The following is a 72,089-nucleotide window of genomic DNA, read 5'->3' as shown; positions in this document are numbered from 1 at the left end:
CTTTTTAAATTATCCTATAGCTGCTGATACTCCAAAATCGGTTGGTAATGAGAATCCCGATACTGATTTAATTGATTTCTCAACTCCCCTCGATCAAATTGCCGACAAGTTGATGAGTGAAGAGTCCAGTTGGGAGACCAGTTCGGAAGCTTCTCAACAAATTCGAAATACTAAAAAGTCAAATATTAAAAATTCTGTAAAAGTTTTAAAATCCAAAATTAAAAATTCCATAAATCCGTCGCGTAATTCTCAAAATAAAATTAATAAAAATCGATCAAAATCCCCAATTAAAAATTTACTACTAGACCTGGAAATAAACGAACTGCAACAACCAACTGTCACAAAGCTTGAGAGTACCTCGGAGACAGACGATGCCCTTCTCTGTGATCTAAGGGAGGATAATAGTCCTTTATATGATTCAGAGATTGATGAGTATCGATCTGATTCGAGTGAAAACATTGCCTACTCTCCAAAATTCACCATTCAAATGAATTCAAACAATAAACAGAGTACATTACTGCCAATGCTCAGTAATGATAATAAACTCAGCACATTGACCTCTTCAGACAGCCTCACAGCTCCGTCAACAGTAAGTCGCATGATTGCCAAAATATTTATCGGTAAATGTGAGCTCGAAGCATTACTGGACAGTGGGAGTGAGCGCAGTTATATTTCTGAGATTGCGTACGAACAGCTCAAAGAATATCAACTGCAAGACCTCACACCTGACCCCACTAGCACTCATGGAGTAACCATGGCTAACTCCAAGTCCACGCAAACTCGTGGTGGAGCTCCATTTAAAATTAAACTCGATGGTCATGCTATTATCACTTGGTTAAGTGTTCTATCTGAATTGTCGACTCCAGTAATTCTTGGTCTTGATTTCTGGCAACTAGCAGATATCCAAGTAAATTCCAAGGAGAGTACTTGGAAATTAAATACCAGTCATGTCATTCATACATTTTTCTCTCGGTCCGGGTTCATAAATCAAGCATCATTAAACGTACTATCGTCAGCTGAACGCGTTGATCTTGAAAATTTCCTAGCAAAAGAATTTGAGAAAAATAAACAAGTCCAATTGGGTTTAACACATTTAGTTCAACACCGTATCGAATTGACAGATGATACTCCAATACGTACCAAACCATACCGTCGAAGTCCACCAGTAATGAAGGCGATGCATGATAAAGTCGACGAATTACTCGCGAAGGGTTATATCCAGCCTTCAAACAGTGCTTGGGCATGTTCGCCAGTGATGGTACCCAAGAAGAACAATACTTGGCGCATGTGCATCGATTACCGGCCATTAAACAAAGTCACGAAAAAATCTGCTTATCCGCTACCAATTATGCACCGCATTTTATCAAGTCTTCAAGGTGCTAAAGTAATTTCGGTACTTGATGTCAGTGATGCCTTCCATCATGTTTTAGTTGAGCCAAATAGCCGTCAGTACACAGCATTTTGTGTAGATGGACGAGGATTATTTGAATGGATTCGGATGCCATTCGGTCTCACAAATGCACCCAGCACGTACCAAGAAGTTTCCGATATAGTACGACGAAAAATTATTGAGTCATTAAAAACCCAGTTTTCTTACACTGAAGCAGAAAATAAAATTTTCGCATATCTCGACGACTGGATAATAATCAGTGATGACTTACAAGAGCACAAAATTCTTCTTCAAGCCGTTTTCGAAGGATTCCGTAAGGCTGGAATAAAAATGAATGAAGAAAAGAGCCATTTTGGATGCTCTGAAGTTCATTTCCTGGGCTTTATCATTAATGAAGATGGTTTGAAACCAGATCCAGCTCGATTGGAGCCAATTGCAAACTATAAACGACCTACAAATCGTAAGGAACTGCGAAGATTCAATGGATTAGTCAACTGGTACCATAAGCATCTTAAAAATGTCGCACAAGTTCAAGGTCCTTTGAACAAATTAACAAGTACCCGAGTTCCTTGGGAATGGACAGACGTCGAAGAAAAAGCTTTCGAGGAAACGAAAGAAGCTTTGTTAAAAGCTGCAACATTGTCATTGCCACGTCCAGACTTATCGTATCGTTTATATACCGATGCTAGCAACACTGGGTTAGGTTCTGTTTTAACTCAGTATGATCCAGAACTCGATCGAGAAAATTTAATTATTTGTTTAAGTCGACCGTTAAACAAAGCCGAAATGAATTACACTACAACAGAAAAGGAATGTCTCGCTGTCGTGTGGTCCTTACGGAAACTACGCGGTTATATCGAAGGTTTACCAGTCACGGTCTACACTGATCATTCCGCATTAAAATGGCTTCACTCGCTAAAAGATCCTGCAGGTAGATTGGCCAGGTGGGCAATTGACATTTCCGCTTATGACATCAACGTTGTTCATTATCGGGGTACACAAAATGAAGCTCCAGACGCACTTTCGCGTCGATACGAAGAACCAGAGACTGCTGATTTAATTGCTTCAGATTCTAATCCATCTTCACTGTATGTAATTGCTCAAAATTCCGCTTGGTATGACGAGAAAGTCCGAGTTGTTCAGAAATATCCAGAGAATTATCGTGAATGGAAATATGAAGATGATAAGTTGTATTTTTACCGTCCACTAGCTGTCAAGGAAATACTTGGTGAATTAAATCCTTGGAAAGTCGTTCTAACCGAATCAGAAATTCGTCCAGCTATCGAGAAAGCACACTGTGAAGCTCAATCAGGTCACCTTGGGATTGACAAAACTTATCAACGGATACGAGATCATTTTTACTGGCCAGGAATGTTCAAAGACGTCTCATCTTACGTTTCAGCTTGTGAAACTTGCATAATGACTAAAAGTGATCAGACAAAACCGCAAGGATATATCGGAACAAGACCACCAACGCAGCCTTGGTCTATTATTTCTATTGACACAATTGGTCCATATACCCGTTCAACTATGGGGAACCAATATGCTCTGGTTATTGAAGATCTTTATACGCGCTACCTTGAAATCTTTCCTCTGAAACAACAATCGGGAAAAATCATAAAACATCACCTGATGTCTGTATTTAATCACTGGGGTCCTCCTTGCCAAATTATTTCTGATAATGGCAAAGAATTCATCAACAAAGATATAATTAATTTAATTAGTCAATTTAATATCAAATTTACACCTACTCCTATCGGTCACCCCTGCGCAAATCCTGTTGAACGTTGCAATCGTACAATTAAACCTATGATTGTCGCGTTCACAAGCAAAAATCAAAAAGATTGGGATGAACATATTGATGATTTAAAATTCGCGTATAATACCTCGGTACATACTGCTTTAGGCGTCTCTCCATTCTATCTAAACCACGGACGTGACGCACGACTAATTAATGACACTGATCCTCTTGAAAATCTAGATGTGTCTGACGTTACCGTTTGGCAAGCCCGAATGGACCGTGCAGTTGAACTGAGACATTTTGTTGAGCAAAATATGTTAAAAGCTAGGGAACGCACGCGAAAACAACACGAACAAAGATTTTCTAACATTCCTATAGATTTAAAAATTGGTGACCAAGTTTATTACCTAAATAAAAAATTAAGCAAAAAAGTTGACGGTTACAGTGCTAAATTAGCACCAAAGTATTCGGGACCCGCGATTGTCTCTAAAATTTTAAGTCCTTTAGTAGTTGAATTACAAGATAATGCCGGTAACGATATTGGCACATACTATTACAATGATTTAAAAATTCCTAGACGGTCTCGAAGATGTAACTGATTATTCTCAATATATTTCAGATCATTCATCATGAAAGTTAAAATTCATGGAAAGTCAGGATCAGATACTGAAGCCTCATCTCATGAGTCCGAGGCTGAAGTGTCTGATACTGAAGTATCATCAAGTCATGCAGTCATACCATCATCTGATTCATTATCACCCATATTTAACACCGCATCAATATCCACCGCTGAGTTACCCCCTGCTATTGAGAAGACAACAGCAACTTCGTCACTGGTGGCACCGATAATTGCAACCACCGTTGCAGCATCACCAACATGGTCTACTGGGTCAGCAACATCGACTGGACCCCAATTTGCGTTGCCGCCATGGCAAACTACGACTGGCCTCGACTTTGGTCGTCCATCATCCGCACTCTACGTGTCAAGTCCATCAGCCACGCCCACATCAGCAATGTTCGAGACGATGACTAAATTCATGAAAGATGAATTTAGTAAGTTACATGCTCGCATTGACCGTGCCATAAGTCACCGTCCGGCAGTCACGTCACTATCATCTGGGACATCAAGATTCGACATCCAGTGGATGGAACGCATCGATGAAAAATTAGAGGACCTTCAAATTGTCATCCAGACCAACACTGATCAAGTCGCGGAGCTGAAAGAACAGCTTGATTCTTTAAAATCGTCATCAACTGCTCAAGGATCAGGTGTTACTGCTCACCTCACGGCTCAACTTCAACAACTAAATGAGCAAGTCCAGCGAAGCCAGGAGATGATTGCAAATATTAAATTGCCAAGCCCCGAAGAACTTGCCAAGAAATTCCAGGCGATCAACTCGCAAACGCAACGGACCGTTACCAATATCAGTTGTCAGACCACAACGACCTTAGCCACAACCTCTACTCCAGTCAAAGTAGAGTATGACATCGGAATCACGCCAAACAACAAAGCGGTGTTGCCATTACTGGCTCAACAAGCTTCTGCTTGCGGTCCGAATCCAGGACTCAAGATCCGCGATGGTGCATACCAACGTCCACCGCCGGAAAATGCCAGATTTCCACCATCATCACTGCTTGCTAGGCGAATGTCTCGCCAAGAGCTATCGGAAAGGGAAGTTTTGACACTACGAGCTTCGGGAGCCATCTCCAAAGACATTAAAACGAAGATCCAGATGGTAACGTTCGCCAATTCGTTACCGTATTCGCAGACAGCTCCAGCGCCAAGGTATGAGGTTCCATTGCAACCGACAGAGGCTTATAAACAATTTTTGTCTGGCTTACCACCTACTCCAGCATCAAACTCCATCGCAGCCACAACAGATCCAACACCACAAGTTGTGATCCATAATGGTATTCACTTTCTGGATTACACAAGTTTCTGTAAAGCAATTGAGAAAATTTGTGTCACTGTCAAGCCTCGAATATGCCATACCGAATTGAGGGAATCATGGACACAGACGGTAACGACTCAAGCCCAGTCGTTGTTCATCTCCAATGCGTGTCAGAATTGTCGGCAACGAGACCACAAAATTGCCGAATGTCAATTACCATGGCGACCCGACATGTGCCATGTTTGCTATCAGGACCAAGTGACGACGGCAACGTGCTTCCGTCCACACGACAAGAACTACAAAGACTATATTCGGGGACGTTGTCAAGGCTGTGGCATCCCAAGCCAATTATTTGACCCACACTGCAACTTTTGTAATCGCAGATACCCGGGGTACAAAGATTGGATCTCAACGAAGTACACTCCGGAGGACATTGAGCGCTTCCATCGTAGTCACCTGCGCGCTACCAAGAAACTAGAATAAAATATCTTACGTTACCGATTTAGACTGTAAATCTAAATAAAAACACATACATAATCTCATACTCATCTCATTAATTCATTTTATTATTGTTGCCAATTGTAATAATTTTCAATTACAGCTTCGAGTCCAGTAGCAGTTGGTAGCAGAGAAAAAAAAAAAAAAAAAAAAAAAAAAATTTTTTTTTACTATTCTTTCTTTACAGCCCAGAGGCTGTAGGAAACAAATATTTAAAATTATATTTTTATTTTTATTGTATATTTTATTTTTTTTAGTTCGTAAGTTGTAAAGATTTCCGGATCCAGATCGAGGTCCCAGGATCGAAGTGGGATTGAGATTGGAGTGGCTGGACTTGGAATTTAAGTCACAATACTCCTAGCGGCTTGCGATCGCTTTCAAAATTATTTTTTACTGGCAATATACTTGCATAGCTGGCGATCGACTCGCATTTTAAACACCCAAATTCACTGGCAATATACTTGCACAGCCGGCGATCGACTCGCACTTCAAGTTTAAAATTCATACTGGCAATCTACTTGCATTACTAGCGATTAACTCGCAAAATTTTTGAAACTTGCAATTTCAAGCGATTTATTCGCACTGCTGTAAATAATTTAATGTAAATAATTTAATGTACATATTTTTTTTAACTATTGTATAAGAATCACTGGCAATCTACTTGCACATCTGGCAATCTACTTGCACATCTGGCAATCTACTTGCATATCTGGCAATTTACTTGCATCTCTGGCGATCTACTCGCAATATTTTCAGACAACCTAGACAAGAGGTCAAAAGGGTAACCTTGGCTTAGTGGGGGGGGATTGAGACAATGTGAATTGTCTTCGTCGTCCTCAGCCTTGCGGTTCCCATTTTTCCCCGTCTTCTTGTCGTCTGAAACTACCCAAGTCATAGTGCCGTGGTCACATGACTAATTTTCACATCGACGCATGACCGTAAGGGTGAAGTGGGGACAGAGTTCAGCGGCAAGTCCCAGACCCTCAATTATCGGTTAGACAATTCAGACTTCGATCTTGGATCTATTAGCGTCTAGACGTATTCGAATATTCTAATTTAATATTAGCCGGCAATTTACTTGCATTATATTCATTTATTATTTAATTTACTTATTATACTTTACATCTAACTGGCAACTTAGCTTGCGATTTCATTATATATCGTATATTTTATTTGATTTATATTTAATTTGTTAAGTTCATTAGTACGTTACCGCTGATACATTTGTAGTATCAGCGTATTAATTATAAAATATAAAATCAGTGTATTCTTTGATATTAACAACCAACGCTTTCTACGTGGCCATCCATTGTTCGGACCACCTAAATTGTATTGTTCAGCGACATTTATTGTAAGTAATTGAGAATTATTATAACTGGCAATAAACTTGCATATTTTCTGTATAACTTCATATTCTATCTACTACCTTTTAGTCATATCCTAAATCACTGGTAAAATTATTTAATAAGACATAATACTGATTGACTAAGTTATATACGATAAATAAATTAATTATAAGGAATAATTTATAGATAATAAGCCGTGAGGTAAGTTAACAGAATTTTATATACGTTGCCGAGTTTGAATAAGTGCGGGTCCTTGCTTTGCAAGAACTCTAGCCCATTGCTCTGTCCCAAGTAAAATAAAATTTGTTAGAGGCCAGCCTAAGCCAGGGTTCAACCCGCGAATTCTGGTGGCTGCTGGTAAAAATCGCGAAATGAAAAGCGGTTTGTCTCAATATATATATATATATATACATATATATATATATGTATCTCTTATGTACAAATATATATATATATATATATATATATATATATATATATATATATATATATATATATATATATGTGTACACTCTTCGAATCATATACATATACATAGTAATCAAGTTAAATTTACATTTTCCTTTAAAGTATAGATTTTATGAAGGTATCATACGGGAATGGTCCATATGAGTTGTACATGCTGGGCATTTCCCAGAATAATAATGATATTTTTGGATAGGTGCATTATGGTAAAGTGTTAAAGGGTGACGAGGACGTAACAAACGTAACACCTCCCGACTTAAGCAAGTCGCAGCGTTTTAAATGAATAACGCTACGACTGAAAATGAAATTCATGACTCGATATAATCCAAATAGAAGGTGTTATTGACTCTATATAAGCTAAAATTGAATGTATGAATGAATCTATATAAACTAAAAATAAATGTTTCAATGACTCTATATAAACCCAAAAATTAAAATTTATTTTGAATATAGTAAAGAAGTTCTTAGCAGTACAATTTTAACCTAAACCTGAGACACAACGTTTATAATGTTACTTAAACTTAGTAATATGAAATTAAACGTTAGTATCTAGTAATTTAATTACCTCCCGACTCGGTCGTTTGGTATTATTGGAATGATTAATTCTAAATATAATTTGTACAGATATACTTCCGCTTTGCGGTAATTTATAAATTACCTAAGAAGTAACTGCTCAAGTCGAAATTCATAATGAAAAATGAGGTAGCTACCTCCCGACTTAAGTCAGTTACTATTTCTAATTTAAAATATAGTATAAATTTTAATTAATTTAAAGAAAGAATTTCCATTTAACTGATTCAATTCGGCGGCCAATATAATAACTGTGATTGATTGGATCGGCTGACTATTATCCTAATCTTCATTTTTTTGAGATCGAAGCCCTGATTCCTCGTTGACTTGGCGACGACCTTTAAGGTGTTGATTAACGTAGTTGAACTCGACATTCCAACTGTTCCTGCTAAACAGTGGAAGTCTTCAAAATTAATAAAAATAAATAACTCGACGTGTATAAATTTGATATTTATACACGTGAGTAAACCGATTGTAGGTGACTTGACATCATACGTAGAGCTGGAAGCACCATTGCTGATTATTTTGGAGAATTCATTTTTCACACCACGATGTTCTTCCGTCAGGCTCTGATGGTGATATTCAAAATTTGCCCAATCAACCCAATTACACCACGAGATTAAATCATTTTTATGAAGGCGTACACAAAGTTTGATTAATAATTTAATAAAAATAAAATTCATATAATACCTTAACGTTAAATAATCTTTCGATTTCTTTATATTTAATAAGATCAAAAATAAATCGTTAATGTCCAATCTCTTTCGATCCAAATTAGCGCCTTTTTTTAAGTATATAATATTCTTATTGTCAGATTTAATCTCCAATAATTTATATTTATCCGGAGGTTCTTTCAATTTTATCTTAAATACATCTTTCTTAAATGCAGTCATGTTGAAACAAAATCGTAAACAATTTTTCATCATTATTGATAGGTCAAACATACCTTTAATATAAAACATAATGTAAAATATATTTCTTATAAAGTCTGAGCCTGAAAACGTAGAACCACTAAATTTATTCATTCCTTTATTACAATAATGCTTATAAAGATTTTGTTGCCTTTTATTTTGTGGATTATTTCCTTTTGAAACAACCCACCCTGGCGAATAAATTTTTGAGCCCAATGATTGACCGTAATTATTTTTTCCTTTACTCTTCACTGAGCAGTAAGGTAGTTCTTTTTTCAGATTCACGAACTCAACGCGGTCATTTTTATCCATATGCTCGATCTCGAAGACTCCACTGGCTCAGATCTGCATAATTTCATTTTCCGTGGTTGCGAGAACAATAAGCTCGCCAACCCGGCTATTTGAATTTTCGGCTCTCAATAAACCTTGAGCAGTCCGAACAATACGAGCTCCTGACGTAGCCAATACAGGCAGCTCCCTTTCGACATACGCGTGATTCGAATCATTACTATTTAAACAATTAAAATCAATCATTGGCTTCAAATCACATGAAATTCTATTTAAATTATTTTTAAATGGAACGTTTTCAGGCACAAATGTATTTGAGTTTAATTCTGTCTTATGGACAGTATTGACTCTACTAGATCCATTTGATCTATTGAAAATTCCGGAATGAGTTTTTGAATTTGAATTCTTCCGAAATTCACTTATCGCAGCCTCGTTTAAAAGACGGGCTTTTAGTTTTGTAGATTCCGATTCTACTACCGGTAAAGTTCTACATCGGCTCGATTCCTGTTCCCGAAACGCAAGTAATCGAGAGCGTAAACGATTTTGTTTCTCCATTACTGTTTGGAGTTCCGTCTCCGATATCGGAACATTTAATTGATAGTTCATTGCGAATATTTACTACATATTCCAATGTAAATTATTATAAGCATACTTATTTATGCACATTTCTGAAATATTTTATAACAAGGTGTTGTCGTGAGTCATTGCCGGAAACATTTCGCTATTTAATAATTTCCTATTAATAATCGGTGGTCGGCAAATATTTCAATTATGCTAAAAAAATTACTTGAGATCAGCTTTGAGACCTGATCGTGATATAACGACTACGTCTTGGTTTCACAATATACCGGGACATACTCTTCGTTAAATCAGCGATGAGAATCTCAACTGATCCCAAAAGAAACTAAAGTGATTACTAAAGAAACAATAATTAAAATGTTTACCCAAAATATCCACGCAGTATTTTCCGCATAATAATAAAATAATTTTTATCACGTAATATATTCAAATATACTCGCGAAAACACCTTTACAGTTCCGTAGCAACAATTTTAACTATATTTTCAAATATAAAAATAATTAATTCATAGAGATTAATTTAAATAAAATAAAACAATTCTCAAAGCATAATCGTTAGTTTAAATTATAATGTTCTTTGTAATTCGTCCAGCGGTGATTAAACAATTAATTAGTTGCAGAAAATAAACAAATTTTCATGCACAATATAATAATATCGCTTAAATATTAATAAGACTCGAAAATATTTTATTCATTGTCCGTAGCAACAATTTTTAGCAATAAAACTGAATTAATTATTCGATTCTGACACTCATTTATTGAGGAAAATCAATTTTAATTTCGGTTCATGTATATTAATATCTCACTAATACTAGTGCTCCGACGGCCGAGGGTCACACCATGTCAAGTTAAATGATATTGTCAAAAAGAATAATCTTACTTTCGGTGAGCCTCCAATGGTTTGATTCATCCAGAAATTGCAAAGACAAATATTAAGACTCCAACGGTTAAATATCTCAACTGTTAAATTCTTGACTTTCATAAATCAAATGTATTGTAAAATTGAAATTCACTATTTTTTTTAAATTAATTATACGAAAGAATTTATTTTTACAAGTCACGTCACTAGAGAACATTGTTAATTAAAGTTACACAGCGTATCACCATCGTTAAGTTTCACTTTATTCCATATAGTCTTAAATTAATTCATTTACCACAAAGGTCCGATACACTATCAAGATTTGCAAATTCGGTTTATCGCTCACTTAATTTACTTCGCATCAGCTTAACAATTTCATCACACTGATAATATAAAATAGTCAATTGAAGTTCATTAATAAAACTAATAAGTTTCAAGTCAAAAGTACATCTGGCGTCTAATGATATTTTTAATTCACGTTTACAACGCATTTATCAATTTTGATTGATTGATTTATTTTTATTAACTTTTACTTTTAATTTATTTTGGCTAATTAATGTCACTTCACAAATATTTTAGTAATAAATATATTTAAATATTAGTTTCAACTCACTTCACCGAAATTTTAAATTATTAAGTTGACAGATAAACATAATTGTACTTTTCCGAAACTTGTCATTGAACAAATAATTTTCACATATCACCGCTGATCATCGCTGGTCACAAAGTTTCAATTAAATAATTAAATAATCTAAGACCATCCTGGTCACAGCACCACTGTTACGTTTTGGGAAATTACCCAAAATTAATTAAAAATCAAAATAATTTTTAATTATTTAATTTTATCCAGGTTTGGCCTCGTTAGAGTGTCTATAGACCCCTGGTTGGCCGTGGTCGTCGATTATTTTATTAATTATTAATTTTATTTGATTTTCGCGATTTTAAAATATGTTCGCGATCTGGTCTCCATATTATTTATGAGGATGCAGGATTTGAGAAATTCGGGACAGCCGGTGGCAGTGTCCAGGACTGGATAAATTATTGGGCAGCCGGTATCAGCGCCCAATATTTAATTGATGATTTTTGGATTATTGGGCTGCCGGTAGCAGCGCCCAAAATAACCATGGAGTCGTAGGGTATTGGGCTGCCTAATGGCAGCCCAAAATAAGGTTGGATTAATTTAAGATTAATTGTAATTTATTAAGGCTAGAGAGCAGAGGTTCGAGCTCCATGAGCTCTCTCGAAGGACTGACTATTTCGTCATTATAAAAATATAATAGAGCCAACAGAGTTGACAAAATGTTGACGCTGCATCTCAGGTTCCCTGTGAGAGAATCGTCGTAGCCCGGGTCTCATGCATCGTCATCTGTTTTGCCTACCCGCGAGCCACGGCGACTCTCTTATCATAACCGATTTCCGTTTCATTGTACAAAATTATTTAATTAAAAATAACTAATTTAATTTAATCAATAAAATATTACGGGAACGTAACAATTATTATTATTATTATTATTATTATTATTATTATTATTATTATTATTATTATTATTATTATGATTATTATTATGATTATTATTATGATTATTATTATTATTATTATTTCTTTTTTTTTAGTTAAATGCTCAGGGGGTTATCCCCGGTAGTCCGACTCTACCGAGGGCCTCACCTGAGCGCCAAATCATTACTGCTGCGATGCTTCATCAACAAGATGATCAGCATGCGCAGCAGGCCAAGTTTCGTTGCCTTAGGAGACGGAGGGATCCGAGAATAACAGCCTTTTGCATCCGCGATGCCAAAAACTCAACTTGCGGAGAACAAGTTGGGATTTTAGCCAATGCAGACACAAAAGTCTGTTTCATCCCTCCTAGGACGCCAACAATAAGTACGACAAGCTTGACACGGTAGCCTGGGTAGAGTTTGCCAATTTCAAACAGGAGATCCTGATATATTTCGTGTTTGTGCTCTTCTTTAACCGTGATGTTATACTCAGCAGGTGCTGAGAACTCGATAACATAAATGTCACGAGCGGTTTTATCAAAGAGCACAATATCAGGTTTATTGTGATCGATTTTCCGCGTTGTTGCGAATGGCACGTTCCAATAAATACGGCAACGGTCATTCTCAACAACTTGCGGAATATCTCCTGGCAGATAAGGCAGCACTGGTGTTTTATCGATACCGTGAGTATGTCTTAGGTGGTAGTAAAGTACTCGCAGAGCAGCATTGTGACGCTGGACATATGCATTTCTTGCCAGCACAGGACATGCTGACAACAGATGCATAAGCGTCTCAGGATGTTGCTTACACACCCTACACAAAGTGTCGGGTAGCTGCATCTGGAGCACTTTAGCACGGTATTCAAGAGTATTGATAACACCATCTTGGCAGGCAAAAATATATCCTTCGGTCTCAGACATCAGGCCAGCTGACCTGAGGAAGGAAAACGTCAGCTGCTCGGACAAGCCATGTTCACGCACGTGTTTAAAGAACACGCTGTGCATGGACTTGTCCATATGTGTGCTGAGCAGTTTTTGTTGCTCAGCATTGCTGATGACCCTCTTAAATTCCTCCTTAGGGAGTTCGATAAGAGGGTTTACTCTTCCAAGACCGAGGGATTTTGCCGCGTAGATTGCTGCCTTATATAAAAACGTTCCCTTATGCCTATTCTCATGACTATGAACAATTTGCATAAGGAAGTCGTTTTCATCTGCAGTGAAATTGACAACCTCGTATGTTATACGTATGTTATTATTATTATTATTATTATGATTATTATTATTATTATTATTATGATTATTATTATTATTATTATTATTATTATTATTATTATGATTATTATTATTATTATTATTATGATTATTATTATTATTATTATTATTATTATTATTATTATTATTATTATTATTATGATTATTATTATTATTATTATTATTATTATTATTATTATTATTATTATTATTATTATTATTATTATTATTATTATTATGATTATTATTATTATTATTATTATTATGATTATTATTATTATTATTATTATTATTATTATTATGATTATTATTATGATTATTATTATTATTATTATTATTATTATGATTATTAGTATTATTATTATTATTATTATGATTATTAGTATTATTATTATTATTATTATTATTATGATTATTATGATTATTATTATTATTATTATGATTATTATGATTATTATTATTATTATTATTATTATTATTATTATTATTATTATTATTATTATTATTATTATTATTATTATTATTATTATTATTATTATTATTATTATTATTATTATTATTATGATTATTATTATTATTATTATTATTATTATTATTATGATTATTATTATTATTATTATTATTATTATGATTATTATTATTATTATTATTATTATTATTATGATTATTATTATTATTATTATTATTATTATTATTATTATTATTATTATTATTATTATTATGATTATTATTATTATTATTATTATTATTATTATTATTATTATTATTATTATTATTATTATTATTATTATTATTATTATTATTATTATTATTATTATTATTATTATTATTATTATTATTATTATTATTATTATTATTATTATTATTATTATTATTATTATTATTATTATTATTATTATTATTATTATTATTATTATTATTATTATTATTATTATTATTATTATTATTATTATTATTATTATTATTATTATTATTATGATTATGATTATGATTATGATTATTATTATTATTATTATTATTATTATTATTATTATTATTATTATTATTATTATTATTATTATTATTATTATTATTATTATTATTATTATTATTATTATTATTATTATTATTATTATTATTATTATTATTATTATTATTATTATTATTATTATTATTATTATTATTATGATTATTATGATTATTATGATTATTATGATTATTATTATTATTATTATTATTATTATTATTATTATTATTATTATTATTATTATTATTATTATTATTATTATTATTATTATTATTATTATTATTATTATTATTATTATTATTATTATTATTATTATTATTATTATTATTATTATTATTATTATTATTATTATTATTATTATTATTATTATTATTATTATTATTATTATTATTATTATGATTATTATGATTATTATGATTATTATGATTATTATTATTATTATTATTATTATTATTATGATTATTATGATTATTATGATTATTATGATTATTATGATTATTATGATTATTATGATTATTATGATTATTATGATTATTATGATTATTATGATTATTATTATTATTATTATTATTATGATTATTATGATTATTATGATTATTATGATTATTATGATTATTATGATTATTATGATTATTATGATTATTATGATTATTATTATTATTATTATTATTATTATTATTATTATTATGATTATTATTATTATTATTATTATTATTATTATTATTATTATTATTATTATTATGATTATTATGATTATTATGATTATTATGATTATTATGATTATTATGATTATTATTATTATTATTATTATTATTATTATTATTATTATTATTATTATTATTATTATTATTATTATTATTATTATTATTATTATTATTATTATTATTATTATTATTATTATTATTATTATTATTATTATTATTATTATTATTATTATTATTATTATTATTATTATTATTATTATTATTATTATGATTATTATGATTATTATGATTATTATGATTATTATGATTATTATGATTATTATGATTATTATGATTATTATGATTATTATGATTATTATTATTATTATTATTATTATGATTATTATGATTATTATGATTATTATGATTATTATGATTATTATGATTATTATGATTATTATGATTATTATGATTATTATGATTATTATGATTATTATGATTATTATGATTATTATGATTATTATTATTATTATGATTATTATGATTATGATTATTATGATTATTATGATTATTATGATTATTATGATTATTATGATTATTATGATTATTATGATTATTATGATTATTATGATTATTATGATTATTATGATTATTATGATTATTATGATTATTATGATTATTATTATTATTATTATTATTATTATTATTATTATTATTATTATTATTATTATTATTATTATTATTATTATTATTATTATTATTATTATTATTATTATTATTATTATTATTATTATTATTATTATTATTATTATTATTATTATTATTATTATTATTATTATTATTATTATTATTATTATTATTATTATTATTATTATTATTATTATTATTATTATTATTATTATTATTATTATTATTATTATTATTATTATTATTATTATTATTATTATTATTATTATTATTATTATTATTATTATTATTATTATTATTATTATTATTATTATTATTATTATTATTATTATTTTATTATTATTATTATTATTATTATTATTATTATTATTATTATTATTATTATTATTATTATTATTATTATTATTATTATTATTATTATTATTATTATTATTATTATTATTATTATTATTATTATTATTATTATTATTATTATTATTATTATTATTATTATTATTATTATTATTATTATTATTATTATTATTATTATTATTATTATTATTATTATTATTATTATTATTATTATTATTATTATTATTATTATTATTATTATTATTATTATTATTATTATTATTATTATTATTATTATTATTATTATTATTATTATTATTATTATTATTATTATTATTATTATTATTATTATTATTATTATTATTATTATTATTATTATTATTATTATTATTATTATTATTATTATTATTATTATTATTATTATTATTATTATTATTATTATTATTATTATTATTATTATTATTATTATTATTATTATTATTATTATTATTATTATTATTATTATTATTATTATTATTATTATTATTATTATTATTATTATTATTATTATTATTATTATTATTATTATTATTATTATTATTATTATTATTATTATTATTATTATTATTATTATTATTATTATTATTATTATTATTATTATTATTATTATTATTATTATTATTATTATTATTATTATTATTATTATTATTATTATTATTATTATTATTATTATTATTATTATTATTATTATTATTATTATTATTATTATTATTATTATTATTATTATTATTATTATTATTATTATTATTATTATTATTATTATTATTATTATTATTATTATTATTATTATTATTATTATTATTATTATTATTATTATTATTATTATTATTATTATTATTATTATTATTATTATTATTATTATTATTATTATTATTATTATTATTATTATTATTATTATTATTATTATTATTATTATTATTATTATTATTATTATTATTATTATTATTATTATTATTATTATTATTATTATTATTATTATTATTATTATTATTATTATTATTATTATTATTATTATTATTATTATTATTATTATTATTATTATTATTATTATTATTATTATTATTATTATTATTATTATTATTATTATTATTATTATTATTATTATTATTATTATTATTATTATTATTATTATTATTATTATTATTATTATTATTATTATTATTATTATTATTATTATTATTATTATTATTATTATTATTATTATTATTATTATTATTATTATTATTATTATTATTATTATTATTATTATTATTATTATTATTATTATTATTATTATTATTATTATTATTATTATTATTATTATTATTATTATTATTATTATTATTATTATTATTATTATTATTATTATTATTATTATTATTATTATTATTATTATTATTATTATTATTATTATTATTATTATTATTATTATTATTATTATTATTATTATTATTATTATTATTATTATTATTATTATTATTATTATTATTATTATTATTATTATTATTATTATTATTATTATTATTATTATTATTATTATTATTATTATTATTATTATTATTATTATTATTATTATTATTATTATTATTATTATTATTATTATTATTATTATTATTATTATTATTATTATTATTATTATTATTATTATTATTATTATTATTATTATTATTATTATTATTATTATTATTATTATTATTATTATTATTATTATTATTATTATTATTATTATTATTATTATTATTATTATTATTATTATTATTATTATTATTATTATTATTATTATTATTATTATTATTATTAGTTTCACTTGATGCCTTAGTTTAATTCATCATGTTGAAGCTTTCATCTCCAAGATGAAAAATGTCTTCATTACTGGTGTTGTTAATATGCATAGTTTCCGCCCAGTCGAAGAGTTTTAACGAAAAAATTTTTTCTATGTTAGTAAACGTAAATTATCAAAAATAAATTATTTCGTTATTCAATTATCGTATGAAGATAAGATGTGAGAGGAGTTAGGATCAAGCAATTTAATTATTTGTGAATATTTCGTTAAATTCATTTTAAATACTCTTAAACTAATGTTGAATTTGGTCACTAAGGAGAGTCTAGTGGCAACTACAATATAGTACAGGAAAAAAGTGTGTAATTTAGAAAATTTTTTCTAAGTTGAAAAATTCTTTCTAAATCTAAAAGTTTCAATATTAATTATTCTCTAAAAGTATTGGGTGCTGTATCCAGATTTATTTTTAAGAAATATAGATTTTTATTGTCCGTTTAGCCCCATGTATAACTTAGCTTTTTGTCATTTTTCCAAACAAAAATTCAACGATAGTATTTCGAAAACATGTTTGGACTGTAGCGTCTGGTTCTTTTTTTTCCATTAAAACATTCAAAATTGATTTAACTTTCGTATTTCCACAAAATTTTGAATTTCATATCAATATTTAACTCCGCTGAGATCTTTTTAAAGATACTATTTTAGTACAGAAAAAATTTGTTGTGCAATTTACCTGATTGTATTTTTTGTTGTGTTTCTTTTGAAACCCAAATAGGATATTGTTCTTTAAACTCAGGATCCAAATAAATCTGCTAAACGAAATGCGATTCAGCAGACATATTTTTATACAATATTATTATAGGTTAATTTTGGAGTCAGATATGACACATTGCGAGTGAACAAATAAATAAAAAAAATAATGGAAGTCTTTTTTTATTTTAAGCATGCGCAGAATAAAATTTTGGGCTCCTGTGCCAAAAAAAACGCCAGTAAACACGGCCTAAGAACACCTTCTAGTTGATGAAAAGCGCATTTAATTTTTATAATGGATGATTATTTATAGATTTATGTCATTTTGATTGTTTAATTAACTACGTTTTATTTCCGAAACTATGAGAATTATTGTGCATTAAATCTATGTTTTGATAATTTTCTTAGATTTGATGTATTTCATCGATATTTTCATTTCAGTTAATAGCACTCGTGTGTGTAGAGTATGTATCAAAATATCAACCGAAAGGAGAACACACGGAAAAAAAATTCCAGTTGAATTTACGATGCAAACATCGTCATTTGTCCTATTGATTATTGTAGTGGTGGACTATACCTTTAAAATCATAATTTTTACGATGTAAAATTAAAAATTTCATTCGAAAAATAATACTTGGACAAATAATACAAAGTTTCATGCTCTATGGTAGAAATTGCGACAAGAACAGAGTAAACTTTGAAGAGAAATTTCGAATAAAAGACTGAAATATTAATGTTTCGGGAATTGGATTCGAACCCGAGAACTTTCGAGTGCGAAGTATCCGACGCCTTGGACAACTCGGCCGCAGAAGAACCTACAAGTCTACGTTATTTTTAAGATCCATGTAAACGATTTGAATAAACAGTCTTGAGTCACGAGAGTACCTCTTACGGAGGACGCAGTAACTATTTAAAAATTATGTATAAAGCAACATCGTAATTTTTATTACTTCTATCGTATTATGATAGAGGCAGCACTGTAATGTTCATTTTATTCAATAATAAGCAGAAAGATAAATATAGGAATAAACATAGTTTTTGAATTGTGATTATTTTTTATTCTTTTTACGATGTTAAAATTGTAATTTTTGGAATCGTTTCAAATCCTAAAAGTCTTTGTTAAAATTATGATGTTAAAAAGTAAACAATGTAACCTACATAGTAAGTTTTATTATGAGACATCTAAAAATTGACACCGTTGAAAGTGTTACGCCTCAGCCTCCTCATCAGACGGCTCTGCCAATTTTTAAATCGTAAATGTTAAGAGACCGATCTGAGACCCGCCAAATCAATATATTTAAATAATAAAATTGTTAACAATAATATATTTCTTTTAAACGTATATTAATAAGTACGCATCTAAAAAAAGTTAAATAGATAAGATATTTTAAATGCATTAGAATATTTCTTCATCACCGATAATTTTTCTAAAAGAATATTGATGAATAAAAATAAATAAGAATTATTGTACGACAAATAATAAACTTCAAAAGAACAAAGAAGTGAAATAAGTTTTTCCATGAAAAAGTGAAAATGTCGAAAAGGATCGTCCAACTGCTGAAATAACAGCATGAGCGTCGAACGATGATAAGAAACTTCCACTTTTGGGAATAAGGCCCTAATACCTTACCTCAGTTTTCTCTAGGGTGTTGGCTCGTGTAAGAAAATAAAAATCCGATTCCTAATACATTATGACAGAGAGATTATTCTTGCCAAGTCTGGTCGCACCTAGTATTATAGTCGAATAATAGGGCGCCACTGGAAGATGGACTCGGCCTTCCAGAACCGGATGTTGTATGATTTTATTTTAATTAAATTAAATTAATTTATTACTCAGGGTCGTTTGTAATATTTTGTGAGAGAGGAGAGGAATCGTAGAATAGGCTGAAATAATGTTAATCCAAATTTTAATTAATTTAAGCACCTTGCTTTATTTTATCAACCTTCTGACAACAATTATTTCTTATGACAAACTAATGATTATCTCGTCTCCCGGACGGTTACTTATGACAAACTAATATTTTCTCGTCTCCCGGACGGTAACTTATGACAAACTAAATTTCCTCGTCTCCCGGACGGTAACTTATGACAAACTAAATTTTCGTCCCCTGGACGTTTTTCCACACCCGCACACCCACAATAAAATATATCTCATCCCCTGGACGGTAAACCTTAATATTGTCCCCTGGACATTAACCTTAACTAAATTAATAACTCGTCCCCTGGACGGTAAACCTTAATTTTAATTTAAAAATCATCCCCTGGATGTATAATTATTTAAAATAAACTTAACCTGTTCACCGGACCTAAATCACAGACACAGTTTTCCCTTACTCTAATTGACTCTACTTTACTTTATTTAATTTCATGACATCACTTTCTTATACTCAATTAATAGACTCTATATTTCCAATATAAAAATTTCACTAATAAAATTTCCAGTATAAAAATTTCACCAATATTTAATTCTCACTTATTTCCACTGATTTATTTAATTCACCTTATATTAATTAATTAATTAATTTTGATGTTTATTTAATTATTAATTAATTAATTTTTCACTGATAAATTTTCCTTAACATTTACTTCCAAAATTTATATAGTTAATTTACTCAAATTTTCCTGATAAATATCCTTACTACTTACTTCAATACTCAACTCAATTTACTGACAAAATAATCCGTTCTCAAATTTTACTCGACATAATTTTACCGTAAATTTTCTAGCGTCTTAAAATTCTGATTTTCCGATTTTATTATTTTAATTAGACTTATTTTAACATTATTTTAAAAATATTTTATGATTAAATTTACGACTAGAATTACGTTAAAATTGACTAGAACATTCGGCCGGTAATTTGGCGTTACGAGGCCTGAAATTACGATTTTACAACACGGACTATTTATCTTAAGCGGCCGACAGGCCTGTGATACTTTTGTAATTGATACTGGATTTAATCAAATTTATTTATCAGACAATTTACGGGGAAAATTATTTTATTCCAGCCGAGAGGCCTCGAATAAAATAAATTTAGAGTTCAGACATAATGGCGAGTACCCGGCAAAGAATTTACGGAAATTTCGAGAACACGAGACGCGTGATTAAACTAGCTGACGGGCCTTGAGTTACCAATCTATTTCACGCAACCAGCAGAAAGATGTTAAGTAAATTAATTATAATTAATTCGGCCCTCTAATATTTAAATTAGAGGCCTTGATTAATTATAATTTTTACCTCGAGAAAACTCCAGCCTACGATGAGGAAGGTATCTAGTGGTCCCGTTCAACTTCTCAATTTCTTTTCAGCCGGTATGTTCTCCTCGCTTTCTCTCTCTCTCTCGTCACCCAGGAAAAATTTTCAACTGATAACCTGTCAATGATCAATCTGCATTAGTAATTTGTTAAATTATTAATTATTGTAATTATCGGCCTAAAGGCTTAATAATTAATTAAACAGTTAAATAATTATTAGCAGTTAAATAATTACTAAATCGCCTCGTTCCACGTGAAGCGTGAACGGACATATATATTTACCTTGGTGATATTTATTTTCCGTCCGGTGGTTCTCGTCGTCTGGACAACTCTGTCTAATTTTCGTTCCGCAGTCCATTATATCGTTTCACTTCAGTTCACTTCTCCGGAAACCTATTCCCACTTTCTTAGACTAAGGAAATGACGAACGGACGGGCCTTAGTGATCCATGCGACACCCGGTGATTAGTCGCATCACTACTCGCAACTTACGAGGTCGTTGGCCGGTTATTGGCGGGAACGAAATTCAAATTCAAATTAATTAATTATATGTGTTCATTAAATTTACCCTGTTACAGCATCAGTCTCTCACATCAACCCAAAATTGTAACAGTGCAGTTTAGTACTCGCAAGTCAACTCACAGTTTAATTTAACTATATTATTCTTTTGACTCGAAGTTATTTGTCAAATAGTAATTGCAAAACTCAAGTGTATTTTCAAGTAAATTCTCTGACTATCCTATTTTATATGAAGAAATCAGATATATTTATTCTCTAATTAACAATCAAGTTATTTCAATCTTTCAAGAACTACCCATGTATCCGAAGATCTACATTCCCGTCCAATTCACATAATTCGCGCCGGCAGATCTCAAGTCGACACGACTCCAGAACATAACAAAAGTATAATCCACGACTACGATGTTGACGTCGTAAATTTCAGTGGAATTTTCTTTCCGAGTGTCAATATAATAGGGATAAAAATTAATATTTCTCTCCCACCCTGGTGTGCACTGGAATAATTTTTATTTAATCATGAGAGACTAATTATTGTATTGTTTGCTAATATTTATGGAAAATATTATTCAATTTATCATTATCATATAACTCAGGTGGTGTAAAAAGTTTAAATATTATATTTTAATTGATACTTTCGGGTTCGAGGTCATTAGAGAGGATAACACACGAGTGGGAACCATCTCTCGGAATACCGACGCGTGGAAAATTAGAGAGGCTCAGGCTATAGTATAACCAGGACGTGTTTTTGTTCGTGAATTTTTTTGTAAAATTGTTTTGGCCCAATTGCCGTAGTAAAAGAGTAAAGAAAGTTTATTGTCAGAAATGAATTATTGTCAGCACCGGTAAGTCATTTGCATTATCATTTGTTGCATCGGCTATCGCTGGACCCTCAGTAGAGTTGATCGCGATATATAATTGATTAATAATTGAACATGAGTTAACATTGTTATAAGAAGTTGAATATATTCAGCGTATGTTCCAAGGTTTAGGGTATATGTGCGTAGACAAGCCAAATAAATTCCTTATAGGATTAGACAAAGATAGCGCTTTTAGTTCCTTGTCTTACTTTAGTATTTGACGGGATATTATAAAGTTATATTTGAGCATTATTAGTAATTTTGGTATCATTTAAAAATTAACAAGAATTTTGACATTTAAAGTTACATATGGTTTCTTGAATTGTAATATGAATTATGAAAAATAAATGAAAAGTAATTGTATTATTTATCTGAGTAAAATATTTTATGATTTGATAGTATGCACCCCAGTGATACCAAACGTATATTGAATACTCGTGTCTTTCTTTTCCAAGAGTAAATAAAATAAAATGAAGAAAAAAATTAGTATTTTTATTTGTATACAATTTATATTAAGTTTAAAAGGTAAATTTGTAATTGTACTTCCCCCGTGGATAAACAACTAATGTATAATAGAAGATATTTATTGTTCTGATAGTTTATTGGATTTATATTTATAAATATATTTGAATTAAATAAAGTCGTGAAAAGAATCCAGTGATAGCCAATATTTGTTTGTTTATTTCCTGGATGTATATTTTAGTAATAATTGTTTCTTATTATTTTTATTCGATATATTTGTTTGGTTGTCATTCCGCTTGGTGTATGCATTCTCGCTCAAGATTTTGTCCCGTGATTTCTCCTCTGATTGGTTATAATTTTTATCCGTTTTGTAAAAACGGGCTAGCGCCCTCGTGCACTAACCGAGCCGGAAGAGTTGGTTCAGGCATAACATTATTTTTTTATAATTATTCATTATTTTGAGTTATATTACAAATTATTGTGTTGAATTTTTGTCACATTCGGGTGACCACACACGGTTTTCGGTTTTATTTGCGTCTTCATCATATAAATAAAAATGATTCACGTTATAAAATTGAAAGGTACTGAATTAGTTTCAATTCTTTCAAATCAAAACAACAGCAACCAGGGTTCGAGACGCTGTTCATATCAGCCATCATTCCTAATTAATACTCACCATACATAAATGGTGATTTTATTTAGATTTTTATATCACCTATGTACTTACAGATATAATTTTGATAAATAAAAAAAACTTGAAACAAAAAAAAATGCATCGTCATGTTTTATCGAGTTGCGGGGGGTGTATGCCAAAATCCCGGTGTGGCAAAATCCTGGTGGTTCATTGTCCCGGTTAAAAAATGGTGTCTTCAATAATTTGACGGCAGAGCAATCTGGCGAGGAAAAAAATAACTAAAAAAAAAATAAAAACTGTATTGCCTGGAGGATAAAAAATTTTCTAATAAAGAGATGGTGCTGCGATCGGAAATTAATTATAACATTTGATTTTCTAGTAAATAAGGGGGATCATTAACAAACGTGCCTCCGTAGGATCACCTTGAAATTCGGTGTGCCTACCCCCCTGTAGGGTCTACTACATTGCCCTTGAGTGGCCGGGCTTGAAAAATGGGTCGAGGTCCTTGCCTCCGTAGGATCGCCTGGAAACTCGGTGTGCCTACCCCCCTTAAGCTCTACTACATTGCCCTTGAGTGGCTGGGCTTGAAAAATGGGTCTAGGTCTTTTCCTCCGTAGGATTGCCTTGAAACTTGGTGTGCGTACCCCCCTTAGGGTCTACTACATTGCCCTAGAGTGGCCGGGCTTGAAAAATGAGTCTAGATCCTTGCCTCCGTAGGATCGCCTTGAGACTCGGTGTGCCACTTCCTTGTACTGTCCAGTACATTGCCGAAGGGTGGCCAGGCTTGAAATAGGGATCTAGGTACTTCTCATTGTGGGATCGCCTTAAAACTTGGTTTGCTCACATGCATCGAAGTATTTATATGCGCAAAATATATGCAAACATCTATGAATTATATATCCCACAAATATAAAAACATGTGCTACGTATATGAAATATATATTCCAATATATATCGTTTTGTGTTAAAGTTAATATCTGAATTATATAAGAAATTATATTTTTTGATCAATTCGAAATACACGGAGAGAAGGTCAAGTAAGTATGCCTATGCAGCACAGTAATATTTTTATTACCCTGTAGTTCGTGTTCAACTTTAAATAACTTTTGACCAAATAGATTTATCAAAAAATGATAAAAACTTTTTTCGTAGAGCATTTAATTACTTACAAAAATATGCCTGCCAATTATTCCTATGACTCATTGTTAGCTACTTACAAAAATTAGAAGACGCAAAAAAAATTTTTTCCATGTTATTTTCATGAAAATAGAAAAGTGCAATGCGGAATTTCTTAATATTAATATTAACAGCTCTAATTTTCACAGGCGTCTTTACTTAGCTAAATGAAACTTTTAAATCTATTTGCGAGAAAACAATAAAAGTTTCTTATTTTTTGTATTACCCTAATATATATAAATATATGTATGTATATATATATATTTATATATATATATATATGTGGGCCAAAATACTCCCTTCCCCCCCAAGAAATTTCTATAGTGTGAATTTTTTAGCATGCTTTTTTTCCTTCTGCTGAGTTTTTGGTGTTAATTTGTTGTGTCAATCAAAGTTAAAAAATCCTGAGAAGTTGGGTAAAACGGGCCCCCAACAAAACTCTATTAATGTTTCTCGGTCGTTTTATGGTTTAAAATTCTTTGCTATGTGTTTAGGATAAAAAAGTTGAAAGTGAAGATTTGGATCATGAAATAACTTGATTTAAAGTTTTCTGTTGAATTACTATTCAATTAATTCAAAAAATTTAGGGATTCGTTTGGCTAAAAATAATTGTAGTTTTTTTAAGTCTAGCCAGCCTATTAACCCCCCCCCCCCCCCCCTTCCCCCCATCACTGTTTATGTTAAAAATTTAGAGAGGACCAATTTGCCTCTATGTCCCCTTTTGCCACTCCCCTCATCCCAAACACTTTTCATGCTAAAAATTTGGGGGGGGGCTTATTTTGCCCCCCCTTCTTCTATATATATTTCCATATATATATTAGGGTGTTCATTAGACTGTTTCAAATTAGGGGACTACTTTTATTTTTTTGATGAACATTGAAAAATCGAAAGGGTATCTTAAAATATGATGACAGTTAAAATTTAAGCTCTTAATATAGATACTTAGAGGTGGCTATTGATAATTTTCGATTTTTCATTTAGTAACATGGTAAAAAATATATAACTTCCGAAAAAATCAAGATACAAAAAGTCTTTTCTCAAACTTTTTGTAGCAAATTTACTGATCTACAAAAAAGGTCTTTTATGATTTTTGCATAAATTCAACCATTCACAAGATATCCGACGTCAAAGTTTAATAAAATTCAAAGAACTTGTTTTTGCTCGTTCTGAATTTTATACCATATCAACTAATGAGAATTCAGTAATTTCCGATATAGTTTTTTATAGGAAATAGAATGCTCTACAAGAAAAGTCTTTTATCATTTTTTGATAAATCCATCTGTTCGAAAGTTATTAGAGCTCGAAGTAAAGTTGGAGATCTTTTTACTTTTCCTGTAAAACTATCGGACTAATCATAAAATGTCATAGAATCTTTTTTGTCGGCAATTTTATTTCTTACAAATTACCATTGATAAATTTTTTTTAAATTCTGTATTCTTTTCTAGTTATTTCCATTTTAATGACAAGCTCCTAAAAAAAGTGTTCTGATCGATTTTAAGAGCTTGATATTAAAATGGAAATAACTAGAAGAGAATGCCGAATTTTAAAAAAATTTGTTAGAGGTAATTTGTAGGAAATAAAATTGCCTATAAAAAAGATTCAATGATATTTTATGATTAGTCCGATAGTTTCACCGGAAGAGTAAAAAGATTTCGAAATTTACTCTAGCTTGACTTCAAGCTCCAATAACTTTTGAACAGATGGATTTATAAAAAAATGATAAGAGACTTTTTTTGTAGAGCATTAAATTTTCTATAAAAAACAATATCGAGAATTTCTGATTTCTCATTAGTTGACATGATATAAAATTCAGAACGAGCAAAAACAAGTACTTTGAATTCTATCAAACTTTGACGTCGGATATCTTGTGAATGGTTGAATTTATGCAAAAATCATAAAAGACCTTTTTTGTAAATCAGTAAATTCGCTACAGAATGTTTAAGGAGAGGTTTTTTGTATCTTGATTTTTTCAGAAGTTATGTATTTTTTACCATGTTACTAAATGAAAAATCGAAAATTATCAATAGCCACCTCTAAATATCAATATTAAGAGCTCAAATTTTAACTATTTCCATATTTTAACATACCCTTTCGATTTTTCAATGTTCATCAAAAAAATAAAAATAGACCCCTAATTTGAAACAGTTTAGTGTTCATTATTTACCAAATTAGATTTTTTGACTTGTCCATGATATAAATCATTTATTTATGATCCAAAAATAATATAAGAGAATAAATAAGTTTATTCTAATGCCGTTTAGCCCTTCCTTAGTAATGATGCATTCTCACTTTAGTACAATTAGAAAAATTTTATTACTTGCTTAAAAATAAGTGCACAGCAATAGCTAATGCATAATTCTGTAGGAAAGTTCCCGCTCTTAAAAAAAGGACTCATATGTTTTTTTTGTGAATCAAACTGTTTAAGAGATATTGAAGATCAAAGTTTAATTTGTTTAAAAAAATTGGCGTGTATGTTCGAAATTCGATAACTCTCTAACTCCTTGACATATAATTGAGCACTATAAATTTTCTTGTAGGAAATTCATCGCTCTTCAAAAAAGAGTTCCTACACTTTTTTTGCAAATCCAACCATTTAAGTAATATCGAAGCTCAAAGTTGATAAATTTAAAAAATAATGTTTTTCGATTAAAATTCTATAACTCTTCAGCTGATAGATATTTACTCAGGCTTTCGACAGTTTTTTGTTGGAAATTGACCGTTCTACAAAATAAGTCTCTTTGATTTTTTTGGTGAACTCAACCGTTTAATAGATATTTAAACTTTAAGTTGAAAGAAAAGTTTTACAAAGTTACTCAAAATTTTGCTCTGATGATAAAAAAATGTCTTTTAACTTAAAGCTTAAATATCTTTTAAACGGTTCAGTTCATTAAAAAAATCAAAGACTCCTTTTTTGTAGAGCGGCAAATTTCCGACAAATAATTTTCAAGAGTCCGAGTAAATATCCGTTTGCTGAAGAGTTATAGAATTTTAATCGAAAAACATTATTCTTTAAATCTATCAACTTTGAGCTTCGATGTCATTTAAATGTTTGGACTTACAAAAAAAGTGTAGGAAACCTTTTTTGAAGAGCGATGAATTTCCTACAAAAAAATTGATAGCGCTTAATTTTATGTCTAGGTGTTGGAGAATTATTAAATTTTAAACAAAAACGCTAATTTTTTTTAACAAATCAAACTTTGACCTTCAATATCTCTTAAACAGTTAGATTCACAAAAAAAAATATACGAACCCTTTTCTGAAGAGCGGGAAATTTCCTATAAAAATATGTATTAGTCATTGCTGTGCACTTATTTTGAAGCAAGTAATAAAATTTTTCTCATTGTACTAATATGAGAATGTATCATTACTTAGGCAGAGTTAAACGGCATTAGAATAAACTTTTTTTTTTTTATTATTATTTTTTAATCACGAATAAATGGTTTATATCATGGCCAAGTAAAAACATCTTATTTAGTATATAACGGACACCCTAATACATATATCCAAATAATTTCTAATCTTCACAAGATGGAGAAAATTTTTTCTTTATCTTAGTCGAATATTTTTGAGTTTTTGAACTTTATGATGATCATTTTCATTAGGGATGATAATACTTGCAATACAAATTGTAATGATTACGATCGCAAGATAGCAACTAGTCAGATCGAAAAATTTGATCTGATTTTGGTCTACCTGATGGACTATATTTGGACTACTTGGTCTGTTATTAAACTTCTATAAAAATTTTAATCTGTTTTTGATCTACCCGGACTGGAAAATTTGATCTGACTTCCCGAGGAAAAATTTTTATATATAATCATATAAAATTATAAATAACTCGATTATATATAATCATATATGAAAAATGGCCAAATATAATTATATATAGTTACATATAATTATATACAATTATATATAACTATATATAACTATACATAATTATATTTGGCAACTTTTCATATATGATTATATATAATCGAGTTATGTATAATTAAAAAATATTCTTGAAAACAAAAAAAAAAAACAAAAAAAGAAAAATTAAATACCGAATTTTCGATTTGGTTATTACCGCGCGAACGCATTACAAATTCAGAAACAAGAGTTGATAGCAGTAAATGATGAAAAAATCCTGGACGCCTGCTGGGTTCGAACACAGCTCCTTTTGGCTAGTTGTCCTAAACGTTCATCACTGGTCCACATCACGAGAGTTCCAGTCACGTGCTTAATTGATGTATTTAGAGTGAAATGCCAATAAAGACAGAGTTCATAAGTTTTCGTTATGGATTTTTCAAAAACTCCATGAACTTATATGAAATTTTATAAAAACAATATTTTATAAAAAATAATTTTATTAAGTTTTTTCAAATTTTTTAATTTTCTGTTGTGATGTGAAATTTAAAAAAACTTATATAAAATTTTGGGAAACATTAAATAATTTCACAAAATTATATGAAATTTGACCGATTGAAAAAGTGGGTACTGTCAATTTTTGAATACCATGAAAAAAAAAATTCTTTTCTTTAACTTCCCGCTAAGAAAATCGACGATTTTCAAAAATTTCGGGAAGTTATTGTTTTCACCCCGATTTTCGAAAATCGAGTTTTCATCAGATGTCGACGTTTTGAGGTCCTAGGAAGCTATTCTGAATATTTTCAGAATGATGTCCGAGTGTGTGTATGTATGTGTGTGTGTGTGTGTGTGTGTGTGTATGTATGTAAACTCTTTGTAACTTTTGATCTAATGAATCAATTTAGATGATTGAGGTGGCAATCGAAAGAGCTTGTTGGCCATCAACTTTTCTGAAAATTTCAGATTATTTGATCAAATAGACTCGAAAATATTTGCGAATTACGAAAAAAAAAAAATTTTTTTTTAGTTTTTTATTGATTTCTCAAAAACGACTCATACGATCGACTTCGAAATCTAATCAGCTCTAGTACTCGATAAAGCTACCTCAAACATCAAAATCGGATAATTCGTTCGAGAGTTATCACGGGAGAAAGAAATGGTGAAAAACGGTTTTTTCTAAATATTTTCGAAACGACTGACGCGATCGATTTCAAATTTTAATCAGCTCTAGAATTCAATAAAACGCGCCGATTGCCACGTCAACTATCAAAATCTATTGATTAGTTCAAAAGATATCGGCGTTGAAAAGCTAAAAAAATAACATTTTATGTTATTTTTTCCGGATAAATCATAATATAACGTACTAAAATGTGCCTGATATCATACCATCTCATCTTTTTTATGGTTTCTTTTGATCATATAATGTCATCGAACTTGGTTTTTAGTTTAAATCATATTATCAACAAAAAATTGATAAAACGTAGCTTTTAATATTTTTATCGGATACTTTATATTTTATTGTTTCTTACATGAGTCAAAACTTATTTAAATCTTGATTTTGATCCCTGACATTGATTCTGCCTCAATACACTTATTTTACTGAACATAATCAGGAACAAAATTTAAAAAACCGCTTCATTGATGATTTTCGATTCTTAAATTTTCAAACTTCAGCATAACAGGTAACTTTTTAGAGCTTGAAATATCGTAAAAAAACAATTGCATGTGATAGCATTTTCGAGCTCGAAGAGCTCGAAAATATATCTACACTAATGTTTTCGAGCTCTTTGAGGTCGAAAACAGCGGGAAGTTTTGGGGCTGGCCCGCAGGGTCAACCGACGCCCAGATTTTTTCTTATGTTGAGCTCTTGTTATGTAAATAATGAACAAGATTCCGTTCTAAAAGCTTATAAAAGTATTTTCATTTGTTTATAATGAACTTTCAAAGTAATCAAAAATTGAAATATCCAGCAAATGTTACAAAAAAGTTTTTTTTTTCTGAATCTTAAATTTTGATTGTTTTTGTATTAATATATTGCGTTCAGTAGCTTGGCTAAAAAAATTCTTTTATTCATTGTTTGAAAATTAAACGGAAAGAAAATTATGGGAATGGTTCCCATAATTTTGTGAAATTTCATCCTATACCAGTTTAGGAATGACGACCATAACACTACTTTATTAAAAACTTCACATTAAAATGAAAATAACTAGAAAACAATACAGAATTTGAAAAAACTTGACTGAAAATAATGTGTAGAGAATAAAATAGTCAAGAAAAAATATTGTTCAACATTTTTTGAAAAGTCTGATAGTTTTACCGGAAAAGTATAAAAATCTAGAAATTTGCGATAACTTTAGTTCGAGCTTTAATAAATTTGAACAGATGAATTTACCAAAAAATAATACGAGACCTTTTTTGTACAGAGTTGAATTGACTACAAAAATATGCATTAGTTTATTAGATCTATTGATCTGCTAACTAGTTGAATATAGTCAAAGCATAAGAAAAAATCTGGGCGTCGGTTGACCCTGCGGGCCTGCGGGCCAGCCCCAAAAACTTCCCGCTGTTTTCGACCTCAAAGAGCTCGAAAACATTAGTGTAGATATATTTTCGAGCTCTTCGAGCTCGAAAATGCTATCACATGCAATTGTTTTTTTAACGATCTTTTCAAGCTCTAACAAGTTACCTGTTATGCTGAAGTTTGAAAATTTAAGAATCGAAAATCATCAATGAAGCGGTTTTTTAAATTTAGTTCCTGATTATGTTCAGTAAAATAAGTGTATTGAGGCAGAAATCAATGTCGGGGATCAAAATCAAGATTTAAATAAGTTTTAACTCATGTAAGAAACAATAAAATATGAAATATCCGATAAAAATATTAAAAACTACGTTTTATCGATTTTTTTGTTGATAATATGATTTAAACTAAAAACCAAGTTCGATGACATTATATGATCAAAAGAAACCATAATAAAGATGAGTTGGTATGATATCAGGCACATTTCAGTACGTTATATTATGATTTATCCGGAAAAAATAACATAAAATGGTATTTTTTTAACTTTTCAACGCCGATATCTTTTGAACTAATAAATCGATTTTGATAGTTGACGTGGCAATCGGCGCGTTTTATTGAGTTCTAGAGCTGATTAAAATTTGAAATCGATCGCGTCAGTCGTTTCGAAAATATTTAGAAAAAAACCGTTTTTCACCATTTCTTTCTCCCGGGATAACTCCCGAACGAATTATCTGATTTTGATGTTTGAGGTAGCTTTATCGAGTACTAGAGCTGATTAGATTTCGAAGTCGATCGTATGAGTCGTTTTTGAGAAGCAATAAAAAACTAAAAAAAAATTTTTTTTTTTTCGTAATTCGCCAATATTTTCGAGTCTATTCAATCAAATAATCTGAAATTTTCAGGAAAGTTGAAGGCCAACAAGCTCTTTCGATTGCCACCTCAACCATCCAAATCGATTCATTAGTTCAAAAGTTACAAAGAGTTTACATACATACATACACACACACACACACACACACACACACACACACACACACACACACACACACACACACACACACACACACACACACACACACACACACACACACACACATACACACACTTGGACATCATTCTGAAAATAGTCAGAATAGCTTCCTAGGACCTCACAACGTCGACATCTGATGAAAACTCGATTTTCGAAAATCGGGGTGAAAACAATAACTTCCCGAAATTTTTGAAAATCGTCGATTTTCTTAGCGGGAAGTTAAAAAATTTTCCTGTGTTATATAAATGAGAAATTGAATTTTTTAATGACCTAGGTCTGTAATCAACATGGGTTTTTTTTTCTTCCGCAAATTTTTTTTTTTTTTGCAGTGAACTATGATTTTTTTCTGATAATATTGAAAAAAAAAAATCTCGTTCCGAAATGACGCACCCCAATCTGCATATATATCAACCTAGATGAGAACATAGGTCAACATACATACCAATATGTATGTCGATATATATTTAAATATATAAGTGAACATAGATGTAAAATGTATGTCGATGAGATATATATTTTTAATTTATATATGAATTGTGGAGAAATTTTTAATAAAATTCAACTATACGTAGACAAATATAAGAATTGAAGAATGTGTAGAAATGCTTTACGTATATATGCTTGTCTGATGAAAAGCATATATCTAGGGAAGAGCCGAGCAAAACGGAGTACTTAAGGACATACTAAGTTTTCAAGGACTCTAATACGCTAAATGTATTTTTTTTCTAATGATAATCAAAGTAAATAGCAAAAATTGTCGATTACCATTGAAAAAAAAATTTCCATGTCAACGGGCAAAATGGGGTATCCCCTGTAAGAACAAAAAATTTATGAATTTTGAAAGTAATTAAAATGAAGAAAAATGATATTTGACATGATTATTCGATGCAAAGAAATAAAGAAAATTTTAATATTTTTTATTATGAAACACGAATCATCAACATTTTTCAATTGACACTATATTTTTTAGTAAGGTTAACGAAAAAAATTAAAAATAATGCTAAGTTACATTTACAAAAGTGATTTTTGAATATTTAACGAGCATTTAGGACAAAATCTTTTTTTTTTCATAAAATTTCGGGGGTGCCCCGCATTGCCCGACCCTCAACGATATATATATATATATATATACATATATATATATATATATATATATATATATATATATATATATGTATATATATATATTAGGGTGGCCGAAAAAAACCGAATATTTTTTTTTTTAATCTCTTATGAAAATTTGTTGGTTTACGATATTTTAACAAGCCTCACCAAAAATCAGCTCGATAAAAAATTTTCAAGAGGTCGCTCACGAAATTCGAAAATATCAAAAATGATCGAAATTTGAATTTTTATTTCAAATTTTTTCTTTCTCGTGGCAGCAATAGTTTATGCTTGTGAAATCATGTCTACGCTGAAAATTTAAGCCTAAAATTTAAATATTTAAGCCTCGCTTGAGAATTTTGAATGTTTCCGAGTGCTGCCTTTTAATGGTTTTTAAGCGACCCTTGAAGATTGATAATAAAGCTTCTCAATTTTTCCACCATCAATTTGCACACAATGAATGGAAATATAACCCGAGAAATAGAAATAATAAGTTATTAACATACTTTTTAATTTTTTAATTAAATTTGTAGGTTTTTTTTCTTATTCAAGACTTACTAAATTTTATTGTTTAAGACTGTCCTGTATATTTTTTGTTATGCAAAAGTTATATTTTAGTGAAATGACCATAATTGAGTTATAAAAAGATACAAGAACTAATAAAAGCATTAGCCACATTTTATCAGTTAATATTCAAAATTTTTGAGCACCGTTTAAATATTTAAATTTTTGGCTGAAATTTTCAGCATAAACATGATTTTACAAATGAAAACTATTGCTGCCAAGAGAAAAAAAAAATTTATAAGTAAAAAATCCGAATTTCAATAATTTTTTATATTTCCAAAATTCGTGAGCCACCTCTTGAAAATTTTTTATCGAGATTCTTGGAGAGGCTCCTTAAAACATCATAAGCCAACAAATTTTCATGAGAGACTCGAAAAAAAAAATAGTCGGTTTTTTTGGGCCACCCTAATATATATATATATATATATATATATATACTTTATTAAAGTCCTTGTCTAAAAGACAATTCTTTAAAAGACAATGAGCCTACATTAATTAATTAAATTCTGAAATGTATAGCCGTAAGGTGTTTCCTTCTTGCGAGAACCTCACAGCGTTGTCCTAGTATTATAAATTTCGTAAAAGCCAGCCTAAGCCATGGTTCAACCCGTGAATTCTGGTGCCTGTTGGTGGGAATAGTGAACATGAAAAGCGATTTGTTTTAACAAATAAATACATACACGGAGAAAAATGTCAAGTAAATATGCCTATGCAGCATAGTAATATCGACATTACTCTATAGTTTGTGTCCTGCTGCTCTTATACACAAACTGCAGAGTAATGAAAATATTACTGTGCTGCATAGGCATATTTACTTGACCTTTCTCTCCGTGTATTTCAAATTAATGAAAAAAAATATTTTTTTATATATTTCAGATATTAACTTAGGCACAAAACGATATGTGTTGGAATATATATTTCATATACGTACCACATATTTTGATATCTGTGACATATATAATTCATACATGTGTGCATATATTTTGCGCATATAAATACTTCGATGCAAGTGAGCAAACCAAATTTTAAGGCGATGCCACAATGAGAAGTACCTAGACCCCTATTTCAAGCCTGGCCAGCCTTCGGCAATGTACTGGACAGTACAAGAAGTTGGCACACCGAGTTTCAAAGCGATCCTACGGAGGCAAGAACCTAGACTCATTTTTCAAGTCCGGCCACTCTAGGGCAATGTAGTATACCCTAAGGGGGGTACGCACACCAAGTTTCAAGGCAATCCTACGGAGGCAAGGACCTAGGCCCATTTTTTAAGCCCGGTCACTCAAGGGCAATGTAGTAGACCCTAAAAGGGATAGGCACACCGAGTTTCAAGGCAATCCTACGGAGGCAAGGACCTAGACCCATTTTTCAAGCCCGGCCACTCAAGGGCAATGTAGTAGACCCTACAGGGAGTAGGCACACCGAGTTTCAAGGCGATCCTACGGAGGCACGTTTGTTAATGATCCCCCTTATTTACTAGAAAATCAAATGTTATAATTAATTTCCGATCGCAGCGCCATCTCTTTATTAGAAAATTTTTTATTCTCCAGGCAATACAGTTTATATTTTTTTTTAGATTTTTTTTTCCTCGCCAGATTGCCCTGCCGTCAAATTATTAAAGACGCCATTTTTTAACCGGGACAATGAACCACCAGGATTTTGCCCCACCGGCACTTTGGCATACACCCCTGTTAAATAAATATTCGAATTTTTAAGTATTATCAATAACTGTCCAATTAGTCAACTCTATAGTAATAATAAATTACCAAACATTACTTCATTATTATCAGAACGTCTTAATTACTTTGCATTGTTTTTTAGTTCTTGTCATTTTAGGTTATATAGCTATCAAATTATATTATACCTTTGCTAGTAAGGCTGAAACTCCGTAATCTGTAATTACTTCCTTCGAAATTTTCTTCTGTTTTTGACTGTGGTTCATATCTGTTTTTTCCATTTGGAACTTCCAAAGTATTCACATGCTGATGATGAATATGGTGCATACTTTGACCTCTCCGACTATCTCGTTTCCTGATTCCACATCCCATATTTTCATTTGTTAATTTTGGTTCACTAATACAATGTGGGGATATTATACTTCCTCCAACATTACAAGATTGATAACGATATTTATTCGTGGATGCTGAAAAGAATAATTTTACAAACACACAATTAGTGTTTTCAATGTAGCTATATTAATGTTAATTTATACAATGCCTAAATTGTTTAATTTACAGTATTTTGATTTTCTTTTTAATTATAAGATCTAATCAAACTTCAATGATATGAAACCTATAAATATTTAATTATGTATATAGGTCCAATATATATATGTATATATATATATATTTATATAGTTCAGTCACGATCATTAAAACAATAATCAAAAATTATAACAGGTAAATGGTAGGAAGATTGGCAAAAAACTTGAAGGAAATTCGAACTGCTGTTGAGCGCTCAGGGTTATAAGACAGGGTGGAACAGCTGATAAGCGCTGGCCGTTGGGTGGTAATAATACTATGGGCAGGTCATGGAGTCGGTGAAAACATTGAGGATGCCAATCGACACCCCAAAATGATTAAATTAATTTAGAATTAATTGAAATTTATTAATTACGTATGGAGAGCATAGGTTCGAGCTCCATGAGCTCTCTCGAAAGACTGACTGTATAGTCGTTATAAAAACATAATAATTTGCAACTAAGTTGACAAAATGTTGACGCTGCATCTCAGGTTTCCTGTGAAAGAATCGTCGTGGCCCAGGTCTCATGCATCGTCATTTCTTTTGACTACTCGCGAGCCACGGTGACTATTTTACGCAACTGATTTCCGTTACATCGGATAAAATTAATTTAGTAAAAACAATTAATTCAATTTAATCGACGAATTATTTCGGGAACGTAATAGTATCGTTTTCTACCTGACTAAAGGAATTTTTAAGAATTTTTTCGAATTTTTTTATTCTACCAAAAAAGGTCACTTATCGATACCCTTTGATGGAATAAAAAACAATATATGAGTAAGTCTCACGAACTTGCGAAAATCGTGTCTATACTCAGTTTTGTATATTATTAACGTTGTGTTGTAAACATTGTATTTTTTCACAAAAACTATACTACTGAAGTTGCTCGTGCCATACTTTACTTAAGGGTTTTGATTTCACAATAAGAAATGGCAGGTAACTGAATACTTCAAATATCATTCCCTCACCGTGTCCCAAACTCAATATTTAAATAATATTATATCATTAATTTATTGTGCTCTATAAATTTGACCAGTTTTGGTAATTACTTATATTAAAAATAGTGCATTTAACAGTACATACACTTTTTATAAGGTACCGAGTAAGAAATGATTGGAAAATTTAATTCTTATCTGGGTCCCAAAAAAAAAATCTTTCCCTTACTTTTTTACGGAAACCTGGATTGTACTCTTCAATCGGATCGTAGGTTGCGGCGCATATAAATTTTTTGCAGGCGGCAGAATTATCAATGAAGCCATACTAATATTGTTGCAAGGCGCGAAGAGATGCATTGTTGTCAACTAGTTTTTTATTAATTACTTGAATGTTACATTTTTATATCTCATTGCCTCACACCATCTGAATATAAGGTAATTATTTCATCTGTAATAATCATTATGCCGTCTCACATGTTTTGAGGGGTAGAAAACTCGCCTCGAATCGTAATTCGATTTGAGGTTAATGTTTGACTAGTTTTTGTAGGTAATGCTTGATTTTATCATTCTCTCATTATCATTCCCTCACATCATTCTATTAATGAATCACCTCTTTACTTTCATTTAAACGAAAAAGGTGAGGACCACAAAGTCAGCTGAGGTAAGTTATTTGTGTACTATATATTGAATATATAAAATTGTCAATTATTACAAATTATATTCTTATTATTACCCTCGCGGACTTCGAATCACTGTGAAATCACAGTGAAATCACAGTGAATTCACTTTCACCGTAATTTGACGGTGTATTTACGGTGATTTCATAGTGAATTCACAGTGATTTTGTGCCATTTTGTCATTGTGATTTAGTAGTGATTTCACTGTGATTTTACTGCGAGTTTACAGTGAATTTATGATGATTACATCATGATTTCACAGTAAATTAATGCTGATTTCACAATGATTTTACAGTAAAGTAATGATGATTTCACCATGATTTCACGGTAAAGTAATGGTGATTTCACAGTAAATCAATAGTGTTTTCACCATGATTTCGCAGTGAATTAATGACGATTTCACCATGATTTCGCAGTAAATTAATGGTGATTTCCCCATGATTCTACAGTAAATTAATGATGATTTCATTATAATTTTACAGTAAATAAATGGTGATTTCACCATGATTCCACAGAAAATTTATAATGGTTTGTCTATAGTATTATGGTGATTTTAGAATAGCAAAAAAAAGTTGTTCAAACATTCTTCAACTTTTTTATGTACTTTTTTTAAATAAACTGAATATTTGTGTCATGATGGCCATTTTTAATTTTTGTTTGTATTCTTTTTTTTTTATTTCAAAGTTCTCTGAACACTTAAAAATTTTCAAGATGTGTTTTGAGAAATAAGTTTAATGAAAAAAATTGCAAAAATCTTCAAAGTTTGATATTATAGAATGACAAAAAAAAATAAAAAATGGTAGTCATTGAAAATTTTTGTTTTTTTATATTTGAAAAAAAAAATGATGGTAGGTCTTAATAATTTTTTGTATTTTTTTTTCCACAGTGAATTTCCAGTAAACTTACAGTAAATTCACAGTGAATTTACTGTAAGTTCATAGGAAATTCACTGTATATTCAGTGTAAATTTATTGTATATTCATTGAATTTACTATAAGTTTACACTGAATATATAGTGAGTTCACTGTGAATTGGCTGTGGTACCACACTAAAATCACTGCAATACCACTGTGAGGTAACTATGAATTGACTGTGATAACATAATAAGATCACTGTGAAACCACTATCGAATCACTGTGAGATAACCATAAAACGATAGTGACCGATTGGCACAAAATTACGGTGATTTCACTGTAATTTCATCATGGTCTCACAATGTTTTTACTATAATCTCACTGTGATTTCACTGTGATTTTACAGTGATTCCAGGTCCGTGAGTGTATATTAAGTCATTTTTCGCAAATTCGTGAGAACTACTCATATATTGATTGCAGAAAGCAGACTTACGTATTAGGATCGATCACAATGTATGTTTAAAAATGTTTAATTTGAGTATAGCATAACCTATGCTAATTTGTATACTTTTTTTTTATATTTCTTTTGTATTCTTGAAATATACTGGTTGAGGGATTTGCTATGTAATCCATTATTATACTTTCTAATTCTATCATAAATATCTTCAATTAAATATAGTTTAACCCTTTAACGCTTCTGGGCGTTTCCTCCACTTTTCGGCCTGTCAAGCGGGTGATGCGTATCTGCATTAGTGTGTATCCGTGAGCTCTGGTGAGCAGTATCGAAGGTAAAGATAAGAATTTAAGAAGTAAATAAATTATGAGAAATTCATAATTAAAAAAAAAATTCGGTCTATCGGTTGACCCTGCGGGCCAGCCCCAAAACTTCCCGTTGTTTTTGAGCTCCTTGAGCTCGGAAACATTGTTGTGAATACATTTTCGAGCGCTTTGAGCTCGAAAATACTATTGTATGCCATTGTTTTCGGAGAAAAACCGTTTTTTAGCATTTCTTTCTCCCACGATATCTTACGAACGAATTAACCGATTGAGATGGCTGAGGCGGCAATCGACGCTTTTTATTGAGTTCTAAAGCTGATCAAATTTTAGAATTGATCGGATCAGTCGCTTCGAACATAATCGAAGAAAACCGTTTTTTACCATTTCTTTTTCGATCGATTTCTCTCGAACGAATAAACCGATTAAGATGGTTGAGGCGGCAATCGACGCGTTTTGTTGAATTCTTGTGGCGATTAGATTTTGGAGTTCATCGATCGAGCCATTTCTGAAAAATTTGAAAAAAACTAGAATAAATAATTTTTTATTTTTGTTTTTCTCCCATATCTTAGGATCTATATGAGTGATCAATTTGAAATTTTCAGAAAAGTTGACGGCCACCAAACTCTTTCAATTGCCACCTCAAACATTTTAATCAGTCAGTTCATTAAAAAGATATTAAGAGTTTACATCTATACACACACACACACACACACACACACACACACACACACACACACACACACACACACACACACACACACACACACACACACACACACACACACGCACGCACGCGCGCGCGCACGCGTATATACGAACACTCGGACATCCTTCTGAAAATAGTCAAAATAGCTTCCTAGGACCTCAAAACGGCGACATCTGATGAAAACTCAATTTTCGAAAATCGGGGTGAAACTAACAACATCCCGAATTTTTGAAAATTAATAATTTTCTTAGCGGAAAGTTAAAAAAGTTGAATTTAAATTTCTTTTAAAACTTGAAATAATTTATGATTTTGAAAATAATTAATAAAATAAAATCATTGAAAACATTAGAATAGCAATTGGAAGGGTACTAAAGAAACCTACACTATAAGTAAATTTCGGTAACGACCGAGTCTGAATCTCGTAAACTGAGGTAGTGAGAACTGAGCAGGGAAAGAAAATTCTAGAAACATTTACGATAATAATATCGTAATTTGTCCTATTGATTATTGTAGTGATGGACTAGATTTTCAAAATCGTAACTTTTACGATGGAGCGTTGGAAATTTCATTTCAGAAATAATTCTTCAGACAAATAATCCAAAGTCTTAAGCTCTTCAATATAAATTACGATGTGAATATCGTAAAATTTGAAGAGAAACTTTAAATAAAAGAATAAAATAATAATAGTTTGGACGTTGGATTCGAACCCGAGTCCTTTCAAGAACGAACTATCCGACGCCTTGGACCACTCGGCCACAGAAGAGCTTACATTTTATCTTATTTTAAAGGTCCACATAAACAATTTGAATAAACATACATAAGTCATGAGAGCGCCTCTTGCGGGGGACGCAGTTAATATTTAAAAATTACGATAAATTATCGTAATTTTTAGAGCTTATATTGTATTGTAACAGAGGCAGCACTGAAATATTTATTTTATTCAAAATTACATAGAAAGATAAATACAGGAATTAATATAATTTTTGAATTGTAATTTTTATTTATTTTTTTTTTTACGATATTAAATTGTAATCTCGAAGTAAGTTTTAATCATAAAAGTCTTTGTCAAAATTGCGATGTTAAATAGTAAAAAATATAACCCACATAGTAAATTTTGAAATAAGATATTTTAAAATTGACGCTAATAAAAGTCTAATCCACGATTACGATATTAACATGGTAAATTTCGCTAGAATTTTTTTTCCGTGTGAGCGCACGCTGTAGGCTATTCCCGATTTAGCGCCGCGCGTCCGATTTTGTCCGATTTCGCTGTTAAAGGATTAATACATAAAATTGGTCTATAGTAAAAGGTACACAGTCAGATATTGTTTCAGTTATATTTAAAACTATACAATTATTCATGTCTTAAATTCATAATAGCTAAATATCACATCTGTTATAGAGTTATAGAAACATATGTCATAGAGTTATATATAACTCATTCATGAGATATTTTGCCGCATTTATAAAAAGTATATACATAGCTATACTTTGTATTGTAAAATTTTAATACTTAATTCTAACAAACATGAATTCCCAATTTGTAACCTCATAATTTATTTCCTTACGACTCACTACCATAAATTCACTACATAAAATTAATCAAATACTCGAAATAACTAAATTCGGGACTTAAAATAAAATCAGACGACGTTACACTTCGCCCACCAGCCATCTTTCTCATTTCCACCGAATCTTGACGGGCGCCAGCCGACTTTTATTTCTCCGGTATCGACGATCGGTCTAAACGTACACGTAAATTGAAACTTATAATCTAGATCCTTCAGAGATGAGAGACATAAGCGGCGGTAGTGGCCTATCCTGGTGCCCTCAATGTGCTAGGTTGCGAAGAGAAGGCCGCGGTTCTTATTTTGTGGAAGAAGCCGATTAATTGAATTAAAACAAAATATAATTAAAAAAAAGAAACTTAAGAAAATACCGTAAATATGACGCGGGAGGGACACTGAAGGTCTAAAAGGCTCGCAGTCTAGTCCTCCCAGCCCGTCAGTCAAATAAATACTTGGATATAGCATCGGAACTTTCCGACAACAAAAAATCTTGAACACTCGATAAACTTTTCATAGAAATCTTAAAAAAAAAAAAAAAAAATACATAAATAATGCAGTGACTTGCGGATGTCCATCTCCGGAACGGCAAACAGCACGATAATCGGTTACCAGAGCACATTATCTGGAGCCACCGACTCCAGAATGACATCGGCCGAGGGCTGCGTTCAAGACCCAACTCGGTGGCTTTTCGACTCGCAACCACTTGATCCAAAACTCCAAACTCAACTCCCCAGTACACTCATATACAAGCAACGACAAAACTCAACCCTTGAGTACGATGGGACTCACACAACTGTTTCGCTCCAATTTCCCACTTTACTTACTTGCTCGCTCTATCATTATCGCTTCTCCATCCATTCTTACTCCCACCACATACAAGCCGCGGATTCACGGACCTTTCTGTAGTGTTACTCCACGCAGTATCCAAAGTTAGCGAATTTTTGGCTTCCTCGAGCATCGCAAACGAGGTCTGCCATCTCCAAATAAATATGAACGTACCCCTCCTCTATGATCACTACATCAACTCCGAGAGCTAAGCCTGGGTCCAGTTATCATCACTGGTCAGGAGGCACGTTATCTTGGCCACTATCCACGACACAGCTAGACATTCCTCATCAAATCCACGCTCCATCACATATATACTCCAAATTTGTACAATGTACTGGGTAACGGAGTGAAATGAAAGATTAAGACACTTATGCGCCGGGGTCGCTGCGGTCGAGTTTCTCAACTTTTGGTTTCAGGGGTTGGCCAACCTGAGTGGAGAGGTACGAGGGCCAGAGACGGCAAGCTGTCAGTCTCTTAGCTCGCAGCACCCGCCATGGATGGACGTGCCACTGCCATACTCATAATAGGCCAAGAGCATATAATCCTACCTTAGGTGGAAGCTTATCTTATTTAATTTATTTAAGTTTATTTTAAACTAATTTTTAATTATTAATAATTATTGTCGATTGGACCTAGTGGATTTGGAAAGACTTGGCAAGAGCCTGGTGGATTGTTAGGAACCGGTTGAAGGTTTTGGGCCTAAGGAGGAAAAAAATCGGTGGAAAGAAGGACTAGTTATGGTTAGAGATTGTTAGAGTAAGTGGAGTCGTTTATAATTGTCGGGTTAGCTATCTTATTTGTCAAGTAATATTTTATCATTTTAGGAGTCGTTTATTTATTTAATTTAGTCAAGTCAATTATTATAATGTTAGTTGAGTCAGTAAAATGAAGTCAGTAGGTCGAGTCACGTTTTATTAAGTCAGTCAATTTAGTCGAATCAGTTTATCAACCATCTTATATTTTATTGTTCATCTTTTCATTATTTATTTGTAAAACGGCTTAAGGGAGATTTTAAATAGAATCGAAAATATTGCATTTAATTATCAAAATAGATCATTAATCTTTATTTCAATAGATTAGCTATAAAATGTAATGAAGTAATGGTAATTTTTACCATAAACAAAGAAAAAATTAAACTTATACAAAAACCATATGATTAAGCCTTATTTTACTACGGTAGGGTAATAAAGCCTGCGGGTTAAAAAAAACTGGAATAGTTCTACTATACTTAATAAAATTGGTATTAGAGATAAATCATCACTTAAATTTAGCAACAATACTTTTTAAGAATCAGAAGACTAGATTGCTTTGTTCAACATCACTTAAAACTATCAATATCCTTTTTAAAAGTCAGAAGACTAGATTGTTTTTTATAATTTCTTCTTGTGCTACGACAGCTTATGACGGATGATGGAATATAGAAGACACGGAACGTGGTATCGGGACTCTAGAAATTTGTCATAAAATCTCTCTACAAGACTCTTCTACTAGAGTAGCCTTTAGCGGAGGTGATTATGTTTTATGTTTCAGTTTAATACATTTAATTAATTAATTTAATGTCAACCTTCTTAATATTCCATACACTAAAATCTCCAAACGCAACACTATCATCACATATACTCACTATATCTCTCACTCGAATCACGTACTTTCACTTACTCAACCTCCAACTCTCTTCATTCGGCAATGTATCGTCACAAGTTTGTAGTACACTTTAGGACTATGTAACATTTTTATGCGGACAATCACACTCTCTGTAACCGGACAGCAGCGTACGACGTGAGAGTGTGGCTCTCTCGCTGAATTGTCTTTTCTTTTGTTCTGTCTTTCTCACTTTCCTTGCTCTGATGTATCAAGTGCAGTCGAGTCTCTGCGTTAGATTCTAGAAGGTGATTTCGCGTAGTAGGTGAGTATAAATCGGTAAGGTCAACGGAGGTCGGTGGCCCAGAAAGCTGATCCGAGACCGACACTTCAGTTTCTGAATCAAAATTGGTCGGTCATCCGAAAAATCTTTGCTTTGTCATTTATTAAATTAAAATTTACATATTGACATACGTGCTTAGTGTTGCCTGGACGCACCAAATTTAATATTAAAATCTGCAAATTCGTTTACCTGGTTGTACGTACAAAACCAAAGGGTACCAAGAGAGTGGTGTGGCTTTTCCTTTCCTCATTTTGTGACTACCTGTCAACACTGATACCAGGAGCCCGAAGGACTTATTGGATATCGACACGACCAGGATCATGCCGGAATGAATCGTCGACCAATACCATCAGTAAGTCGACGATAATTACGATAAGCTTTCTCAGCAAATCTTATATGCATACATTATATAATAACTCTCTCTCTTCAACATAGCGCGTTGTTAAACTATTTATAAATTTTTCCCTGTCCCACGTCTAATAAATTTGCGCGTTTCAATAATTTATTAATTTATCGCTAGACGCATATTTTAATTTTGGACGAGCCAATTATTATTATTTATAAATAAAAGAGGAAACTTTTTGTCCATTTGGGGATTTTTGGTTAAATATAAGATCATGAAATGTTATTGAGTCTCTATTAACTATTTTTCTTATCACCAGTGTCCAGTAGAACAAGTTATTTTATTTCAGTCGCGTATCTGATACAGGACGAGTCGACCTACTCCTGAGATACATATTTTCCCGACACCAGAACCAGCTGCTAAATTTTTTTATAAATATAAATTAAATAAATTTATTTGGGAAAATTAACTTATCAGAGGTTCGTGGTTATTAGACACGCCGTAACCAAGGCCCACAGTTATATCTCGCCGTTCGTAATGAAATCCAGTAATGTTGACAAATATGTACAGAATTTGTATGTACTTAGTTTACCATAATCAACAATTAATAAAATACTTAAAATGAACGCAGATTTATTATAATCTTTTCTCAATAATGTCGCAACATGTGCAAACGTAGATAAACAAGTAAATCATCAAAATCAATTTAAGTATCAGTAAAAGCGTTAAATTTAAAGGTACAGAATTCCGGGTTGCCTAATCTCCATAGAGGAGATCAGGCAACATGGTTGAGTGCAAACCGGACAAGTCCTCAGGTAGCAGATAGGAAGACAGCCAGAGTGAGAAGTAGGTGCTTACCATGTCCTCCAAAAGGAGGAAAATGGTGGGCAGGCCACCACTGCTTTGAATAACAAGTGCTCCAGGAATCCCAGCCGATGTAAAAACAGGTACAGGGGGACCAAGGCCTGGTCACGGACTAACTTCCCAAGCCAAGGTGTGAGCCATCGTGACGAGGACTGAATGATGCACATTAGGGCACCAGGTGCAATCCCATTATATCCAATGCACCTTCAACCGCAACAGGCTATGCTGGTGGTGACTTTCATTTTTTGACATCTCGTGAGACCAAAAATGAAAACAGCAAATCAAAAAAGAAAAATAATTCTGGATTGAAAGCTTTGAAAGTGGACTCCAATCTTACTGCCCATGTGGACACAGTGGAGGAGAAGGAGGGCTCAGCTAACGCCGGGCCTACCGGAACTTCTGATGATAGAGGGAAGAAGAAAAACCGCAGTGAAGCTGCGAGAAGAAGGGCAAAAAACGCAAAGTTGACTGCAGGGGCACAAATTCCGGAGCAAAACTGTGAAGAAACTTCCCCCTCTATTGCTAACGCCTCGGTGGTAGAGGGTTCTTCGGAAACTGATCAACCTAAGGCCCAGTCCAGAGTATTGAACTCCATTGAAACATGAGCCTTATGGTTACCCCAACACGTTATTGAGTCCGGAGACGGGATACCTGGTCGTACAGACGTTGATAGAAGTATTAGACGCTACTTCCTTCACTTGCTATATATGGATGATCTAAAGGTATATAGACGTGATGAGGAACACCATCAGACAGCCTTGAACATCGTCGCAGAGTATACACGGGATGTCGGTATGTCATTTGGATTGGACAAGTGCGCGGACGTTAATCTGGTGAAGGTTAGGTGCTCTCATTTGCGTGAAGATATCGAATTAGTCGATGGAAGCGTCATTAAACATCTTGATGCCGAAGAGTTGTACAAATATGATGGGATTACCGAAAGTCTTATGCAGGACGTCTCTAAAATCAAAACGACTCTCTAAAGTTAGTATGTGCGGATACTCCCGAAATCTGGTCATCAGAGCTTTCCAGAAATAACAAAGTGACCACAACAAACATGCTTGCTGTCTCAGTACTACTTTACTCTTTCAGTATCTTTATATAGACCCAAAAGGAGCTCAGAGACCTCGATATCAAGACACGCTAAGTCATGAATATTAATCGGAGCATGCACCCTAAGTCCTCAGTGACTGGATTATACCTATCCCGGAACATCGGTGAGAGAGGTCTACAGAGCTTGAAATGTCTACATGATCGTTTGGATTTGGATTTAATGTACGAAGTTGTCAATTCCACTCCTTTGTCAAACAGGTGCGTGATCATGGCTTGTCTACCCAGCTGGAAGTTTTCTTCTTGAAGTCAGCTGGCCTGATGTTCGAGACTAAAAGGTATATTTTCGACTGTCAAGATGGTGTCATCGATACCCTCAAATACCGTGCAAAAGTACTCCAAATGCAGTTGCCCGACACATCATGTAGAGTATGCAAGCAATATCAAGAAACACTTATGCCTCTCTTGTCAGCATGCCCTGTGCAGGTAAGAAATGTTTACATCCAGCGTCATAATGCTGCTCTGCTTTGTTACCACTTTCAACACACACACAAGATATCGATAAAACACCAGTGCTGCCAAATCTGCCAGGAGATATTCCGCAAGTTGTTGAGAATAACCGTTGCCGTATTTATTGGAATGTGGCCTTTGCGACAACTCAAAAGATTGATCATAATAAACCTGATATTGTGCTCATCGATAAAACCAATCCTGATAGTTATGTCATTAAGTTCTCAGCAACAGCTGAGTATAAGATCATGGTTAAGACAGAAACCAGCAGATATTTCAGGATCCCTTATTTGGAATTGGCAAACTTGGCCTAGGCTACCGTGTCAAGCTTGTCTTTCCTATTGTTAGCATCCTTAAAGAATTATTATTATTATTGTTATTATTTAATACTAGCCGTTGCCCAACCACTGCACCGATTAGTTATAAAGAACGAATGGCATATAATGCAATTAGAAGCAATAACACCACAATCACAACGATGGGACAAAAAATATTATTTGCTTTTTTTCTTGAGTTAAAAATACACGCGTCTTTCTCATAAGATTTCGGATGAAAGTTTTTAATATTTGGATTGGAATGTAATTATTTTATTTTTTTTTTTTTTTACAGATTTATCAAGGTAATTCAATTGATGAGTGTTGGAAGAATTGATATCGTATCTTTAAAACCAATTTTAGTAAATAAGTACACGACATAATGAATCTTCATACCTAATTCAAGCTCTGTAACACATATTACAGAAACGGAAGCATGTTAACATTTGACGCTCCTGCAAACCTTCTTAGGATTCGATTTTTTTAAAGCCGTTTTATAAAAGATCCCTGCATGACATAGTAAACGTTCATGCCAAATTATAACTCTGTAAAGCGAATATTTGAAAAACAGGAGTATGTTAACATTTGACACCCCCGCATACCCCCTTCGGAGCTGATTTTATTATAGCTATTTAATGATGGATACCGTCATAACATAATAAACATTCGTCGAATTTCAACTCCATAACACATATATTTGGAAAATGGGATCATATTAACCATTGATACCCCCGCAAATTTTCCCTCAGGAGTCAATTTTATTGACACCGTTTCATACGGAATACCTACATTGCATAATAAACGTTCATACCAAATTTCAAGTCAAAGTTAAATGTTTTCTCGAGAAAAAAATATGTTTTTATCCTCAATCAATTTCTTCATTGTTTATTGCACGCCTCGAATGCGACAGCGGGAAAAGTTGTGCTCTATAATTGACTTGTTGGGAAAATCGGATTTTCCTAGCTTTATTGATTTCTAGTGGTTTTATAAATCAACTCTTTGGAAAAAAAGTATACCAATGTCTTGAGAAAATTCTAAAGAATAAATTGGATTTAATTAAAATTTTTATTTAGCTACACTATAATAAGAAAAAAATTATTTAAAATAAGACTAGTTGGACGTAAATTGGGATGTCCATGTGTGAGCAAAATATCTCTCGAAAAACTCAGTTAATCAGTCCAATTTTTTTTTTCAATAGCTTCAGATTTTAGTAGAATAGAAGGCTTTTAAATATCACTACTGTAGTTCTTCTCGTTCATTTATTATCAATTAAAAACCGAAAACTGATTATGTTTACTTCTGCTTAATCCGCCATTTTTCCGCCCACAAATATAAGTAGGCATAAAGATTTATTACTAATATTATTATAAGATATGACTATCATCAAACTTTGCTGATATAATAATGCTCGACTTTACTATCAGATAATTGTGTGTGTGTGTGTGTTTTTTTTATTATGTCGCGAGAAATCGACTTGTCAACTGTTATCCAATTAACTAAATTAAAGAAAAATAACAAATTTCTAGATGTTTGACACAAAATTTTGTAATTAAAAAAAAATTAATGATTTATTTTATTGTAATATAAGCATTCGAGGCGTGCACTTTTGGATTTTCCAAATTTTTTAAGTTTTAACAGAAAAAACTGTTTTTTCAAAATATATGCCCTCTTGATGTTTTTGAAAAAAATTTAAAAAAGAACTTGAATGAATTTAGCAATGAAGAACTATTTATAAATTATTTGTATAACCTAAGAAAGGGAAATCAATTAAATTTAATCGCATTGAAACCCCAAAGTAATAAACAATAGTTATTTTTAACTTCCCGCTAAGAAAATCGACGATTTTCAAAAATTTCGGGAAGTTATTGTTTTCACCCCGATTTTCGAAAATCGAGTTTTCATCAGATGTCGACGTTGTGAGGTCCTAGGAAGCTATTCTGACTATTTTCAGAATGATGTCCAAGTGTGTGTATGTGTGTGTGTGTGTGTGTGTGTGTGTGTGTGTGTGTGTGTGTGTGTGTGTGTGTGTATGTATGTATGTAAACTCTTTGTAACTTTTGAACTAATGAATCGATTTGGATGGTTGAGGTGGCAATCGAAAGAGCTTGTTGGCCATCAACTTTTCTAAAAATTTCAGATTATTTGATCAAATAGACTCGAAAATATTTGCGAATTACGAAAAAAAAAAAAATTTTTTTTTTAGTTTTTTATTGATTTCTCAAAAACGACTTATACGATCGACTTCAAAATCTAATCAGCTCTAGTACTCAATAAAACGCGTCGATTGCCATCTCAAACATCAAAATCGGATAATTCGTTCGAGAGTTATCGCGGGAGAAAGAAATGGTGAAAAACGGTTTTTTCTAAATATTTTCGAAACGACTGACGCGATCGATTTCAAATTTTAATCAGCTCTAGAATTCCATAAAACGCGCCGATTGCCAGGTCAATTATCAAAATCGATTGATTAGTTCAAAAGATATCGGCGTTGAAAAGTTAAAAAAATAACATTTTATGTTATTTTTTCCGGATAAATCATAATAGAACGTACTAAAATGTGGCTGATATCATACCAACTCATCTTTTTTATGGTTTCTTTCGATCATATAATGTCATCGAACTTGGTTTTTAGTTTAAATCATATTATCAAAAAAAAAAATCGATAAAACGTAGTTTTTAATATTTTTATTGGATATTTTATATTTTATCGTTTCTTACATGAGTCAAAATTTATTTAAATCTTGATTTTGATCCCCGACATTGATTTCTGCCTCAATACACTTATTTTACTGAACAAAATCAGGAACTAAATTTTAAAAACCGCTTCATTGATGATTTTCGATTCTTAAATTTTCAAACTTCAGCATAACAGGTAACTTGTTAGAGCTTGAAAAGATCGTAAGAAAACAATTGCATGTGATAGCATTTTCGAGCTCGAAGAGCTCGAAAATATATCTGCACTAATGTTTTCGAGCTCTTTGAGGTCGAAAACAGTGGGAAGTTTTGGGGCTGGCCCACAGAGTCAACCGACAGACCGATTTTTTTTTACGCTTGAACACCACAATTGCTAAATTTTCAAAATTGAAAGATCATAATGATGCTTCTGAAGCATTGAATGATCGGTTTAATAGAACAGTAACTATCAAAGACACTCAAAAACATCATTGTGTAATACCTAATGACGACAGAAGTTTACTGGTAAAACGATACTCAAATTCAACTAGGTTTAAAATTCTCAAATCGATTCAGCGTAAAAAAATAAATATTATTTATTACTCTGATGTGGTTAAAGTCCATTCTCAGACAGTGCTCCTCCCCTCTACACTTGTTAACAATTTTTAATGACGTTCAACTATTTGTGACAGCGAATCAGAGTTTTATCAATAAATTTAAAAAAAAAATTGAAGCATCAGTTGAGAAGAGGACAATGTAGTTTTCATTTGCTGAAATATAGATTTAAAAAGAATTGCTGACAGCTGATATCAATTGGGAACGAAACAAAATTTTTTAAATAAATTTCAGTAAAATCTTCATGTCAATTTATAAGTTCGAATTTTCAAATTTTGTAGGCTAAAATTTACTCATCAAATTTTGTTAAGCTCATAATTGATAACAACTATAAGTAATTTTTTTTATTCTGTATCCCAGTGAAATTGTAATTCCGTTGTCCTTTTTTAAGTGATTGTTTCAATTTTTTAAAAATTAATTCATGAAATTTGATTACGGTTATGACAGTTGAAATTTATTGGATATCTTAATAAAGTGAGGGGACGCTGTCTGAGAATGTCCTTACATGCGGATTGATTCAATTTATTTTCCTTTCTTAGGTTATAAAGATAACTTATAAGTAGTACTAAGTTGATTTTTAAAATTCATTTACTGAATGAGATAAAAAACTTTAAAAGATCGTATACTCGGATCGACACAGTATGTAAAAGAATTTTCACTAGTTAAAAAGACGGACCTAAGAATATTTATTAGTCAAATTATGTCAAAAATAAATACTTAGAAAAAAATCGGTCTTTCAGTTGACCCTGCGGGACAGCCTGGAAACTTCCCGCTGCTTTCAAGCTCTTTGAGCTCGAAATCATTGTTGAGAATACATTTTCGAGCTCTTCGAGCTCGAAAATACTTTTGAATGCCTTTGTTTCCGGAAGATAACGTTTTTCACCGTTTTTTCTACAACGATATTTCTAGAACGAATTCACCGATTGAGACGATTGAGGTGGCAATCGGCGCGTTTTATTGAGTTCTAGAGCTGATCAAATTTTAAAATTGATTTATCAAGACGTTTTTGAGAAATTTCAAAAAAACTAAAATAAAAAAAATTGTTTAATTCTTTCGTTAACGGTTTCTCTTGAACGAATGAACTGATTTTGATGGTTAAGGTGGCATTCGACGCGGCTTATAAAGTTTTAGAGCTGATAAGATTTTGGAATCAATCTATCGAACGAAATAAAGGTTATTCAAAAAAACCATTTTTGAAAAATTTTATTTTTGAAGCATCATCAAACATACTCTTCCGAGTAAGATCAAATTTTCAGTGCTTATAATAAAAAACAAGCCGCGTCGAATGACACCTCGATGATCAAAATCGGTTCATCCGTTCATAAGTTACAGAATATTTACTTACATACATACACTCGGGCATCATCTTGAATTTAGTCAGAATAGCTTCTTAGAACCTCAAAACGACGGCATCTGTTGGAATTTCGATTTTCACAAATCGGGATGAAAACAATAACTTCCCGAAATTTTTGAAAATCATCGATTTTCTTAGCGGAAAGTTGAAAGAATTTTTTCGAATTAAGAAAAAAAAATAGAACCAAACGTTTGCCCACGATCGGATTGGTCTCAAAACTTTCTAAATTGATTCAAGTTTTTTTGAGAATTTTTTCAAAAAAATCGAAGGAGGCTTACATTTTGAAAAAACTGTTTTTCTGCATAAAATAAACAATGAAGAGATTGATTAAAGATAAAAATGTATTTTTTTCTTGAAAAAAAATTTAAAAATAAAGATTTAAAAAAAACGACCCGATTGGTGTATTTTTTGTTAAGTTATAAGCATTGAATTATAGAAACCTTGAATTCTGAAAAAAATCGGTGTCTCAGAAACGGCTGGTCGAAAAAATGTGAAAAAATTTATGAAAGTGTTCTTTATCAGTTTCAAAAACATATAAATATTTCATAAGCATCGGAGGAAATGACCTCGAAAAGTGGCCGATTTGGTATGGAATGCCCCATTCATGCATGGATAATATAAAAATATCGAATCAAATCCTTCGTGGAACTGCGGATGTCATAAAAGGTATCCTATGTTTTTTTCTATGACGAAATGTACCTCTACTCCAAGTTTTATTGAAATCGCTTTAGTCGTTAAGGTGTGATTGAAGGACAAACATACGTACACTTCCATTTATCATACCATTAAATTCTTCCTGTGGGAGTTCAATACGAGGGTTTACCCTTCCAACAGCGAAGAATTTTGCTGGGTAGATTGGTGCCTTATAATGAAATGGAGAACTTCGTATTTTAAGCCCAAAATCAAACGATCATGCAGATACTCCAAGCTTTGTGGACCTCTCCCACCGATGTGCTGGGAAAGGTATGATCTGGTGAGTGAAGATTTAGGGAGCAGATTCAAGTTATTATTATTATTATTGTTATTATTATTTCTATTATCATACATGTGCATTTATGGAACATGTTGTCTTGAAGAGTTATACAATATCAATAATATTATTAAATATAATTGGTCGATGGTTTTGATTAAATTACCAAGAACCAAAATTCAGATAGTGAGATTTTTTCTATCACTGACAATTTTTATACATTTGTCAAAACAAGCAAAGATTTACGTCTACTGATTTCAAACTTCACTGATTATTGGCAGAAATTATACTGCTACTCCACCAGCTCTATATTTGGCAAACACTCACCCACTAAAAGATATTGCATTTAACTTGAGTAATTGTTCAAATATTACTTTCAATTTTATCGAAAATGAAATTTTGTATCAACTCGGTTTGATTCAAATAAGCCAGTCAATTTTTTACTTTGCTAAATGATTATTATTTTTAAGCAGTTATTGCGATAAGATTATGCCTTAGCTTTGTCTTATTAATTTAAATTTTTAACTACAAAAAACTTTAAGCCATTTTTGTGTGCAATCAGACGTCTTCTGTTAGTATGTAACGGCTAACGATTTGAATTATTAGTCATTACTGGTATTGCTACTTGGGGTAGCACTTACAGGTCTCACTTTAAATAGCTTCGTTTTTAACAAATCAGAAATCTATTGACGTCAGCATTGATTACCGGTTTGTTCCTGCAATATTTTATTCATCGCTCTCTCTATGCAACAACACGTGTGCAAGTGTTGTAATCAATCATTATTATCTCTGGCGATTTCAAATCTCGGTGGAAACACCGTGGATACAAAGTGAGTTTCTGCCATGTTACCACCGTGATTACACTGTAAACCCACCATAGTCCAATAATCTATCCACAAATTTTATTATGAAAAAAAAAAAAATCCTCAGATTTGTAGGCTCCGATCCTGAAACCTTTGAATTTTAGGTCTGGTCTGTTACCCACTTTGCTAAATCTCATATTTGAAAGATGAGGTTGATTGTATTTATTTAGATAAAATTGAAGTTAAGAAAACCCTCGCGGACTGGGAATCACTGTAAAATCACAGTGAATTCACTTTCACCGTAATTTTACGGTGTATTTACGATAATTTCATCGTGAATTCACAGTGATGTTGTGTCATTTTGTCATTGTAATTTAGTAATGATTTCACTGTGATTTCACTACGAGTTTACAGTAAATTAATGGTGATTTCATCATGATTTCACAGTAAAGTAATGGTGATTTCATCATGATTTCACAGTAAAGTAATGGTGAATCACTGTGAGATAACCATAAAACTACGGTGATCGAATGGCATAAAATCATGGTGATTTCACCGTGATTTCATCATGGTCTCACAATGTTTTTACTATAATCTCACTGTGATTTCATTGTGATTTTACAGTGATTCCAAGTCCATGAGGGAATCAAAGACATTAAATAAATGGTTGTTTTCTTATTTTTGTTATATTTAATTATGTTATTGTTTATATACTGACGAAACCAATAGTGGTATATCCACTAATAAAAAGACAATAAATACTTGTTTTGGTCAACGATATAAATGAGAAGTTGAAATTTTTCAAGCTTAAATAAAAATTTTGTAAGTTGATATCTCGGTTTTTTATAACTAAATTCATTATTGAAACTTTGAAATTTCCTTAACTGTCCCGTTAATGATCTTGTTAGCCTATTTCCAAAAATGATTAAAAAGTTTGTATTCTTCATAACATTTATGAATGCGATAAATTAAAAAATTTTATCGACTTTAAGAGATTTATGAGTCATTATAAAATCAGTTTTTTCGAATTATGTTACGTTAAATGGGCGTATCTTAATTATTTCACAAGACTTCATAATTCACACACTTAATACTCACAGCTGGATACTCACTCAGAAATTGCTATTAGATAGTATTCAGTTACGAGCTTAATCAATTTGAAAAGCTTCGTGTAATTTCATTACGTCCGGGAGCTGCCGAACTCGCTACTGACTTCAAGGTCAGAATAGTGCCGGGTCACTGTCTATTTGGGCCCGGTACATATGATTTCTAGCTCATGGCCGTGTCAAGTCGGCATGAGAGCCCCAACAACAGCCGAGCAACGAGGAAAATTGGCGTCTAACTACATCCTGTTGGCGCGCGTTTAAGCCAATGGGAAAATTCTCTAGTGCAGCCATGCTGCACACGTCGTCGCCGAGTGGCAACGGAGGAAGAAGAAGCCGCCATTCCATGTGTTTTCGCTTTGGTGTTTAACCGTTTCACCTCGTGCTTACAAATCTATATCGAGCAGTCACACTTACAACCACGTGTATTAAAACCGCTTCGCTTATATTAATTATTCTTCTGTTATAAATCCGCTAAATTTACGCTTTATTATTCTCAATAATTAGATAATACATTAAGGCTACTATTTATTGAGGATAAAATGATCATCGCTTGCATCTAATTAATTATAAATTAATTATCGCGTATTTAACCGCTACCGACCACATGTCGAATTTTTATACGTGAATATGGTATAGTTGCATTCACCATCGCGTATAATACATGTCGCATTCGTTATTGAGTATTTTTCTCAAAGTTTTTTCAGTGTAAATATTGTAAATAAATCATCTACTTTATTAATATGTAATTTTCGTGTTAATTGTTAATTATTGAATCAACCACACCTACATCAGAATGCTCTTATGTATTTGTTCATTTTGCAGATAGAATTTTTTAGAATGGAATTATTAAAAATTTTATATAAATTTATAAAATTATATAAAAAATTAAAAATTATAACTAAGTTTTTTGACTAAAAAATAAATATGTAGGATTATATAGAAAATAATGTAACTTTATATACACTAGCACAAATTAAAAATTAAAAGAAAAGAAAAATTTCAGAAATTTTTTAGTCATTTTTGCAAAGTTGTAACTTTGTGAAAAATAAGCGTATCGCGATTGAAAAAATAACATTTTTTCGCTTCAAATCTCTTGTTTCGGTGCATTTTCATCGGATTTTTCCGAAAGCTACGGCTATTGCGCAAACATGAGAAATATCGCGAGCCAAAAATTTTCGAAATTATTTTTTTTCTTTAAGAAAGTCCACGGGCTGTGGAAATTTTTTTTCAGCTGAGCCAATGCAAAAGTCATTTAGCAAGTTTATTCAGCTCTAATTTACTTTTTTAACTTCCCGCTAAGAAAATCGACGATTTTCAGAAATTTCGGGAAGTTATTGTTTTCACCCCGATTTTTGAAAATCGAGTTTTCATCAGATGTCGACGTTTTGAGGTCCTGAAAGCTATCCTGACTATTTTCAGAATGATGTCCGAGTGTGTGTATGTGTGTGTGTTTATGTATGTGTGTGTGTGTATGTATATATGTAAACTCTTTGTAATTTTTGAACTAATGAATCGATTTGGATGGTTGAGGTGGCAATCGAAAGAGCTTGTTGGCCATCAACTTTTCTAAAAATTTCAGATTATTTGATTAAATAGACTCGAAAATATTTGCGAATTACGAAAAAAAAAAAAATTTATTTTTTAGTTTTTTATTGATTTCTCAAAAACGACTCATACAATCGACTTCAAAATCTAATCAGCTCTAGTACTCAATATAACGCGTCGATTGCCACCTCAAACATCAAAATCGGATAATTTGTTCGAGAGTTATCGCGGGAGAAAGAAATGGTGAAAAACGGTTTTTTCTAAATATTTTCGAAACGACTGACGCGATCGATTTCAAATTTTAATCAGCTCTAGAATTCAATGAAACGCCCCGATTGCCACGTCAACTATCGAGATCGATTGATTAGTTCAAAAGATATCGGCGTTGAAAAGTTAAAAGAATAACATTTTATGTTATTTTTTCCGGATAAATCATAATATAACGTACTAAAATGTGCCTGATATCATACCAACTCATCTTTTTTATGGTTTCTTTTGATCATGTAATGTCATCGAACTTGGTTTTTAGTTTAAATCATATTATCAACAAAAAAATCGATAAAACGTAGTTTTTAATATTTTTATCGGATATTTCATATTTTATTGTTTCTTACATGAGTCAAAATTTATTTAAATCTTGATTTTGATCCCCGACATTGATTTCTGCCTCAATACACTTATTTTACTGAACATAATCAGGAACTCAATTTTAAAAACCGCTTTATTGATGATTTTCGATTCTTAAATTTTTAAACTTCAGCATAACAGGTAACTTGTTAGAGCTTGAAAAGATCGTAAATGTTCCGTCGATAACGGAAATCCTAAGCTAATCGTCATCTTATTAACGTAAAAAATTTAAACATTAATAGAGTCACCATCTGGCGGTGCTTTAATTAAATTCATCACCACTTCGAGTCGCACCGCGAATGCGCGCGCTCATTGTAGCGTCGGTTTCGCTGTGTATCATCGTCGCACTTATGCCTTCAGCATATCTCTGTCACTCGGGTGTCTGATTTTTCCGTTCGGTCGAACCAACGAACCGGTGTCACAGCGTCTTTTTTGTTCAGTTGACTACGAGTCTTATTAACGAGCACACACGCTTTAAGCATTCTGTCTATAATTCTCAAGCCAACAATTCCATATTCATTAATAAATTGATCATCCGCTATAATTTAATTCCATCGTAGAAAGATAAGTATTTCTTGATATCATCCAAATGTTAATTGAACTTATTTCATTGAAATTAACCCGTATTTCGTCAATATTCAAAGCGCGCATTTATTACGTCGCAAGAAAAACAAGTCGGAACCTGTTGCGCGTGGGTCCCACCCATTTAACCGGGGATTCATTTGTGTTTCATTAAATATTTAATTTAATTGTGTTCGGTATTTGATATTAATATCGATATTAATAATAAATAATAACAACACGAATTGATATTGAATATTTAATAATTATATACCACTCATTCTTATTAAGCATTCAGTGTATCTTTAATTGATATTTGCCCGCGTTCGTTCATTATCATTATACTTAAATTGTCCTTCCGTGATCAAATACCTAAATTCAACATACATTCAAGTAACGGCCTCGTCGCCAACCAATGATCGATCAGTTCTAATTGTTCAGATTCAAATAACTGCAGTTGAACATTCGTCTCTGTCACACTACATAACCAAGTAATCTAATTCAATAAATTTAATATAAACATCACTCAGATTAACGACTAGTCGCATCATATTGTCTGTCGGCAATATAATTGAACTTCCATTCTCTTTCGCGCGAATTTCAATACATCAGCATTCTGCACGATTCAAATCGTAAGACCGATCTGATTCATAGGTAATTTCGCCTCTGCACATATACATATACCATCACGTGACGACGCAAGTGTGCACACTCAAAAGCTTTCATCGATCACTCGATCTTTAGTACCAAGTACTATCTAATTGTCCCGCAGCGGACAATTGGGTCTTCATTTGCTTATATACAGACGAGTATATTTTTCATACAATTTTTACAAACTAAATACGACGATCTCGCATCGAATAATATCTAACTGCTTACGCTCATACATACATATTACATACACCCGCATACATACACACATATATCTACATTGTTCTTGTATCAATTGTTCAACGAGTTATCATCATTCTTCTTATATCAATATCCTCGTATTTCTCATTGTAACATCTTCGAAGGGTTTTATGCCGTAGTGCATTCCCTAATTTTTTTTTTGGGTCAGAATATATTCTTCGTTTTGATACCCAAATCACGACTTTTATTGACTGATACCTATTTCACCCATTCACCCTTCTCAGTAATTAATTTAAACTAAAATACTAATCCAATTTTATTTCCAGATAATTTAGATATTTAATTAATAAACTAAACAATAAAAAAAGGGAAGAGGGGATTTATTTCCCGCTAACAGTAAAAAAACAATTGCATGTGATAGCATTTTCGAGCTCGAAAAGCTCGAAAATATATCTACACTAATGTTTTCGAGCTCATTGAGGTCAAAAACAGCGGGAAGTTTTGGGGCCAACTGACGCCCAGATTTTTAACTTTCCGCCAAGAAAATTGCAAATTTTCAAATATTCGGGAAGTTATTGGTTTCAGTCCGACTTTCGAAAATCGAATTTCTAAGAGATCTTAACGTTTTGAGATTCTAGGAAGCTATCCTGACTAATTTCACGATGATATCCGAGTGTATGTATATATGTATGTACGTACGTATGTATGCATGTAAATATCTGTAACTTTTGAACGGATGAACCGATTTTGATTTTCAAAGTGTCATTCGACGCGGCTTGTCAATATCTAGAAGCTGAAAAAAATTGAGTTTGATCGGCAGGGCTTGTTCAGAGATATTCCAAAAATAAATTTTTTTCAAAAATGTTTTTCTTTTTAAAACTTTTTATGTGCTCGATGGATTAATTCTAAAATCAACTGGGCTTTGAAGTTCCATAAGCCGCGTCGAATGCCACCTCAAACATAAAAATCGGTTAATTCGTTCAAGAAAAACCGTTGTCGAAAGAATTAAAAAAAAAAATTTTTTTAGTATTCTCAAAATTTTTCAAAAACGACTCAATAAATCAATTTCAAAATCTGATCAGTTGTAGGACTCAATAAAACGCGTTGATTGCCACCTTAACAGTCTTAATCGGTTTATTTGTTCGGGAGATATCGTTTGAGAAAAAATCGTAAAAATGTTTTTATTTTCGAAAACAAAAAGATACAAAAGTATTTTCGAGCTTGAAGAGCTCGAAAATGTATTTACAACAAGTTTTTGAGTTTAAGGAGCTCGAAATATGCGGGAAGTTTTAGGGCTGGCTCGCAGGGTCAACCGACAGACCGATTATCTTATTTTTAACACCCATTAGAAGTAAGTACAAAAAAATGACTATTTGTGGTTTTTCAGTAAATCAGTCACGACTTTGTAAATATCAATGAAATGACTAATGTTGCCAAGTAATTTTTTAGCTCAATTTATCTCTGAAAACTCTATAAATTTTTTAATTGACCTATCGAATCGCTTTTTGGTGGCGATCGATTAAAGTTTTCCTAAGCAATTAAAGGAACAGATTTTATTCCTTTACTTGTGTAAACATCATCGAAACGAAAAAATAATTTTGTGTTAGACTTTTATTGCATTTTTGCGTCGGTTACTCAGTAAATGTGAGGTTCAGAAGAGAAAAATTTCCAAAAATGTAAAAAAAAAAATTCCATCTCAAAAATAGATTTTAATTTTTTTTGTTTTCTTTGACTCTTTCGACATTATTGGAAATTTTTTGTTTTTTTTTTCTTTCCCCCACATTTACTGAGTAAACAACGCAAAAATGCAATAAAAATCGAACAAAAAATTATTTTTTCATTTTGATGATGATTGCAAAAATAAAGGAACAAAACTAGTTCCTTTAATTGTTTGGCAAAACTTTGATCTATCGCCCCCGAAAAACGGTTCGATGGATCGATTATAAAATTTACCGGGCTTTTGGGGGGACATTGAGCTAAAAATTTACCTGGCAACATTCGTCTTTTCATCGATATTTACAAAATAGTGGTTGATTCACTGAAAACCCAAAAAAAGTCATTTTTTTGTACTTAATTGTAATGGATGTTAAAAATAAAAAAAAAACGATTTTTCCGAAAAATAATGAAGGTGTCTTGAAGAGGGCTTATTCGTTTTTAACGCCACCCTTCGATTTAGCGTGCGATTATTGGTAGCTGCGATATCGATGATCAAACCGAAACGGATCCTTTTTCGTTTGTAGGCTGATTTCTCTGCGACAAATTGCCCTACAAGGTGAAAAAAAAAAAAAAAAACAAAATTAAAGCTGAATAAATTTGCTAAACGACCTATGCATTGGCGTAGCTAAAAAAATGTTTCCACGACCAGTGGAATCTCAAAGAAAAAAAAATTTTGAAAATTTTTGTCTCGCGATATTTCTCATGTTTACGCAATAGCCGGAGCTTTTGGAAAAATTTGATGAGAATTTACTGGAACTAGTGATTTCAAGCTATGGAATGTTTTTTTTAAATCTTGATACGTTTATATTTCACGAAGATACAGCCTTTCAATAATCACAAAAAAATTTCTGGAAATTTTCCGTTCTTTTAATTTTTCGCGTTAGTGTATTTATATGAAATTAAACTATAAAAATTTGTATTATAATATATGAATACCAGTGTGTATACCGTTTAATCACGCTGGCTACACCCTGGAATCGCGGTGGGTACCCGCATGGAAAAATATAAATGTGAGAATTATATGCAACATATATGTCACATATATAACATATATGTGCGCAAAAAAAAAAAATGTCAACTAAATTTTCAGATAAATGTATGCATAGATGAAAGCATAAATGTTTACATAAAATTTAAAATATGTAATACATATATTATAAATAGATGCTATATAAATGGAGACATAGATCGAGAAATATATGTTGACATATATGCAGATATATATAAACATATATTTCTCGGTATATGTGCACATATATGCAGACATATACGTCTACATGCATGTCAACACATATGAAAACATATATATGAATCTATATGCTGGCATATAAACAAATATATATGTCGATGTATATGTAAATATATATGTAAACATATACGTGAAATGTATGTCAGATATATATTTTAAATTTAATAATGAATTGAGGAAAAATTTTTAAAAATATTCTACTATACGTTTACAAATATATGACAGACGTATGTCTGATGAAAAGCATGTATATAAATCATTTCACAAATGCCGCTGGGTAATAGATGGCGTAACTGAATTGATATAAACAAATTGAATCCTGTTCGGCACAAGGCCTGGTAGCTCAACTGCAGAGTACTCGCGTGAGAACGAATTGGTCTGGGTTCGATTCCAAGCTCGGGCAAACCAAATTATTTTTCTTTAATGATTAATAAGCCCTACACTGAGAAATCCTTTTCTGATTCAAATTCCCAAACGGTTTCCTGTACCAATTTATGTAGACATATATGTAAACATATATGGCTATATATACGTTGACATATATGTCTATGTATATGCCAACATATATGTACGCATTTATCTCTGCATATATATATACTTATATGTATGCATATATGTCTTTTATATTCTTATATAAATGTCTAAAGATACGTAAGCATATACGTAGGTATATATTTTACAATTATCAAAATATATATTTTTTTATATAACTTAAAATATATTTTGGCGCAAAAATAAAAAATATGTCGGAATATACATTTTATATGAGTAACATATATTTTTATATATGTGACATATATAATACATATATGTTTGCATATATTTTCCGCATTTATGTATTTCCGTGTGGGTACATCGTGTGAACACCATGTATACATGGTGGTTAAATGGCACAAGCCCACCGTGGATCCACGATGCTTACACTTCCACGGTTTTTCTACTGTGATTCAAATCCACCAGGGTATATAATATTTAAATTTACTTACTTAAATAATACTACAATTATCTCCAGTGGTCTGATTACTCTTTATTTTATTTAACTATTCATCAAATTTAGTGTGAGTACTCAATAAATAATAAAACTTAGTGCCGGTGATTTACAACCACGTAATACCTACCAGGTTTTACATATAGATAGATATACCTGCAATTGTACTCATCTCAATTAATTTATTAGACTCAGTGAACTCATAAAAATAATTTTGAACTAATTAAATCATTAAAATACTTCCTACACTCATTAATATAATTAAATCAACTATTTAATTGCGCATCATTTATAATACAATAAATAAAGACGTCATTCATATTTTTATAATTAAACATTTTTTAATTCTCTCGGTCCCAGCAATTCTACTCATTGTTTATAATTGTTATTATTGTACAATAAGTAATGTATAAAGGTATCAATTCCGATAAACTTGAAATGACATCATAAGTCTATCAGAACCCCTTCCTTTGAACACAAGATACGATAACGTTTTTGGTTTGGTACTCTTATTTATTCTTGAAAGATGTAATGTGTTGAATAGATTGTAATAAAAATATAATTATTCATACCTCGAGAAGAATTGTTTGGTCGACTACTTTTATGACTATTTGACATTTTGGCACTTTGAGACCTCATTGCTCTTTTGTGTCTTTGCGTTGAAGTAGTTTTTCTTTCTAATATTTTATTTCCACATTCTTGATCTAATTCTTTTTTATGCAAATTTATGTCCGCACTCACTGATAATACACTCCCTATCGATGGTTTTACGTCCAATACATCGTATACACATATTGATGCTGATCGCGTCGTTCGAATACTTGCAATATCCTCCGCCATATTTTCAGTAATGGTACACAATTATACTGATAATCACTACCTGGAAAAGAATAAAAAATAAATATGTATGTTAACCGTGGTGGTCTTGATTTACGGTGATTTATCGTCAATCACAGTCAAGCGCCGTGAATTATGGTAAATCGCGGTGTATCGCAGAAAATCAACGTGAATCGTCCTCTAGTGGTTTTAATCTACAGTAAATCACCGTGAGAGCTCTCAACAATGTGACTCTGATTTATTGTGAATCACCGTGGTTTTTATTACTTTTATTATCACTTCTAGTATATTATTATAAGTCGAAAAAATGTAATCTCCTTTCAAAAAATGGACGCGTCAAGTTCGAAAAATTATTTTTCGAACAATGTAAGGTCAATTTCAAAGAAAAATTATTCTTGGAGACATTGATAATAAATATTGATTTCATAATGTTATATAAAGTATACTATGTTACTATCAAAAAAATACTTGATACTCTGTCGAATAACAGTTACACGCAAAAAAATGAATTATAAAAATTCGTAATTGATAGCTAAAAATTTAGAATGTAGTCACGACTTGATATCATTTCAAACAGTAATTTCGTGGTTTTATTGAATATATTATAAAAATCTTAATTTAAATATTGAAATTTAAAGTTTATATGTAAATAAATCATGTTACAAGTAATAGAATTTACTGTTTGATAGATAAAAAAATGGAATTATAATAATTTAACGTTTCAGCTTCAACTTTCGATGTTTGGAACATTTAAGTTTATAATAAAAAAGTAAAAAACATTCAGTATGATAAATAAAATTTTCAATGTCGAACAGTTGATTTTATGTACAACGGTATATAATTATTACTTTTTTCAAATTGTCAAAAAGTATATTTCAAGCGCATCAGTTTTTATAGTTTGAAACCATAATATTTTACTTGTGTTTGTAAGCTTTTAATGTATGTGAATAAATTAACCTAAAGTATTACTGATGCGCGGCTTTATCTATATGGCAAGATGACGTATTTTATCATTTAAAACAATAAATTTTAAAGACCAAAAGTGACTATTTTTTTTTTTCATACCAATATATTTTAGAGAATCATTTTTCTACTTTTTCGCTTTCAATATTATATTATTTATGAATTCCCTTCTTTGATGCCAGTTTATTGTTCAAACAATAAAAATGAATTGAAAATTCTAATAAAATTTATAATTTATTTTTTTGCGTGTAAGTAGCCGTGTCAGATTTGCTTTCAAATTTGGAATATAACAGTTCTGAAACATATTTCTTACCAAGGGCACCACAAGTGGCCGGGCGCAATCGTGGCAAGCACTGAACTATTCCCGTTGCTGCTGCCTAGCACCGATGGCTTTCCCCTCTTCAATATTTACTTTATCTACCAAAAAATTTTTCTATTGGTTTTTGTTCTAAGAAAATAAGCTAGGCAGTAGCAGCATGTGGACTAATGGTTAATCTTTACATTGGAATTTCTTAATTTTACGATAATTCACCGTGGTAGATCTCCATTGCTCGATTATGAAACATCACCGTTATTCACCGTAGATTGACGTGAATCACCGTGATTCTACTTCGATTTTACCACGAATCACCGGAAGAGATCACCGATACTCATCGTGAGAGCTCACGAGCATTTTACCGTGTCTCAGCATAAATCACTATGAGAAATCACTTGTCAATCAATTGTCTTTCTCGTTCTCAACCTAGCGATATATTTTTGCTCGTCTCAGTACCAACCCAAAGTATAGCATGTCATGATATTTTCACCGACACGTTGTTTTGTTAATGCACGATCGAAAAGGTGAGTCGAGTGAAGCGATGCAACTTATTGTAAACGTGAAAATGATGAGAAAATATTTAACTCAATCTCTCCACAGTTAACTTGACTCAATATTCCTATTTATTTTTTTGTCACTAAATTATTAACAACTTAGTCAATTTCATTTAATGTAGCCGCGAACAGAAAGCTTCTCTAAATGCTTACTGTCCTAAATAATCAAGTTGGCCCCATGGAGTAATTGTCCAATACTTAAGTAAAGACAAAGAATTTATTTTGGGTAATATAAATCTCTTAATAAGTGGTTAACAACTACAAATAATTTCACTGAGCAAATACTAATTGAACTGAGATATAGTAGTATTGTAACAGATAAATAGATTTATCTGTTATAATACGAAAACATGACCATTCTTTCCTCGCTAATTTCTTAGGTCCATCAAATTCCAACATGATAATGTACGGTTTTAGTACCATCTATGATCTGATGTCGAAACAAGTTATCATCCGCTATATAGATTACCTATCCTTACCTTAAGGAATACACTGTATAGGGTCGCTCAGTATCGGTCCTGTGATTCGGCTACATATAATTTTCGATTGATGGTCAGAGAGGATGTCAATCGTACACTACTAGTAAGCAGATCGATTTTAATCCTTCTAGGGCCGTGAACTCATAACCCGTGCTTCTTGATAGAGAAATACACATACGACTATTTTTCTGATGAGTCTGGGTTCTTAGTAAGATTAAAATAAAAAAAAAAGTTACGAGGATGGTATGATTTTTTTATTTCCATGGATTTAAAAATACTCCTACGTGAGCGGATAAACAATTTCAAGAATACGAGAAATCCAGATACACCAAAGGTAATGTGCACAAAAAATTTAAAACTTGAAACTTTAAAAATTATCAAAAATTTTCAAAAATTAATCTCAATTTAAAATTCATTAATACTGTAAAGTGAGTGAATGCACAAAAGGATTCTGGTGTAGGTGTGGTCGATTCAATATTTAAAATTAACACAAATTTTATAGATAAATAAATTAGCTGGCTTATTTACAATATTTACATGGAGAAACTGTGAGAAAAAATACTTAATAGCGAATGCGACTTGTATTATACCCGATAGTGAATGCAACTATACAAAAATCACGTATATAGACTCGACACGTGGCCAGTAACGTTTCAACACGCGGTAATTAATTTACTAATTAATTAGACGCGAGCAACAATCAATATATATACTCAATAATTAGTAGCCTTGATATACTAGCTAATTATTGAGAATATGTAAGCGTAAGTTCAGCGAAATTATATTACAAGAATAATTATTAATACCCAATTAGATTCAAAGCAATAGTAAAGCGCGTGGCGATACGTAAGACTTCTCGAGGTAGAATGATAGTCATGGCGGCGTCGTCTCCTATCGTTGCTGCTCAGTAGTAATATATGCAGCATGACTGCACCAGCGAATTTTCCTATTGGCTTAAAAGCGTGCCAACAAGATGTAGTTAGCCACCGATTTTCCTGATTGGTCGGCAAATAGCGGGGCTCTCATTCTGGCTTGACACGGTCATGAGTAAGAACTTGTATATACAGGGCCTAAATAATGAGTGACCTGGCACTATTCTGACCTTGAAATCAGTAGCGAGCTCGGCAGCTCCCGGACGTAGTAGAAATGCACGAAAGTTTTCAAACTGATTAAGCTTGTGACTGAAGAAATACAAATTATTCAAACTTTAAAATTATTTCATTTAATTCTACGATATGAATTCAATAGATTATCATATAGACAAGTAAAATTATTCCTATCTATTTTTAAGTTAACCGTATCGTTCAAATAAATAAATACCATTTCACTTACAGTTCTTTTTAAACGATTACTTTCCATATCTAGAACAGTTGTATTACTAAACTCAAAATCATGACCTATTTCTAAATGGTGTTTTTCTAATGCCATCTGTTCTAGTTTATTAATATGCGTAGGTTTCCAATCAGATTTATGTTGGCATAATATTTCTCCTAGCAATTGTTTAGTTTGGCCAATATATGATTTACCGCAGCTACACGAAATTTTATTAATTAGTTCTGACTGCATTAAGAAATCAATTTCATCTTTCCACTGAATATATAGTAAGCCCACTGTCTTCATATTATAGAAAACTGGTCTTCAGTCAGAGCCAATAAAAAAATTAGAGATATGGAATGATAAACTTTTTATACATAGAAATTTGAAATAATAAAATTTCTTTTTATTCTTATTATTATTACTCCGACTTTGGTTGCTATTAAACTTATTTATACATATTCCAATGAAGGCTGAAGGAGAGTTGTTCTTTTTTAGAATTGATTTTACTCTAGTAGTATTTTCAGAATGGAATTTCTCATGACTAAGGTTAATTGCTCTATGTAATAATCCCAATATGACTCCTGTTTTTGAGATACGGGATGATTAGAGTTAAAATTGAGTAATCTACCTGAGTTTGTCGGTTTAGAGTACCAGTTAGTTATTGAACTGCTATTTGGTGGACGTGATACCATTCTAAAAAAGCTAGTTTATTCTGTTTTCCAACTTCCATTATGAATCGTATTTTTACATGGATGTTATTACAATACTGAAGCAAGCTATTAAGTTCAGTTTCAGGGACAACTAAGAACGTTTCATCAACATGTAATTTTAAGAAAAGGTACTTTAAAGGGCAATGTCTTTCAAACTCTCTCTAATACATATTTCATAACCACATTCGCTATTGCTGGACTAGCTGGACCATCCATGCTAGTTCCATCCACTTGTATATAAAATTTGGTTTGAAAACTAAAATAACTTATCTCGAAACAGCAAGTAACCAGTTCAGTTAGGATTTCTTTTTTAATTGTAATCATTTTTGATATGTTGCCCCAATTTTCATTAATAGTTTGTATAAAAAGTAATTTCAGAATGTTAGTAAAAAGTGCAACTCCATCGAAAGAAACGAAGACATAGTTTTTTGGTATAGTCACTGTATTTATGAATTTCACAAACTCTGTCGAATTTTTAATGTTAAATTCACACGTGTCAAGTAATGGAGTTAATAATTGATGTAGAAAAGATCCAATATTGTAGCCAGGAGCTTTAATGCAGCCAACAACAGGTCGAAATTTGCACCCTTATTTATAAATTTCGCGTAGGCCATAAATTTAACCACCATGGAAATAAAATATTTAAAAAGTATATTTCATGATGTATGTGAAATATATGTGGCATATAAATTAAAAATAAAAAAAAATATAATTAGAATGTATATGAAATATACGTACATATATTTTACATCTATTTTACATATAAAATAAATATATTTCAAATACATAACTTTTGGCCGTGTTTTGTATATAATAAATATATTTCTTATGTAGTCAAAACATATGTCACATATGTTTTTCTTGCACGGCAAATATATTTGATGAAATGTAATCAACATATATGAATCGTTTATTTGAGAAACCCCATAAGTCAAAAATAGTAAATTTTTCAGGAGAAGCAAAAAACATTTTTCTGAGATACGTTAGCATAAAAGTCATAAACCAATAATGAATAATAGTGATGTTAGTACCCCTAAAAAAGATTCGATGATTCAAAATTTTATTGTTAATTACTACGACTAATAATAATGATTTAAACTTGATTGACTTATAGAATTTCTCAACAAAACGGAAAAAATAGTTATAAAATCGTTCATTTTTCAATTATTCTCCGTCAATTATTTATAAAATGAAGTACAAAATGTGTATAGGAACTATAATATACGCAAATTTAAATAATAATCATTAATTTTTTTAGGCGCCAATTTCAATTCAAAATTATTTTTTGTACTTAAAAAAAATTTTTTCTGTGAAAGAACAAAAAAAAATAACTTCTGTAAACCTAAAATTGCATGTTTATTTGAGAAAGCCCATTAGTCATTGACTTTTTATTTTAACACTATCCATGACATCTTCTTTTTCCAGGTCTTTAATCATACCATTTGTTCTCATTCAGAATTTGCTTGTTGGGTCCTTATCTATTCTTCCATAAATCGTGTCATCAGTTAACATCTTGTTCATTTCATTTATACATTGCGTTTTCTCGATAACCACAGTGCTATCTCTTTTATCAGCTCTAGAAATAATTACGTCCCTATTTTCATGTAAAAATTTTTTGGTATTTTTTATATCTTCACGTAACAGCTTATTCGAATATTCTATGGTCCTATTGTTATCATTATCATTATTATTGATATAGTAATTGATAATAGAATTTATTGTTCTCAATCTTATATTATTTCTAACATTCTCGATTACTTTATTGTCTTAATCATCAATATTCACTCTAAAAATGCCATATTCAATGTCTTTTATTGAAACAGGCAATGGAACTTTGTGTTTATAAAGTGGAATTCCAAATTTTGATGATAAACTTCACACTCACATTACTGCTTCAGGAAGTTTAATCATTAGTTTCCTTGTCAAATACAAAAACGCTTGTCTCCTTATAGACAAGGCAAAAATTTTATTTTTTATGCTGGTAAAATAATAGATTCATCGATGAGAAAACTAACTATACTCAAAAATAAAATTAACAATGTTTGAAATTGTTTACATTGTGATGGTAGACCAGTTTGTGCGGACCAAGTTTTTTTTTTGTGATTACTACTATTTGTATTTCTTATGAGCTAGTATGACTATTTCTAATTCTCTCTACTCTTATTACTAGTTACTTATATTACTATGATTTTCTTATTACTATTGACTAATTATTATTGTGATTTTCTATGACTATTATTAATTGCTAGTGTGATTATTATTACTTATTACTATGTGTAATGTATTACTATGATTTATAACTAGTATTATTACTTATGACTAAACCTAAACTATGGTGTTTATTCTACTTACTACTCGTACTTAAAAACTATTTTTTTCATTAACTATGACTAGATAACTACGTTACTTAATTACTACATGTTTATTGTAATCTACTTATAAATATTGGTATTATAACTATTACTTAATTACTATTATTTCTATTAACTACTACTATGGTTTCTTTTTAATATACTAAAACTATTACTATAACTATGTTGATTTATTTACTATGGCTGTGTTATATTATTACGAAGATTTTGTATGATATTACATTGGTACGAGTGTATAGAATGATAATATGAATGCGCGCCGAGTGAAAATTATTCTAAGTCCCGAGCCAGTAAAATTAAAGGAGAAGAAAAAAAGGTGAAAAATGATTCCATATGAATCTCTTAAAAGATTTAAGAGATTGAAAGAATTATAAAACAAGACAAAATATAAAAAAATAATGTGAGAGAGTTTAATTTAACTTAGTATTTTAATCGCGTATTCTTTCATTCTCTTTCCTTTCGCTCACGAGTGTGTAAGCCGTATGGCTAAGCTTCTCCGTATTTAGATGTTTACTCAAAGTTTAAAACACATTCTTTTCCTTTCCGAATCATTTCTTTATATCTCGTTAAATTATATTTTTCAATTCTCACTGATATTAAAGCACAAAACTTAGAAGAAATTCAATCTCTTGAATAATATTTCATCGTTTTTCTGCTTCCTTTGATTTTTGTCGGTTTGGACTTAGAATAATTTCTCGATCGCTACGCTTCAGAAAGCAACGCTAGAGGGCGATGAAATTTATCCTTTTCCGTATGTGTGACGGATGGCTCAGGTAATAAAAGCGCTCGGTAAAGCTCGTATTGGCAACAGTCTCCCGAGACGTTTTCTAGAGGAAGACCATTCCCTGGACGACATCTGGAACTTCGACTACCCCGAGTCCGACCGGACCAAGGTAAGCGAAATTTGATTCTCGGGGAGATTTAAGGGTCCCCACTCTGAGGCCTTCTGCCAAGGAGTGGTAGGTGAAACTAGCCGATTAGGTGGGGGTTAGACGGAGACCATCCGCTTACCCTCAGGGAAGGGAAACTCGTGCAGGGCCGACGGGGAAGTCGACCAGACACCCCTGAAGCATCCGGGGGGGGGGGGGGGGGGGGGGTAGACCCGCGTTACTAGTCCGCGTAATTTTGTGCGTGTGTGTGGGAATTGACCGCGTAACCGTGGGTACGTATTTAAAAATCATAATAAACCGTGATGAAAACCTTGCTTAAATAATTGGTAGTAGAACAAGGGCTCGAAGCCTATGTAAAGGTGTTGATTTGAATAAAATTTAAAGTATTATATTTAATAATGTCTGCCTTTGAAAACCCCTTTTGTTTTTAACCCTGGACTCCGGCGAGCTAAACCGAGCAAAAAGGGGTAGTTTTGTATATTTTCTAATTTTGCTTTCTGGGATA

At 31.0% G+C, this 72,089-nt stretch overlaps 1 protein-coding gene across 1 annotated transcript; it reads right to left on the bottom strand.

Annotated features, from left to right (window-relative positions):
• Positions 1 to 13,294: 13,294 nt before the first annotated feature.
• On the bottom strand, positions 13,295 to 68,304 carry LOC128669073 (putative uncharacterized protein DDB_G0286901; the record flags this gene model as incomplete). Its single annotated transcript, XM_053743257.1, has 4 exons — positions 68,264 to 68,304; positions 67,628 to 67,826; positions 15,994 to 17,823; positions 13,295 to 14,758 (listed from the first exon to the last, which is right to left on the bottom strand). Coding segments are annotated over exons 1-4 (3,534 nt in total), but the record flags the coding sequence as incomplete, so codon positions are not given.
• Positions 68,305 to 72,089: the final 3,785 nt, after the last annotated feature.

This window comes from Microplitis demolitor, chromosome 2 (assembly GCF_026212275.2).
Source record: "Microplitis demolitor isolate Queensland-Clemson2020A chromosome 2, iyMicDemo2.1a, whole genome shotgun sequence".
Lineage (NCBI taxonomy): Eukaryota > Metazoa > Arthropoda > Insecta > Hymenoptera > Braconidae > Microplitis > Microplitis demolitor.
Note: the sequence above shows the minus strand (reverse complement) of the source record. Positions and strands in the feature narration are given on the sequence as shown.